Source organism: Rhinoraja longicauda, chromosome 2 (assembly GCF_053455715.1).
Source record: "Rhinoraja longicauda isolate Sanriku21f chromosome 2, sRhiLon1.1, whole genome shotgun sequence".
NCBI classification, from domain to species: domain Eukaryota; kingdom Metazoa; phylum Chordata; class Chondrichthyes; order Rajiformes; family Arhynchobatidae; genus Rhinoraja; species Rhinoraja longicauda.
The window spans coordinates 87,327,084-87,399,172 of NC_135954.1; the positions used below are offsets into that span (position 1 = coordinate 87,327,084).

Consider the following 72,089-nt stretch of genomic DNA (forward strand, 5'->3'; position numbering starts at 1 on the left):
AAGTTAATTAGATATAAACCTGCACGTGCTTGCAAGATGGGAGCCAACCGGAGCACCCAGAGAAATCTCCTTGATGTACTCATTTCTCCTTGATGTACAAACTCCATCCAGACAGCACCCGTAGTCAGGATCAAACCTGGGTCTCTGGCACTGTGAGGCAGCCACTCTACTGATGTGCCACTATGACCCCATCCATCACCCATTTTTCCACAAATGGATTACCATATGGATCTTTAATGAGACCTATACAGGGATCGCTGGTAGACATGGACTCGGTGGGTTGAAGGGCCTATTTCCATGCTATTTTGGTCCTGCAGTAGTTAACCTTTTTGTCTTTATGTACTATTATATACTACTGAATCGCTCTTGTTTTGTCTTTACCTTATCTGGCAGACATATCTCCTGTACTCTTTTTTCCTCCCTAATTTTCTAAATGCATTCTCTGCGTTTGTTTCTCATTGCCAGCCTGTGCTGTGTTTTGCCGCTGGTTTCCTCTAATCTTTGCTCCGTGCCATCTCCTCTGCACTTGGGATCAATTTTGTTCTTATTGATTTGTAAATCATGTTGGTGCCCTTTGAAACACAGTGAACAAAACTATACACAGTACCTCTAGACCATTTAAGGCCTCATGTATTTCTGTTCAGTGTCTCTGTGAAAAAGCACTTGATTTTTCCTCAGAACCTTGTGCAATGTAACAGGTGATGTTGAAAGCTAGTGAATCAACTCTTATCGAATTCACTGCTCCAGCCAAAATGCAAACCAGTAAACCAGCATTTCACGTGATCTCTTCCTAAGAGTGTTTGTCAATTATAGCACTACAGGGTAGAGAGGGTAGACAAAAACTGCTGGTATAACTCAGTGGATCAGGCAGCATCTCTGGAGAAAAAAGGGTAGATGATGTTTCAGGTCGGGACCCTTCTTCAGACGGGTCTGACTATTCGTCAGAGCACTTTGAAGAAGGGTCCCAACCCAAATCTTTCTCCAGAGATGCTGCCAGCAGTTTGGGTCTATCTTTGATATAAAGCAGCATCTGCAGTTCTTTGTTTCTATACAGGTAGAAAGGGCCCTGGACACAGAATGAAATGCACCTTTTCATCTTATCTCCATTGTTTGCATCATTCTTGATGTATGACATCTGGAACTCGGGCAGGAGCCTGTGGGATGCCATCCCAATCAATAGCATGGTGGTAGGTCGACACCTGAAGAGCATCTGATTCCTAAAAAATGATTTTAACAATGTGTGCTTTTTGCACTTTTGATGCTGCCAAGAAAATAATGCAGAGTAGTTCGAAGATAGACACAAAGAGCTGGAATAACTAAACGGGCCAAGCTGCATCTCCGGAGAAAAGGAATATGCGATGTTTCATGTCAAAACCATTCTTCAGTCTGATGAAGGGCCTTGACCCAAAACGTCACCTATTCCTTTTCTCGAGAGATGCTACCTGACCCAATCAATTACTCCAGCTTTTTGTGTCTTTCTTCAGTTTAAACTAGCCTCTGCAGTTCCTTCCTGCACAATGCAGAGTACTTTGGTGGGGGGTCTGAAGGGCCTGTTGCTATGCTGTATCTCTAAAGTCTAAAGAAATAATGCACAATGTATCATGGGGGGATTTTATCATATTCAAGTCAATGAAATTTCTTTTTTGACATCCATTCTGACTAATAACTGATTGAGCCAACTGCATAACATCTAACAGAACCAGTCCAAGTTTTAATGAGTGGAAATAAAGTTTTCTGCAGTTCAGAAGCCCTTCCAATCAAGAGTTCCTCACTCTGCTCCCTTTGTTTGACGCTTAGTATCAAGGCAGCAGAGATAAGTTTCTGCTTCATGTTATGACTATTATGTTCATCAACTTAGAAGGATCCTGTCATAGAATGGGTGCATCTTACAGATCATTATTCAGTTTGCCGTAACTTGAAATGTACAATTCCCACTGATGCCATTTTTGTAAAAATAGAATCATGATGAACTCAAGAGCATTGGGGTCACCTTGCGCTTTAAAACTATTATTCAACACTTTGTCTGTACACTCAATGATCCAGCAGCATGAGATGGATTTGTATCCTTGTTATCCCTGTTTTAACGTTAAAAGTGAACAGAAACTCACAGGATCCAGAATAGGCTAAATATTACCGACAGAAGATCGATGCTGCAAGTTAAAAATCAAGAGAGAAAATCACTGAGCAGAAGATAAAATCAGACATAACATTTGAAGATATATTGTATGTAGAAAGGTACAAAAATGAGACATTAGATTTCAGAAATATTGGGAAATGCCTGCAGAATGTATTATTAAAAGTTTCACACTTGGTGGCAGCACAGTACCTCCAGAGTTACATTTTATCTTGAAGATAAACGATAAATGCTGGAGTATCTCAGCGGGTCATGAAGCATTTCTGGAGAAAAGGAATAGTGACGTTTTGGGTCGAGACTCTTTTTCAGACTGAGAGTCAGGGGAGAGGGAAACTAGAGGTATGATAAGGTACAGTTTACTCTAGCATTTTGTGTCTATTGTCAGTGCAAACCAGCGTCTGCAGTTCCTTCCTACACATTTGGTCTACTATACATTTTATCTTAATATTTAACACTTAAACTGCAAATAAAACATATGTTGGGAATCTGCATATCACTGACTTCACTATCTCTTGAGCAGTGGGAACTTTAGCAAACAATATTCAACGTGAGAGCTGAAGTACTAACTAAATTAACACCAAATGCAAATAAAACAAACTGCAAGTACTGGAAATCCAAAACAAAAATGAAAATACTGAGGAAATTAGCATGTCAGACAGCATCTGTGAAAAGTAAAACAATGAACATTTTAGGTCTGGAATCCTTCATCAGCACTGGGAAATGGAGAGATGCAAGTCCGTTTTCAAAAATAGACAAGAAGATGGGGGAAGGATGTGCACAAGAACTGGAATGACTGGGACAGGACAAGTCAAAATGGCTTAATGGTGGTAGTTGGCAGCACATTAATCTTGGTCTGTGTGATGAGTTGGAGTGGTAAGGTGATGGGATCAGTCAGCAGCTACATTTATAAAGTAGAAAAGAAAAACTGACTGAACTTGATTTAAAAACTAAAAAAACGGAAAAGTGCTGGAATTACTCCACGATGATCAACAAAAACCTTTCTCATGGTAGAAGATGACCGGCTAACTTATTATTCTGATGCTTGTAAAATAAAAAATGCACACAGTTAAATTGGAGGGATTTTTAGATGCAAAGTTTATTTGCTAATTTTTTTTGGTGTAAATTATATGCACCGTTTTTTCTCAGATAATCTCTGGTGTGCTAATGCTAAATCCCTGACTGCAGTCTTGACCTGTTTCAGTTTTTTAGAATATATTTACTTTATCGATTCCAAATAATTAAGATTTGTATTAAAAACTCTGGCAATGTAACTCTCAAAGCATGTAATTGTAGCTAATATAAGTCTCTGCTGTGGCCTTGCTATGATAAAGAAATGGCACAATTGAGGCAGAGGTCAACATTGTTTGTGGCCAAAGTCATAAAAAGGGGATGTGAGCCCTGCTTAAAAGATAGCAAATAATCAGCATTAAGATTTTAATAGCAAATATTCATTTTCCCTTTTTTTTAGACATGCACTGAATGCGTTTAATGAAAAAATGTAGATTCTGTGTGATTTTTTCCCCATCATTCGTAGAAAAGGTTAAACCTAATTGCATAGCTTTTGACATAGTAAAATATATTTTTTCAACTCGTGATTATATTTACAAATTACTAAGGAATACAATATTGATAAACTAGGAATACCCTGTAGGTGGTCTGATGTGTGAAAGTATTTGTAACTGCAGGTTACTTGGTTACATTTCTGAATTTCTTATCCACAGCATATAAACCCATTTTACAATTTCTTTTCAGGATTACGTTTGTTTTCAAAGGTTCATGAGTGGACTCCATTGCCTGTAACCACAGCACTAAATTTGGACATTACTTATTTTCAGAACTACATATTCAATTGGTTAAAATTGCAGTATGGGGCTCACTCACGCGGTAATGAATACTCTGGAGCTAAAATTACAGTCCTTTGAGAATAGTACATCTTAATCATAGTCCCAATTTTCTAGATGAAGTTTATTTACAGCTAAAAAAAAGCAGTGAATCATACTGGTTCTGTAAAAAGAGCACAATCCAAACCAAATATTGCTTAAAAAGATTTTCCTCATGTCAGTCTTAATTCTCTTCATCTTCATTTTATACCTGTAACTTTCAGTTCTCAATCCTGCTGAAGAAGCTAATTAACCTATGTGGAATCCAGAATTGTCTTTCGAAAGCCTTATTACATGGGCAGTCATTCATTTGACGACAAAAATGCTCCCCACACTATAGTAAAAACTTTTATTTACAGACTTCCATATCACTGATTAATTTGTATAAATAAATATATAAAGTTAAATAGAATGTATAATTTGCATGTAGCTCCATTATTAGGGTCATGTGCCACACGTTCAACATCTTATGTTACATCATGTAAATGGCTAATACCCTCATTTCCTGTAAATACATCCTGGTTGTTCCAGTCGTGAGGTTATGGGGTGGTTGCCTTGCCTACACTCTGGCTGAGTTTAGTTCAGTTCACTTAAAAGTCCGAAGACCAGCATGAATCAGTTAAAACCGGCTTGTTTTAATTCATTCACTTTTCTCCAGGCGATCATTAATGCTGTTCTAGGTCAATTTTTCTGATCACCACTGATAGGAAACACAGCTAAACCAGCCAAATAAATTTAGTGGCTGCACTCCCACCTCTTACCTTCCCAATGTCTTTGCACTATTTACAAGGCAAGAGGTTAGAACCATGATAGAAGGTTCTCCAAGGATGTGAACCTTCATAGCATCGGGAATAACAACATCTTAAAGACCACCCCAAACATTCACTCTCTTCATCACTGGCAGCAGTAGGTACCATTGCCAAATTGGACCACGAAACTTTGTCAGAACTCTTCAACAAGTCTTTAAAAAACATAATTAGAATACCGGAAGATTACTGTCTGATTTTACTCTTCTATTTTTTACATTTATTATGATGGTCACTAGATGAAAATAACAATTTGAACTCCACATTGAGTTTTCCCGAGTTTCTTATCTCTTTCAGAAGCTTGTTAGCCAATCAGATTTAGATTTTTCTTTCCATACCACCACTCTTATTAAATCCATTAAATGTTATTTTTTATGTGAACGGTCTCGGTTTTACAAATGTGCATTTTAATTACAATAGTAAGTTGTGATCGTAAGAGGCATGTATGTTCTAAGTACATACAAAAGAAAGGTGTGGACCTCAACTGTATGTGACTCCACAAATCAAACTCCCTATTTCTCCAAATCAGGTCCATTCTTAAACTGAGCAAAGCGCGAGAGTACGTCGGCAGGTCAGGCGGCATCTGTAGAGGGAATAGGCAGGTGTCATTTTGGATCAGGACACTTCTTCAGACTAATGGAGCGGGGGGGGGGGGGGGGGGTGAAGCTGGATGGGTCAAAGTCTGACAAGTGATAGTTGGAAGATAGACACAAAATGCTGGAGTAACTCAGCGGGACAGGCTGCATCTCTGGAGAGAAGGAATGGGTGACGTTTTGGGTCAAGACCCTTCTTCAGTCCGGGCATCTCAGTCTGAAATAGGTCTCGGCCTGAAATGTCACCCATTACTTCTCTCCAGAGAAGCTGCCTGTTCCATTGAGTTACTCCAGCATTTTGTGTCTGTCTTCAGTTTAAACCAGGATCTGCAGTTCCTTCCTATACAAGTGACAGGTAAGGTGGTGAATGACAGGTGGGTGGAGTAAGTAACAAAGCCTCGAGGTGAAAAGGAGACAAAAGGGTGTCAGATGAGCAAAAATTGGGAGATTAAAATGTAAAGGTGGAAGGAGGGATATGGGTAGAAGAGAAAAGATGTGGGAAGGATTAAAAGGAAATATGGGACTCGGGGATTGGAGATGTGCACATCAAGGAGGAAAATGGAGCAGGGTGAGCTGGCTGCTGGTGGAGATAAGTGTGTGTACTGGGGTGGTGGGTTGGAGGTAAGGGAAATGGGGAGTGTAAGGGGAGTATTAATTGAAATTGGACAATTTAATGTTTATACCATTGGAATGTAGGCACTGAATACAGTGGGTAATGTTGGAGGAGGTGCAGGTGAACCTTAGTCACACCAGGAAGGGTTGTTTTGATCCCTGGATGGCGGTGAAGGAGGAGTTGTAGGGGCAGGTGTTTCACCTGCTGTGGTTAAAGGGCTAGGTTTTGGAGAAGGGGAAGGATGGGTAGAAGTTATGAGCAAATCAGGGATTCATGAAAAATTGAACGTATGTTGAAAGGGATTGAAACATAGTGCAATTGGGATCAGAGCATGTGTTGGCTGAAGTTGAAGAAGGGTCTCGACTCGAAACGTCACCCATTCCTTCTCTCCTGAGATGCTGCCTGACCCGCTGAGTTACTCCAGCATTTTGCGATACCTTGGCTGAAGTTGAAATATGTCTTGGTGGAAATTTGTACTTAGTCATTGAGACCTACACCACAGAAACAGGTTCTTCAGCCTACACTGATCATGAATCATTAACCACTCATGTATACTAATCTTACACGAATTTCCTTTTTATGCTCCCGATGTTCACATCAACTGCTCCAAGATTCTGCCACTCCCCTGCACACAAGGGGCATTTTATGGTGGCCCATTAACCTACCAATAGGCACATCTTTGGAATGTGACTGAAATTGAGAGAACCTGGAAGAGACCTATGGTCACAAGGAAAATGTGCAAACACCACACAGATAGCACATAAGGCTAAGATTGAACCCAAGTCTCTTGTGCCACGAGGCAATGTTTCTACCAGCTGCACCACTCTGCCACACCAATTATTTGTATTGGACAGAAACACTGGTCAACAGAGATAATTGCATGTGTTGGAGGTGACTGAAGAATGTGTTGATGAAGGTTGGGATATATTTGGAGGAAATAAAATCACATAGTTTGCAGATTTACATCTACATAAATTGCATTTCATGTTCACATTTTATTATGTGTTTAATACAATATTTATAAAGTAAGCACATTGAGTTCATGGGGGAGAATGAAATACAGAATTCCACCTAAGAAAAACTATTTGGTATTAATGCAGCACTTATGTTTTTCCATATCCTAAGTTCATTATATTTAACATAGAACAGAATCGTACAGCACAAAAACAGGCCCTTTGGCCCACAATGTTTGTGCTTATGTCATAATGCCTAGATCACCTCTCATCTGCCTGACCATAATCCTTATCCATATGCCGAAACAAAAATGTCTTAAATGCCACTATAATTTCTCCCTCAACCTCTACCCCCAGCAGCATGTTCCAGGCACACACCACCCTCTGTGTAAAAAAAACTTGCCCCGCACACCTCCTTTAAACTTGGCCCCTCTCACCTTAAAGCCATGCTCTCTACTATTAGATTTTTCTATCCTGAGAAAAATGTTCTGACTATCTACCCTATCTATGCCAGGTTCTGACTGTCTGTGCCACTCAGTTTAATGTATTCAGTGTGCACCGAATTAAACAAAGGGCGTAACAAAATTATTCAAAGGATTTCAACTGAACCCAATCATTAAAAGCCACAGTGCAACATTGCATTCCAAAAGTATGAATGATTTACCAAGCTTTTCTTTTTGGAATAGAGCTTACATCCATCCCCCTTTTTATAACTCTGTTCCTGTTGGTGTTAACTTCTCTGCCCTGCTGTTCCACCTCGCTTTAAGAAATAGAACAGAAAAGATAAGCACCATTTAACCACAATTATATTGCATGCATAACTTGTCAGTGCTTTTAATGTAAGGCACAATTATGAGGGAAATAAAGAAAGCAGTAGGTTCTCATTGCTACAAACATTAGGAAGTTACTGAAATGAACAGCAAGGACAACAAAAAGGGTTCTGAGGGAGTGTTTATGCAAACGAGTGATCATCTGAGGAAAAAGGTGTGAATATTTTGCTCCAAAAATGAGCAAATGATTTACTTTATCCATTCTCCATTTAATTTTGAATGTAATTGAGTCTCCTCCCATCCCCTCCCCCACAACCACAATTTGGCCCATTAAACATTTCCTCAGGTAAATGATTCATATGTTTTCATGTACTACCAGCCATTTTCAGAAATATTATATAACCATAATTAATGACATTTGTATAAATGTATCAAAATAATAATCTGGAAGAATCTCTACTTTAGGTATACTCAAGGAGATTTAACGTAGATTGAAATCCTAATTTTCATGTTTAGAAACTTTGAAGGCAAGATATTTTAACTTCCATTAAATGTTTAAAAAATATATAGTAAACCGCTGAGCTAGTATAATGTATAAGAGTAATGGAAATCTAATTCAGCATCTTCAGATTTTTATATACTGTTTTCTTCTTCAGTGTTGTTTAGGAATATTTGAGTGTAGTGATAGGTTTCTTTTTCAGTTGTTTTCTGGCTCCTGGCAAAAAAAGAAATAAAATGTTAAAAATGATTCATATTGTGCTCTACACAGCCACAAACAATCTGCTGGAAGAACTCAGCATGTCGAGCAGCATCTGTGTTGGGAAATGAACAGTCCGTATTTTCAGTCAGCAACTTTCATCTGAACTTTATGCTATATCTAGGCAATATATTAAATAATAATGGAACAAAAGTGAAGTGGCCTTTGCTTTTCATTACTTCAATATATCGGCATAACATACGGAGAGTTTATTATGATGTAGATATTACAATTCCAGTCACTTTAAATTATCCACAGGTTCAATTCAAATGTCTTTCATGTCTAATACCTTAAGCAATTGATTTAAGTTGGCATTTGCCAGTAAGGTTGTTCTAATTATATTTTTAATTCAGACTTGTAAGGATCCTCCAACAGTTGAAAATATTTTCTTACCTTGACTTATTTACATTGACCAATGTTCATCTGATACCTTCAAAAAGGGCTAATGGGACAGTGATTTTGATGGATAGACCACATTTATCACAGAAGTCTCAGATATCATTGCTTTCTGGTAGTTAGGCAGGTTTGGCTTGATCAGTTTTAAATACATGTTGGCTCAGCCAAGGGTTGTCATATCAAGGGCCTTGTCCTATGACTTCGTCAATTGCAAGTTAAGAAAGAGAAAGAACATGTGGTGAGAATGGTGATGGGGTGGTGAGGAATGTAGGACAGGTGTTCTGGTCCAGTGCTGTGATTGACCAGAGATTGCTGGAATTGACCAGAGATAATAGCTCCAAGAAGGTATGAGGAGCGTTTTGATGGCTTTGCCCCTGTACTCTGAAGTTTAGAAGGATGAGTAAAGGAAATTGTTTTGTTCATCCTGTACAAGAACGAAAAGATTGAAGGATCTCTGACATGGGGCAACTCTGGTCAGACTGTACAGAATGTAGATGTTCTGAACATGAAAGAACTAAGGAGGCTTCTGGGTTGGTGTATTTGCTTCTGGCATTTCACATGGAGTATTCTCAAATCATCTGATATTTGATAAAGCAAGATGAAAATAAAGCAAGGGATGTTCAGCCAAGTAAACAGCATCTGTTCAAACAAACAGCTCAGCTAATTTCCTGAGCTTCAGGGAAGTGCCTTGAAACATTGATTGCCATATGTTCTGTTGCCATCTGCTCTGTGCCTTTGGTTATTTCTATTTTTGTTTCCATTTCCAGCATCGACAGAGTTTTTGCTTTTTGTTCGTAAAGGAGGTGTGCTTTTGAATGGAAGACATTCATCGGCTCAATACCCAAAGAAATGTTTCAGAAGAAGCCTAGCTGTGGCCCGCTTTTGGTGAGTCGCAACTCCAGAAAACATATTCAAGACATGTGAATCCATTCAGCATTTTGCCAAAATTAAATGTAAAACCATCAGGCTATTATTTACCATTTTTACTATTTATAATAACTAAATCATGAGTAAAGTGGAGCTGTTGTAGTTCGTGACCTATTAACCTATCGTGACCTCCGTGTCCGTCGTGTCCATCGTGACCTCTTCTTTCTTGGGAACAAAGGACAGTCCATATGGCAAGATGTTCTTCTTAACACTTCAAAGCTTTGAGGCCAGTTGCTGATATCAGAAAATGGATCAGCCATAAACCGCACTTCCATGCTGACAACAGGATGCCCCAGGAATAATCCGAGCTGGAGCTTTTACACTCCTGCAATAAAACCCGCATAGCCGCATTCGTAATGTTAGCCCTTACATTCCCCTCTTTGATTATGCTATAATCACAGTGGCTGATTGACAAATATTTGGTGTATACATGGACCGAAGCAATAACAGATTAACAGAATCACAACAATTAACACAATGATACTGCCATAATGGAGAATCGGCCCCTAAAAATATCCTAAACCAAACCAATCCACCCTGAAGCATTAATTTGATCTTGGGCTAAATCTGCCCCTATTTTCTTAGTCAAGTCAAGTCAATTTTACTTGTAAGCACATTTAAAAACAACCCAGGTTGACCAAAGTGCTGTACATCAGTCCAGGTACTAAGAACAAACATACAATAGCACACAAACATAACAGCACATACATAAACAGTTCACAGCGCCCCCTCAGAGGGCTCAAACGCTAAACGCTCTTTCTATAACCTCCTTCACATGCCCCGCGATATTGGTGATATTAGAGGATACATCTGGTACAAATGTACAACATTCTTGCCCTATCATAGCACAGGTGCCCCCTTTCTCGGCTAGCAGGAAATCTAGGGCCATACGATTCTGGAGAGCGACAAGACGCAGGGCCATCATTTCAGTTGTTAACTGGCCTATTTGTTCCTGAGTCTCGTACAGTCCATCAGCAGTACAATTTGCTAATTGTTCCAGGGCACTAGCTAAGTTTCTAATTTCAGTTCCCGCCCGAGCGGTTCTCCATCTCGGGAATATTGTCCACAAAAACCTCTCAACTCCGATACAGCTCGTTTAGAGCGCCACTCTGGATGCTGTAGAGGATGACTTATAATTTGTAAATGTGGGATTACAAAAGCTAGATAACAGCACCCTGTCCAGGTCTCATAAGATTCCTGATCATACTGTGGCGAAAGTCCTGGTAACCAGACATATGCCCAGCTCCCACATATTAAGTAAATCCCATTAAGTGGTCTTGGGGGACCTGCAGTACTGATATGGGTGCATGTGCTGAATCCCACAGACAGGCTAACTTCATTTAGTCTAGATCCCATTCTACAGAAACAGGTTGTATTTATTGGTGTTTCTGGAGAGTCATGAGGAGAATTAACTTGTATCCGGGGCCAATTCTCCTGTGTTTGATTAAGATAGGGTCTCAAGGACCACTCATTAAAACACTGACATCCACAGTCATCTGATTGGTTGTCATAATCCGTACACCAATTATTGGGGCCAGGGCTCTGTGAGTGATTCAAAAAGAACCGGGCAGACCTGACTTCACTCGGAGTGAAGGGGACCGGGTAAAGAGGCATCATGCTTTTACCATGTGTTGGAACCTGGGGCGCACACCCAACAGGCAGACCGTTCCACCTGTGAAGCATATGTCTGACATAAAGAGAGGAAACGATTGGTTCGCCAGAGACCCGAGGTTCGTCCGTCTATCTGACTACCGAGGGTCAATATAATCCACAATCCCATCTTAGCCTCATGTTGTCTTGTGGTTTCTGGGCGTCTCGGACCTGAGAATGCTAGGCTGATAAAAATTGGGTTAATAATTTCATATATTCAATTAAACGCTCATCCAGGGCGTGCAGTTCATGGAGGTTGATGCACCCCTTTTCCTCTGCCCCCCCAAGTGGTTTCCCGTACAATACCTCAGCTGGGGTTAATCCTGTAATAGAGTGGGGTTATACGCATAGAGGTTTTCTAAATGTGGTCCTCAGGCATTGAATAAATGAAAAGCAAAATACCTCCTTTAAATATCTTATGTACCCACTGACCCAAGTAAATAGGTTTCAAAGGCTAATTTATCAACTAAGCTAGCACAAAATGGGAAGGGTCCACAATTCCAGCACAATTGTAATCTTCAATTCATTCTCAAATATTCAATTCATCCAGTTAAAAAGCAAATGTTGAAATGTGAAGCCAAAGATACAGAGTCTCAGTTCTTTTAGACCATCTACACTAGTCCAGCAGTCTTGTGCTCAAGTTTCCTTCTTTGTTATATCCCTGTATGAAGGGGTACATCAATGAGAAATGCTGAATTATTGCATGCACATCCTGAACACGTGGAACAGCCAGAATACTGGAGGTGTGTAGAACAGCTACTATCAACCGTTTTTGTTCCTGCAAAAACTGGCATTCATAATCCTTGGGTGACAACATCAGCTTTGTCACATGCTGACCTGGTGTTCTAAAGCACCAGCTCACCCTCCGAGCAAATGGTTATCGCTCTCAATACTAGGCAGTAAATAAGTCAATAGTAAAGCGTGCACGGAATAGGAGTAAGGAAAGGTGTTATCCATAAAATAGTTCACCATGAAGTTGCTATGCCTGATTAAAAACTTTGTCAACTTGCAACATAAATTTAAAAATACCTAGACTGAAAGACAAAAACAAAATTCCCATGTAACCTCCAATTTTTCCAAAGTACAAGACCAATTTATTTCATAGTGTGCCATTTGCTCGTTCCACTATACCTGCAGCTTGTGGATGGTGTACGCAGTGGAACTGCTGGCGGATATTTAACTGTTTGCACATTTCCTCATTAACTTTGGCTGTAAAATAGGGTTCATTGTCCAAAGTGCTCAATGTACACAGTAGTCCAAACCTCGGCACTATTTCTTTCATCATACAGTGGGTGTAATTCGAATTTAACTCCGTTTGATTCTGCATTACCCTTTCCAGTTCTTTTTCTACCTCTTCATTCTGTCTCCAAGTCATTACATCAGATAACCATCCTGAAAATTGCGTTTCTTGTAATCCTCGATCCCAAGCATTTTGTAGTTTTATTCCTTCTCCCATCAATCCTCCTACTGTCTGTATCTTATTTTGTAAGGTCTCTATATCGAAGGAATCTAACCTTCCTATTCCAGTTCCAACACCTCCATTGTCATTTCAGCAACGTTACATTCACTCTGCTTCCTGGATTCATATTCTATCCTGACGGTCAAATTTAACACATTCGGGGATCTAACCATTGGGGTACAAGTTGTATACATTCACCTTAAATGTCCTACATTGGATTTTTCCTGGGTAGTCTCTCGTACTGACCAAATTATTACTAGGGGGTGCCTTCCTTCTATCTGGGTAGCATTGGTACACGCCAGCCAATCATCTTTCTTCAGAATGCAAGTGCTGCTACTTGCCCCCCAGCCGTTCCAGCCCTTTCTGCTCCATCCCCTTAACGCAGTTTGATTACTTAACCATGCGGTTCCATCTCCTCTTTCACAAGTCATGCTTACATTCCATTTCGTGGTCAAATTGACCTTCCCTTGGTTATGTGTAATAACCATTAACTGTCCTTTTGCTGCATATCATCTGATCGTCTTTACATAAATGTCATGAAGGAAATACAGATTGACCACAATCCCATATAGATCTTGAGTGCACTTCCCCTAATAGCGGGAGTAACAATAGCAAAATGAACATTATTTATATAGTTCGAGATTTCAGACTGGATGTCAAAATCCTATCGAGACCTTCGGCTTCAATTCATCGCCTAAACACATCAACAACACAATACTTATAACTATGCACACGTAGCAATTCAATAAAATCAATTTGCAAACCCCAATGTATTTTGGGGTGATACCATGTAGCATTTATTACATCCAACATTCCCCTCTTACCAGCATAGGTAAGAGAGTGCACATAATGCAACAAAACAGGTAAAAGCGCGTTAGGGACACAAACTTTGCCAGAGGCAGTAACCCAAAGCGAGTCAGATTCGCGAGGGGAACACCCATCCTGGCTCCACTGGTGTCTCTCAACCTCGGGGGCAACCCCCTGAAGCTGGCAGTGTTCCGAAACTCTGGGCATAGCGGAAGTTGCAGAAAACTGCTGTTGTTCACCTGAAGAAACTAAAATGACAGGGGTCAGGGCCTCTGTGTGTACCAATGTGTCAGCCAATGCATTCCTAAAAGAAATGGGATCCTTGGCAGATGTATGCGAATTACATTTAATAACAGCCAAGGTTTTCGGGAGTGTTAAACCCGCTAGTAGATTTTGGACAAACAGGGCATTTTTAATCGGAGTGCCTGCTGCAGTCAAAAAGCCCCTGTGCTGACACAGGGTACCAAAATCATGTGCAACCCCAAAGGCATATCGTGTAAATATTAGCACGTTGGTCAGCGCAAAGGTGGCAGGCCCGCGTGAGGGCAAATAATTCAGCCTGCTGGGCAGAATGAGGTGTACTGAAAAAGGCTAGGGTGGGCAGTATCCTCAATCTCTAGCTCCGATCGTGCGGATTCTTGTTCATGGCGCAACTTAACCCTTTCACCAATGGTTGTCTGGGACCTATCCATGTTCCCTGATGCTGCCACATAATCGGGGGGTAGTCCCGAATATCCTGGCGGGGAGGGTAAGACCGGCACAGGCACCACCGCAGCCGGTGGCTCTGCCTGTGGAGCTGTGGGGATCGGACACGTCCAGGGTTCCTCGTCACCCTGGACTCCTGATTACCTAATAAAGCCGCTATAGACTCCAGTGGTTCGGATTCTGACTTTTGTTGTTGTTGGGCGGGATATATCCCTTTGGTACCGGTTTTAAATTCACCTCGAGCTCGGGTAGCACGGTCAAGTCTTAGATCATACACCTTACATTCCGCTTGCAAAAGATCGCATGTTTTCAGTATTCCCAACCTATCACACACTGATATCCCTCTACTACTTGCATTTTCCCTCCAACTTCGCTCCCTCGACTCCTGATGGCGCTTTTGCGCCCCCTCTTTCCATTCTTTAATCCTCTTTTTCCATTTCTTCACCGCTTCTCGCTCCCACATTAATTGTTCCACCGCTCTTATATCCATAGCCTGTCCCATTCCTGGCCTGACAACCAATCACTATATCACGTTACCAAATTACTCTTAAAGTTACCCAGACCACAGACTCATGCGATAAAGACTCTTACCTCAATATCCAAAAAAACCGAAAAAACACATGTGTTGGCGGGGCACCGCCATCATTCTTATCCAAAGTCCATCTCACATGTCTGATTGCCAATTATCCGAAATTATGTTACCAATACATTTTACTAAACGATCAATTTCACCCAGACCAAGACAATGTCAACAAGAGTGACCGCCCCTTACCTTCCAAATCCGTAACCTTATCCTTATCCTTGTCCTTGTCCTTGTCCTTATCCTTATCGGTTCGTCTGTGAATCTCAGTTGAACATAAAATCAACCCCAAACGAGGGACTTCAGTGTCTGAAAGACGTCAACGTCCGGGGTCTCGAACAACGGTCGAGAAGTGCACTCTGTCCCCTTCGGACGTGTTTCAGTCACCACTGCCTCTTAGTCGTTCGTGGTTGACGGTGCCAAAGTGATCCTGCCGACTACGCCAAATGTTGTAGTTCGTGACCTATTAACAGAATAGTCAGACAACCAAAATCGTTTAACCTCTTTATTCTACTCACCCAGGTGGGAGAGAGCCTAGATACCGGAGCGTTCAGAAACGCTCAGGAAGCTAGTGTAGTCTCTCTCTCCGAAAGCTTACATTTACACACCTTTTATACCCTAAATACATGCGCCAGTATTTTTCCATCGCTGCCTTATATGGCAAGTTTACAATGCCCTATAAATCTTTATGTGTCTTTCGGGACCTCCGTGTCCGTCGTGTCCATCGTGACCTCTTCTTTCTTGGGAACAAAGGACAGTCCATATGGCAATATGTTCTTCTTAACACTTCAAAGCTTTGAGGCCAGTTGCTGATATCAGGATCAGCCATAAACCGCACTTCCATGCTGACAACAGGATGCCCCAGGAATAATCCGAGCTGGAGCTTTTACACTCCTGCAATAAAACCCACATAGCTGCATTCATAATGTAAGCCCTTACAGAGAAATGATAGCTAGAAAATGTGAGACTTTGTTTACGGTTTCATGGGATATTAAACATGGCCTAATATTTAAACATTAAACATAAGTTTTTATCACGGCCAAGAAGGCACCCTGTGGTCCCCTCACTCATTGTAATTCAACTGCATAATAACATTTTCCCAGTGTATAAAACTTGACCTTATCTGAAAGGAAATGTAATCATGATTGTTTCTGAGTCATTTGGCATCAGTTGAGAAATTTGACGGGAAATCTCTGGCCATGGCTTATCATTACCCGCTGATATAATTTCCACATAGTCACATAGAAGTGGAGGAAATCCAATATTCCAGTCCGTACCTTCTAGAAGAATTTAAGCTTTGTTGTCCATAAGACCATTAGACCATAAGACACAAGAGCAGAATTAGACCACTCGGCCCATCGAGTCTACTCTGCCATATGATCGCGGCTGATCTATTTTTCCCTCTCAACACCATTTCCCTGCCTTTTCCCCCTAACCTTTGATGCCCTTCCTAATCAAGAACTTGTCAATCTCTGCTTTAAAAATACACAATGTCTTGGCCTCCACAACCTTCTATGGCAACGAATTCCACAGATTCAATATCCTCCGGCTAAAGAAATTCCTGTAATCTCCATTCTAAAAGCACGTCCTTTTATTCTGAGGCTATGTCCTCTGGTTCTAGACTTTCCATGTCCACTCTATCTGGGCCTTTCATTATTTGGTAGGTTTCAATGAGATCCCCCCTCATCCTTCTAAACTCCAACGATACAGACGCAAAGCCATCAAAACGCTCCTCATACTTTCCTGGAGCTATTATCTCTGGTCAATTCCAGCAATCTCTGGTCAATCACAGCACTAAACCAGAACACCTGTCCTGCATTCCTCACCACCTCACCACCATTCTCACCACATGTTCTTTCTCTTTCTTAACTTGCAATTGACGAAGTCATAGGACACGGCCCCTGATATGGCAATCCCCTCTGACCATGAAACAACTACCTCCATTCAACTGCTCATTTCTCTCTGCCACCTCACTTGGAATTGGTATTGCTTTATTATTGTCACCCATATGGAAATACAGAGAAAAATGTTTTTTGTGCTATACAGACAAATCATACCTTACATGAATACATTAGGTAGCACAAAAGAAATAAATAAGCAATAATGCAGAATATAATGTCATACTATCTAACTGTCTTAACATGGCTGATCCCTCACTCACTATTAGATCTGTGGCTCCAAGCCATCTTGAACTAAACTTCTGAATATAATACTGGCTACCACTATTTTTTACTCTAGGACTATAAAAAGTTTGGTCAATTGCCAGCTTGTAGTAGAGGGCCAAACATTTGAAGGAGTTTGATTCTCAGCGCATCCAACATCCCCATCATAATTCAATAGAATTTCCAGGCAGGGCCTATTTTAAAGAATGGAAAGTTTTAATAAACGCTTCAGAAGTAGTTTGCCTGGATTTTCCACTTGAGTTTTGGCATGCATGGAAATTAACTAAGAGGAGATTAGGCATGCAGTTGCAGGGTGGAGATATTTCACATGGCCACAGCATTACTTATTCCATCTCATCTAAATCACCTCCTTATCAACAATTGCAATGTCTTGTCCTTCCAAAAGAGTCATATTATTGGAAGTATTAGTGAGCAAATTTTTTTTTCATCAAAACTAACATCTAATTGGTTCTACATGACATTTTGCCCCCATATTTTCATTCCCTAACATATTGAAAAGGATAGAGAACTTCCAATAGAGCATGACGTACATGTGTGTTATGCAACGTGAAAACAGGCCCCTTAGCTCAGCGATTCTTGATTGACCATCGAGCATCAATTTATGGAATTACAGATGCTGGAATCCTGAACTGGAAGAACTCAGTGGGCCGAGCAGTATATATGGAGGGATTGGACAGATGATGTTTTGGGTCAAGACCCTTCTTCAGACTGGAGCATTGATTTAAACTAACTCTGCATTAATCCAATTTACTCTTCCATATTCATACAATCTCCCCTCAGATTATACTGTTCACCAACACACACGGAGTGATTTCCAGTGGCCCATGAATCCACCAACTTGCCCATCGTTATGATGTGCTTGTGGTAACATTGAACAGATGCTGTAATAAAACTGAATATCTCACAGGAATTTGATTCAAGATAGAAACAACTGGCAGGATGTCTACCTTAAATAATATGGGTATATTATACATTATGTTCAAGGTTAATAGTCTGAAAAACCACCACCACCCTGCCATGAAGTAAATTCTGTATCCAGGTGGCTAGAATCCCATGTGATCTAACCTTCCAAGCAGCCTACCATGCAGAACTTTATCAAAGGCTTTGCTGTAGTCCATATAGACAATGTCAACCTTGAAGGTTACCTCTTCTAAAAATGCAATCAATTTTGTAAGACAATGTCCCACGTGTAAAACTATGTTGACTCTCTCTAATCAAACTATGAAACTATCCCTAATCATTCCCTGTCCATCCAAATGCATATATATATCTTATCCCACAGAATCCTCTCCCCTAACTTACCTACCACATATGTTATGCCCACTGGTCTATAGTTCCCAGGCTTTTTCTTGCAACCCTTCTTAAATAGAGGAACAACATTAGCCACCTTCTGGCCATCTGGCTTGTCGCCCATGTCTAACAATGACTCATACATCTCAGCCAGAGCTCAAGCAATTTTTCCTCTAGCTTTCTACACTATCCTACAGATATATCTGATCAGGCCTGAGAGATCAATCTACTTTCATACCCCCTTGTACCTCCAGTACCTCCTTGACTGTAATACAGACTGTCCTTGAGACATCCCCATTAACTGTCCCAAGTTTCCTACTCTTCATGTTTTTCTCCACAGTAAAAACAGAGGAGCAATTGTCCTTAAGGAACTTGCCCATGTCTTGCCACTCCAGACATAATGTGGTACAACATTTGCTTTTCCTGTGGAACATCTGCAAGCAATGTAACTGCCCGCTGGATGTTGAGCACTTGCTGAGGCAGAACTATCTCCCTGTAAAAGTTTTCTTGTAGAAATTGAATGTAAAGCATGAATGTGAGTGATTTTTTTTCTGCATGAGAAGTGATGTAACAGGTAACTCTAACAAATGAGAAAATACAAAGCTTGTCGCGTGGCATTTGATTTATAGATTCACTTTCTTGACCTGAGTAGGTAATTAAACCACTTCCATTGTGAATTCTGAGCCTGAGCATAATTCTCCTGCTGCTCACATCTTCAACATAGCTGCTGAGAGTTAAGTGCTATTGGTCTCTTCCTCCCACTGTTGGAAAAAGTGTTTCTCTTCTGTCTTTATTGCAGCTGACAGTTATTATAGTGATGCCACACTTTAGTCGTATATCAGTTGTAGCCTAGCACTTTTATTCAGCCTTCCCAGTGCTCTGGTTAGAGGGCGCAGAAATTAAAGAATGATTAGAGATAGTCAACATGGTTTTATGTGTGGGAAATCAAGTCTCACAAATTTGATTGAAGTTTTTGAACAGGTGACCAAGGTGATTGAAGGTAAATATTGTATGCATGGACTTTAGCACAACCTTTGACAGAGTCCTGCATGCTAGGCCGCCTTGAAGGTTAGAACATATGGGACCCAGCTTGATCTTTCCAATTGCATAAACAATTGGCTTCTTAGTACGAGGCAGTGGATGGTTTCTTATCAGATCGAAGAGCTGTGACAAGTGATGTGCCACAGGGATCGTGCTTGGTCCCCCATTGTTTGTAACATTTATCAATGATTTGGATGATAATAGAGGTGGCATGATTAGGTTTTTAGTTTATTATTGTCGCTTGTTCTGAGGTAGAGTGAAAAGCTTTGTTTTGAATGCTATCCAATCAAATCAGATAATGTTATACATAAATACAATCAAGTCAAACTCAAGTAGAATGGATAAAGTAAAGGGAAAATACAGAATATAGTTTTCAGCATCAGTTTCGTAGACAACGTCCAATGCCACAATGGGGTAGAGGTGAATCGGACAGTATACTAGTTTATGGAAGAACCGTTCAGATGCCTGATAATTGAACAAAGCTGTTTCTGAGCAATTTAGTAAGTTAGTACATTTTCAGATTACTCCAAAACTAGTGATAGGAATTTTTTTTTTCTTAAGTTACTAAACAATTTATATAAACTGGGAAAATGGGCTAAGGAATGCCAGATGGAATTTAAGTTGGACAAGTATACATACACAGTGAATGACAGGGCGCAGGGGAGTGTGGTAGAACAAGAGACTGAGGGGGTACAAGTACATAGTTCCCTGGAAGTGGCAATATTGGTTCACAGGGTGAGTAAGGCTTATGGCAAGTTTGCTTTTATTGGTCTTGGCATTGTGTATAATAGTTGGGGCGTCATTCTACAATTGTACAAAATGTTGGTTTGACTGCACAGAGTATTGAGCACTGTTCTGGTCACTACGCACTGAGAAGCATGTGATTAAGCTAGAAAAGCCACAAACGAGATTAACTAAGATGGTGCCTGTACTGGAGAGCATGAGTTACAGGAGGAGATCGGACAGGCTGGGACCATCTTTCCTGGAGTAAAGGAGGCTGAGAAGAATTTTTGAAAGGTGACAAAATTTATAAGGGGAATAAATAGGGTAGAAAGTTACAGTCTTTTTCCAGGGATAGGGGAGCCCAAAACTAGAAGGCATGGGTTTAAGGTGAGAGGGGAAAGATTTAAAGGGGATCTGACACAGTGAGTGATGGAACGAGTTGTAGAGGAAGTATTGTAGGGATGTACAGTTCAATATTTGAAAAAGAAGTCTGCACAGGCAATGAATAAGAAATGTTAAGACTGATATGGCCCAACGCACCAAAATGGGGCTAACTCAGATAGGCAACTTGGATGAGCTGAGTCCGTATAATCGGGACAATTCTTGGCAGAAGTAGAAAAAGGGGCACCATAGATCAGCTTACATCATGTATATGCTTACAGCTTATATATGCTAGAGAAACATCGAAGAACTAATATGCAGTTTGTACAACATTCCTTCTCAAACAAACCAACTCTTCAAAAATTCTTTGAAATCCAGCTGCAATGCATTCTGTGGGCAAGCAACAGGCTATTTTCACACCTTTGATATAAGGGACATGGAAGTCAATATTTATTATTTCAATTCAGTCGTAATCAGATATTATTTCCTCCACTGATATGATTTCAAGATTTCATGCAGACATTTTCTGTCCTCATTCAGAATTAAAAATGTAGAGACTTTTGTCCCAACCACAAGCATTTCACACATGCATGGCAGGGTTATCTATAACTGACTACTGCTTATCTCACCTATCCCAGACTAAGGAATCTGTGGACCTCAATTATCATTATCCAGAATGATCTTAGAGAGTTGTTTCTTGTTTTTGAACAGATTGCAGTATGCAAATGATCTGGCAGTTACAAAGCAGTCTTTGTTAGCCATACTCTCTGTCTAAAAATATCTTTTTTTAAATAGTTGATTATTTCTGTCCTTTTAGCTGTTTGTGTTAATGCTTAATCCAATTTCTGTGATTGAAAAGTGATTATATATAATGAACAGTTTACATGCAAGTTGATGCCATTTTTATATACATTATGTAAGCAGCTTGATATGACAAACAGCCACTTCATAATTCATAAGTTCATGTTATAGGAGCAGAATTAGGCCATTCGGCACATCATCTACTCTCCATTCAATCTTTCCCTCTCAACCCCATTCACCTGCCTTCTCTCCATAACCCCTGATATCCGTACTAATCAAAAACCTCCACCTTAAAAATATGCATATACCTGGACGCCACAGCCTTCTGTGGCAATGTATTTCACATATTCACCATCCTTTGATTAAAGAAGTTCCTCCCCTTCTCCTTTCTAAAGGTCCTTCCTTTTATTCTGAGGCACTCCCACTAGTGGAAACATTCTCTCCGCATCCACTCTATCCAGGCTTTTCACTATTCAGTAAGTTTCATGGAGGTCCCCCCTCATCTAAACATCAAGTACAAGCCCAGTGCTGTCAGACACTTAAATGTTAACCCAATCATCCCTGGAATAATTCTCGTAAGCCTCCTTTGGACTCTCTCTAATGCCTGCACATCCTCCCTCAGATATGGGGCCTACAACTGCTCACAATACTCCAGATGTAGTCTGACCAGTGGCTTACAATATAAAGCCTCAGCATTACATCCCTGTTTTATATTCTAGTGCTCTCTAAATAAATGCTAACATCGCATTTGCCTTCCTCACTATCGATTCGACTTGTAAATTTACTTTTTGGGAATCCTACACCAGTATTCCCATGTCCCTTTGCACCTCCGATTTCTAACGTTTTGGGCTTTTACCTGAAGCTAGAGGTTTAACACAGTACTGAGAATAATTCATAAAATGAATGGACTATAAAAGATCAATGTCTGGATGTTGTCCCACTTACAGGCCAAAAGACCATTCTCAGCACAGGGTTTTGATGCACAACAATACTATCCTTGATTACTATTATTAATTTGTTCTTGTCACATGGTGTGATATTTTTAATGTATTTCTAATTGCAGAACAGAAGGGACATTATATTCCATCGATACCTATTCCTTGCATTGAAATTCAGACTTTGCATTACTAATTTTAATATAATTTTTTGTGTGGTGTATATCCACGATTAGTAGTGATACAGAGATGAGAGATTCCATAATTTGTTTTCACACCTTATGATACAAAGATCATTCAGATTGACCATTATTTTATTATGTAAGCTATTAAAGATTTTAGATTTAATATAATTGTAAAGAAACCATCTGGATCATATAAAGAAGTGCAGCTAACATTGTCCACTAATGTACTCTGAGAATGATTTGCAATTCTGGTACACTACTTGATTACGAATCTAGTTTAGTGTTGCAAATTTCTTGACAAATAAATTACAATGGGTTACTGGAAAATTATACACTTGGATAAGGGGAATAATTTAATCTTTCCTCTATTCACGAGAACATTTTGGGGTCAACTGACATTAAAGTTTAAACATCTACAATATGCTTCACATCTCCCCATTTTTAGCTTCACTAGGAATGCGAGACAGATGGGAAGCTGATCCACTCTGTGGCACAGGTTGACAAGTAACAGTTTTGAGGTGATGTGCCTCGATTGTTACAGTCTTCTCACATCTCTGCTTATCTCAGCCATGTTTCCCCTGGCTTGGGAAATTCAAAAGGTGATGGGAGGCCAAAATATGCATTTAGAGGATTGCTGTGGGACAAGAGGGTCAGGAATGTGTCCCACAGCCTGATAATCTTACCTCCTTCCAGTTCCAACATTCCCTGGCATTCCCACACTCTGTAATCTTCCCGCACCCACAGATCTACTCGCATCCCCTGTCCTCCCCAAACCCGATCCTCACATTCCCTGACCTCCTCCACACCACCTGACCCCTCCTCCTGATCTCCCCTCACTCTCTGACCTCCCCACATCCCCCGTATTTCCTTCACCCCCTGTACTCTCCACACTCCCTGTACTCCCCACTCCCTGACTTCCCCTCACCTCCTGAATCCCCACACTCCCGATCCCCACTATCTTTGACCTTCCTACACTCCCTGACCCCACACTCCCTGATTTCCATGCTCGCTGACCTCCTCACATCGCCTAGCATCCCCACACAGATATCCACACACCCCCTAACCCCACAATCGCCGGCCTTCCCACACTCCCTGACCACTCCACAATCCCTGACCTCCGCACAATTCCTGATCTGCCCAACATTGTTGTCCATGATTTCTCTCTCAATCCACATTCTCTACCTCCCACTGATCAGTCACGCATAAAACTGGCATGCAACTTTCCTCCTGATTTCCCAATTGATCTCATAATCTGAAGGTACCTCCCCAGGCCACAATGTGTTGGAGAATGCATGACTTACGTGGTCGACAAATCTTTTGGCAAGATTTAAGAGTAGAAAAGTTGTTGTCATTTCCACCACAACCTGTGTAGCTGAATTTCTCACAACTGTATGAATCTGGGTTGAAGTATAGCCGTGGGATATTAGCCTTGCAGGCCCCTCTATCTTTGGGTTTCGTGCAGAATGAGGGAATCACTGTAACAGAATCATATGTAAGTTATACAAACTTTCTTTGTGCCCAAAAGCATTATTTAATTTGAAATAAAGACAAAAAAATGTTTTGAAAGAATTACATGAACTTGGATTGCACTCCAGCTGGCAGGAATATTGGTCTTTGAAGTTATTGCCATTGCCATTGCAGCCCCCATACACAAACTCCTCGCACATTCCCATCTTGAAGTTGTAGAAATACCTTCGAAAGTAAGCACGGCATCTTCCCGGTTCTTGTGTCTGCCAACATTTGCTGGAAATTTGTGGAACTGGGAAAAAAAGAACTTTATTATAATCTAATAACATAAACATATTATGCGAAGGGCACTTGGGCACATTCTCATCTGTGATAAATCACACACTATTAGTGTTCGTGACACAATTAGGGATCATTGGAAGTGCCTGCAGGGCAGCACTCAGCTTTTTTTTACAATAAGTGCAGGAGGAGGCCATTCGGCCCTTCGAGCCAGCACCGCCATTCAATGTGATCATGGCTGATCATTCTCCATCAGTACACCCGTTCCTGCCTTCTCCCCATACCCCCTGACTCCACTATCCTTAAGAGCTCTATCTAGCTCTCTCTTGAATGCATTCAGAGAATTGGCCTCCACTGCCTTCCGAGGCAGAGAATTCCACAGATTCACCACTCTCTGACTGAAAATGTTTTTCCTCATCTCCGTTCTAAATGGCCTACCCCTTATTCTTAAACTGTGGCCCCTGGTTCTGGACTCCACCAACATTGGGAACATGTTTCCTGCCTCTAACGTGTCCAACCCCTTAATAATCTTATATGTTTCGATAAGATCCTCTCCCATCCTTCTAAATTCCACTGTATACAAGCCTAGTCGCTCCAATCTTTCAACATACAACAGTCCCACCATTCGGGGAATTAACCTAGTAAACCTACGCTGCACTCTCTCAATAGCAAGAATATCCTTCCTCAAATTTGGAGACCAAAACTGCACACAGTACTCCAGGTGTGGTCTCACTAGGGCCCTGTACAACTGCCGAAGGACCTCTTTGCTCCTATACTCAACTCCTCTTGTTATAAAGGCCAACATTCCATTGGCTTTCTTCACTGCCTGCTGTACCTGCATGCTTCCTTTCTAGTGACTGATGCACTAGGACACCCAGATCTCGTTGTACATCCCCTTTTTCTAACTTGACACCATTCAGATAATAATCTGCCTTCCTATTCTTACCACCAAAGTGGATGACTTCAAACTTATCCACATTAAACTGCATCTGCCATGCATCCGCCCACTCACACAACCTGTCCAAGTCACCCTGCCACCTCATAGCATCTTCCTCACAGTTCACACTACCACCCAGCTTTGTATCATCTGCAAATTTGCTAATGGTACTTAATCAGTGGTCTCTTGTTGCTCAGGTATCTAATGTACAGCAGGTCACCCTATCGCTAATGTAAATGGCATGGAAAGACACAACATGCTGAAGCTGTTAATCCAGCATTCAGAAGGGTCTCGACTCGAAAAGTCATCCATTACTTCTCTTCAGAGATGCTGCCTGTACCGCTGAGTTACTCCAGCATTTTGTGTCTATCTTCAGTTCAAACCAGCATCTGCAGCTCCTTCCTACACACTCCAGCATAATGCCTTTCCTTGGTAAACCAGCATCTGCAGTTCCTTGTTTTTACAATGTAAATGACACATTTACTTCATGAGCAGCTTGGCCACTGTGTTGGTATTGTCTATCAGATTTGTTTTAAAAGTACCCCCCCCCCACCCCCTTTCATGTGAGATAAATATTAATGTAAAAACTACTAGTTTGCTCATCTTTAGAAATGTCCAATCCCCGTTGTGATTCCCCAGCCGTGAGGACATTAAGAGTTCTGATCTGGACTCTGTTCTAATTGCTGTGCTTGCCCTGCCAGAATCACTGGCTGCTCAGGAGTAACAGGACCAGGATACCATTGGGGTGTCTTACCTCCCTGGTGCCAGGGTCAAGGATATCATTGAACAGTCGTAGTGCATTCTTAACCCAGAGGGTAAATAGCCAGACGTCATGGTTCACATTTGGTAAAAAAATAAAATAAAGGTAAAAGGAGGGATGAGCTCCTGCAACATAAATCTGGGCAGATGGGGTACTGGCATCTTGACAACTTTTTAAAATTATTATTATTATTATTTAAAAAAAATATTATTTTTATTGCTTTTTCGAATAGCATACAAAAACATTTAACATAACATAACATAACATAAGAAAGCACATCAACAACAAGGTTACTTTTAGGCACCTAAAGGCACTTTAAATAAAAAAGGAAGTAAGGCACGTTTCTGCTGTAGTACATGTTTATATATAAAAACTGCTCCCACCTTTAATAACCTAACCAGGAAATAATCACAATGAAAATAAAGACAGTCAGCAGTTCACTACAAGGCCTCAGTAAAATCTTCCCCCTCCAGAAATTTCATAAACGAGTCCCAAATCTTTTTAAAAGTGTCGTATTTCCCCTTAACTATATTTGTAAGTTTCTCCAAAGCAAGACACTGCAGTAATCCATCAACCCAACTTTGCTTGTTTGGCCTATAAACTGATTTCCATGACAAAGCAAGTTTATGTTTAGCTTCAAGAAAGACAAAATATAACCATCTTCTTATCTTCTTGATAAGTTTACAGCTTGCTGGAAAACACCCGAAAATACAAAGTTTAGGACAGACATTCCCAAAAGCAATGAAACAAGCTATCCTCATGTACATCATATTTGAGACACACATCAGGTGTATTAGGGTTAATGCGATGCAGTAAAACAGGAGTAATATATAGTCTCATTATCCATTTGTACTGGAGAAGGTATTAGATGTCTTTGCAGAAATTAAGGTAGATAAGTCCTCAGGGCTGGATGAACTGTATCCCAGTCATCTGTTACAAACAAGGGTGGAGATTATTGTCGTCCTGAGTGATTTTTAAGTCTTAGCTGGACACGTGAGATGACAGATGACTTGGAGGACAAAAAGTGTGGTACCCTTATTCAAGTGGGACAGCGGGGATAAATCAGGAAATCATAGGCCAGAGATTCGAACACAATGGTAGGGAAAATATTGGCACACTAGCTGAGGAGCAGGATTAATGTACACTTTGAAAGGTAGGGGTTGATCAGACATAGTCAGCGTACTATAGTAAGCAGAAGATTCCGTCCAACCAAGTTAATTGACTTTTCCAGTATTAATGAGGAGAGTACAAGTGATGTAATCTCTCTGGACTTCAATAAGACTCTTTGACAAGGTACTAGATATAAGAATATTTATCCGATAGCCTAGAGCCCAAGGGATGCAGGACAAATTGGCAAATTGGATCCAAAATTGACTTTTTTATAGGAGGCAAAAGGTAAAGGTGGAGGGTTTACCTCTGTGGTTTGAAGCCTGAGACCAGTGGCGCTCTGCATGGGATCAGTGCTGGGACCCTTCCTCTTTCTGACTTACAGGAATGATTAAGATGTGAATATGGGAAGTATGATGGGTGTTTACATCACCCTATCCAGGTGATGTAAAAATTGTGGCGTTGTTAACAGTGAGGAGGGTTGTCATATGCTAGAGGAAGATATTGATCAGTTTGTAATGTAGACAATGTAATGGCTGATGGAATTTAATCTCACTAAGATTTTGGTGCTTTTGTGGGACATAACCAATAAATCGTACAGCCTTGGGAAAGCGAGATACAGAGGAACAGAGGAACCTTCGTGTCCTCGTCCAAGGGTCCCTGTGTGTATGTGCAAATATGAGTGGCCATGTGTGAAATAGCTGACTTCTGGAAATTATTGATGAATATGTATTGAATAATGGGTCTCTGACAAGGAGCAGTGCTTTGAAAATAGCAACAAACAGAGGGGTTAATGTAATTTCAGAGAGTGAGATAATATTTTAAATTATCAAGGCACTGCCATCTCAAAGGAACTAAACAACATCCACAAGCTGGAGTGATTTCAAGGGCAGTTTACATTTATGTTAAGGGCCAGCATAACATTCTGATGTGCAATGTTTACAGGGAGCACTGGAGAGTTAATATTCACAGATGGACTGGATCTCAATCTGCAGCTTTCAGTATCCAAACCTGTGTTTGCAGTTTAAATACAGTGAACTTTTGAAGTAGAGTCTCCTGCAATCTTTCGAAGATGTATTTTGCTTTTGCTACATCAGTTTAACATGGATCTTGGGTAAACCCTAGTGACTTTAGATTTTGAACATCAGCATTTGGTGTGGCTGGGTTAAAAGTGATTGGATTTACTTTAAGTGAAAGTGGATTTTGGTGCACAAAGACCCCCGTGGCCAATTCTTTGATGGAATATTCTGCAGGTGGAAATACATTGGTTGCATTCCCATTCATTCAGTCTCTGGTGCTCCCACTTGGTATCTAGTTACATACAGGCTTTTTGAATATGTTTTTCCCAAGAGCTCCACTTCAATATTTAACATTTCAATTAGCCCCAAACTAAAAGGTACCAGAGGAGCATGAGGGGAGAAAGGTGTGAGGCCAGGTGGGGCACAGGGGGGAAGAGGAGAGGGGAAAGAAGGGGGATTCATGGGGGGAAAGGAGAGGATGTAGCTACCTAAATTGGAGAATTCAATATTCATACCATTGGATTGTAAGCTGACCAATATGAGGTATTGTTCCTCCAGTTTGCGTGCGACCTCGTTCTAGAAATGGAGGAGACCCAGGGCAGAAAGGTCAGTGTGGGAATGGGAAGGAGAGTTAAAATGGTTAGCAACCAGGAGATCCAGTAGGCCGAGTGCAAATGTTCGGTGAATCAGCCGAGTCTCTGCTGGATCTCGCCAATGTACATCAGGAACACCGGATGCAGTAGATGACATTAAGTGGCCTCTGTCTCACCTGGAAGGATTGCTGGGGCCCTGGATGGAGGAGGTGAGGGAGGAGGTATTGGGACAGGTGTTACCTCTCATGCATTTGCAGGGGAATGCACCTTGGGGAGGAGGAGGTTTGGGTGGGAAGGGATGAGCTCTTCCAGTTTTCTTCCCTCACTGTCCCCCCTGCTCCTCAATCTGTTTGAAAAACTGTCCTGTCCCGAAAAGCCACCTATGTTCCCCTGGGGTGCTGCTGACCCATTGAATTACTCCAGCACTTTGTGTCTTTCTTTTGTAAACCAGCATCTGCAGTTCCTTGTTTCGACATTTTTCATGAGTGCTTTCCCATGTGTTTCATATTTCTTAAAAACCCTGTCTGATTTCGTAATCTTAAACCTTACATACTCTTTCTTTTTCTTTTTGACTAAATTTACAATTTCTTTGGTCATTTAAGGCAGGTTAATTAGCCTTTGTAAATCGCCCCATGTTTGTAGGGAGTGGATGACGTAGCGACAGGGAGATAACGTAGAACAAGTATGTAGGAGTGATTGGTGGTTGGCACCAACTCGGTGGGCCATGTTTTTGCAACGTAGTCTTTTAAACCACATATGTGTCACATTCCTTGGCTGAACCAACATTCAGGCTGCATCTGTTTCCCTTCACAGCAGTAACATCCTTTTAAAAAATAAATATATAATACTTGGTTTCCCTGGAACAACGTTTTGCTACTTGTCTCCAGTGCATGGTGTTATTTTCTCAATTCAGCTGCAAACTCAGACAATGTTGTTTGGTAGTTTTCTCTTAACTATGAATGACTTGATTTGGGTTAACGTGATTTTGTTTTTAAACAAATAAACCACTTCCTTCGTTAATTTGAATCATGATTGTCCCAGGTTCCACTCTAAACGGTATGTAAGGACCCTGCTTATTTCCATCATTGATGTTGTTTGTAGCATCTACGTCAAAAACAAAATGGTAATGAAGGAAAGTTATGACCACTCGAAAGTAAATGAGGAGATTTGTGCTTGGAGTCTGCGGGTGCGCGTGAGGTGCAATTTCTTTGCATTTTTACCTGGTTGGAGGGCATGGAGGATAGCGAGTTCAGTGTGGAGAATACTAATATGTAAGGGCAGTTGCAGATCAAGAAGGAGGAGGTTGATGAGCTCCTGAAGAGCATTAAGGTGGATAAATCCCCAGGACCTGATGGGATCTATGTCAAGTTATTGAGAGAAGCAAGAAAGGAGAATGTGGGATCCTTGATGAAAGTCTTTGCGTCTTCTCTAGTCACAGGCAAGGTCCCGGAGGGCGGGAGAGTAGTTAATGCCATTCCTTTGTTTAAAATGGGAGGTAGAGAACGTCCGGGGAATTAGAGATTGGTGAGCCTCGCGTCAGTGGCAGGGAAGCTATTGGAGAGGATCATTTGGAATAGGATTTACTCCCATTTTGGAGATAATGGGTTAATTTGGGACAGTCGGTATGGCTTTGTGCATGGCAGGTCGTGTCTTAATAACTTGTTCAAATTTTTTGAGGAGATGATGAAGATAATCAATGAGGGTATGGTGGTGGATGTTGTCTTTTTCATGGATTTTGGTAAGACATTTGATTAAAAACCCCATTGTAGGCTGATCCAAAATAAGATACATGGGTTTAACTGGGACTTGAGGCTTTGGAAAGGGTGCAGAGGTGGTTTACCAGAATGATACCTGAATTTGGGGGTATTAGCTCCAGGGAGAGTACAGACAGACTGGGATTGTTATCTCTGGAATGCCAGAGGTAAGATCTTATGGGAGTATATAAAATGATGAGAGGCACAGATATGATTGACAGGCAGAACCTTTTTCCCCAAAAAGAAAATTTCAAATACTAGAGGGCATAGCTTTAAGGTGAGAGGGGCAAAGTTTAAAGGAGATGCATGGAGCAAGTCTTTTACATAGAGGGCGGTGAGTGCCTGGAACACGCTGCAGGGGATTGGTGATTGAGAGAGATATGATAGTAGCATTTCAGAGACTTTTGGATAGAAACATAGAAAATAGGTTCAGGAGTAGGCCATTCAGCCCTTTGAGCCAGCACCGCCATTCAATATTATCATAGCTGATCATCCAAAATCAGGACCCCATTCCTGCTTTTTCCTCATAACCCTTGATTCCGTTAGCAATAAGAGCTAAATCTAACTCTCTCTTGAAAACATCCAGTGAATTGGCCTCCACTGCCTTCTGTGGCAGAGAATTCCACAGATTCACAAATCTGGGTGAAAAAGCTTTTCCTCATCACGGTCCTAGATGGCTTACTCCTTATTTTTAAACTGCGACCCCTGGTTCTGGACTCCCACAATATGGGGAACATTTTTCATGCATCTAGCATGTCTAATCCCTTAAAACTTTAATATATTTTTTTGACATATGGATATGCAGGGAATGGAGTGATATAAATTATGTGTGGGCAGAGGTGATTTGGTTTTGGCATTATGTTCTCCACAGCACTCTGCACTGAAAGGCTTGTTCCTGCACTGTACTGTTGTATGTTCGATGTAATAAAAGTTGACAGAATCTCACAACATTCCTCACATCTGAGTACGACAGTCATCTGCTGCAGTTGAATCTACAGTCATGCGCAATTTCCTTTCCTTATTTGTTTTTAAAGCATGTGGTTGTTTCTCCTGCTTGGATTTTTTTTCTCTCTCTTGCTAAAGTTTTTCTCAAGTCCTACCTCACTTGCTATATCTTAACATACAAAAAAGAAGCAAACCCAATTTCATCACAAAGGATGTTTATTTATTTTCTATAAATGAGCTGAATGTACATGTTTGCAGCCACAGGCCTGACAGAGATCAACCAAAGTCCCATCTGCCCTCGAACAAAGCACTGTCACCAAGATAAGCACTCAAAAAGGACCATGGCCTCTACTGACTTGCAGGAGAATAACTAATAATTAGATGCACTCAAGTATATAACTACACAAATGACATGCACTACAAAAGAGAGATGATATCTGACAACATTTAACGGCATCAAGCCATTATCCTTGACGTAGCAATGGACTGTTGAGTGACTGGTGGGGTGGAAATGAACATGATCAAGAAAGAAAACCGTTGTATTTGTAGACATGGCTTGCTTTGAATCAGACCTCAGCAATGGCCAGCACTGTAGCAAGAGTCAGCAATGGTATAAGGGAACAGCACTTCTGGAGGAGTCCTGCACAGTTGTCTGTGCCAACACTCCGGTAAAACACAGCAATGCTGAAGGTCCAACCACTGCAGTTAGGGTCACTAACACTTTCAGGTTTAGTACAATATTGCTGGAATAGAGGTGAACGTTACTGCAATCAGTCAGAAAAGAGCCGTCTAGTAGAAGTGAACTAACCTGAACCTAAAGTTTCAGTTTAATTCATTGTCACGTGTACCAAGATACAATGAAAAGCTTTTGTTGCATGCTAACCAGTCAGTGGAAAGACAATATATGATTAAAATTGAGCCATTTACAATATAGATAATGATAAGGGAATAACGTTTAGTGCAAGGTGAAGCCAGTAAAGTCCAATCAAAGATGGTCTGAGGGTCACCAATGAGGTAGATAGTAGTTCAGGACTGAGTAAAAGATGTTGAGTCAGTCAATCAGTTTAATTGACTTACAGCGAATTAAACACCAAGGTGATAATGTACATTGTGAACATAGGCCATCATTATTTCAATCTTTGTTAAGGTAGTGGGTGTATTTTATGTCACATTTTAAAATTTACATACGAGGCACACCTAATCCTATTTTTTTCTTTTTTCACGTTGTTTTCTTAGTCCAAGTAACTTATGTTTCTGGACTGATGAAGATTGTCGTGGCATATTAAATTTGTTTGAGTGAATCGTTACATCGTAACTCCCAGACATGATGTAAAGGAAAACCAATGCCTGGGGTAGGGTTCTGGTAGCAGGGCCGGATTTACCTAGTGCAGGGCCCGTAGCATATGTTATAAAGAGGCCTTATATACGGGACAAGGTGACGTCACCGCCCGCTCCCCGTGTGACCTCACCCAGCCTGCGGCCACACGCACCTGCTCCACCAATGACAGCCGCCCGGGTCGGGAGACGGGTTGCAACTTCCGTTCGGCGAACACACTCAGCTCCGCTCCCCGAACACACTCAGCCCCGCTCCCCGAACACACACAGCCCCGCTCCCCGAACACACTCGGCCCCCTGAACACACTCGGCCCCGCTCCCCGAACACACTCAGCCCCGCTCCCCGAACACACTCAGCCCCGCTCCCCGAACACACTCGGCCCCGAACACACTCGGCCCCGCTCCCCGAACACACTCGCCCCGCACCCTCGGCCCCCCTCCCCGAACACACTCAGCCCCGCACAACAAACTCTGTTAACGTTAACGAGCTCCGTTAGCCTACACTGTCCGGGCCTACAGCGACCGCGGGCCTAATACGGGACTCTCAGAGAGTGTGTGACGGAGGGGTTTAGTTTAGTGATACAGAGCAAAAACAGACCCTTCGGACCACCATCCGTACTGACTAGCGATCCCCGCATAAACTAGGGAAAATTTTACACATACACCAAGCCAATTAACCTACAAACCTGTACATCTTTGGAGTGTGGGAGGAAACTGAAAATCTCGAAGAAAACCTACAAACTCCGTACAGACAGCACCCGTGGTTGGGATCGAACCCGGGTCTCTGGTGCTGCAAGCATTGTGAGGCAGCAACTCTACCACTGCACCACCGTGGGGAAAATGACGAAGGATTGTGAGAAGAGGGCCAGAGGAGTGGGAGCCGATGGTGCTAGAGAAGTAGAGACAGGGAGGGCTGGAGGAATGTGGAAAAGATAGGGCCGGAGGAGCGAATAGAGGCAGGACTGGAGGTATAGGGGTGAGAGGGATGGAATAGGGGTAGGGAGTGCTGGAGCAGTGGATGCTGAGAGGCATGCAAGGTGTGGGTAGAGGAGGTGGTAGAAGAGTGGAGGAGGAGACAGGGCCCGGGAAGTGAGGAGAGAAGGCCGGAGGATTGGTGAGAAAGAGGGGCCGACCTTTTGGGATGGGTGAGAGGGAGTCGCAGGATTTTGGGAGTGTGGGCCAGAAGAGTAGAGAGAGAGAAAGAGAGAGAGAGAGGTACGGATGGGTTGAGGGGGTTGAGAAAATAGACAATAGACAATAGGTGCAGGAGGAGGCCATTCGGCCCTTCGAGCCAGCACCGCCATTCAATGTGATCATGGCTGATCATTCTCAATCAGTACCCTGTTCCTGCCTTCTCCCCATACCCCCTGACTCCGCTATCCTTAAGAGCTCTATCCAGCTCTCTCTTGAATGCAATCAGAGAATTGGCCTCCACTGCCTTCTGAGGCAGAGAATTCCACAGATTCACAACTCTCTGACTGAAAAAGTTTTTCCTCGTCTCAGTTCTAAATGCCCTACCCCTTATTCTTAAACTGTGGCCCCTTGTTCTGGACTCCCCCAACATTGGGAACATGTTTCCTGCCTCTAACGTGTCCAACCCCTTAATAATCTTATACGTTTCGATAAGATCTCCTCTCATCCTTCTAAATTCTAGTGTATACAAGCCTAGTCGCTCCAGTCTTTCAACATATGACAGTCCCGCCATTCCGGGAATTAACCTAGTAAACCTACGCTGCACGCCCTCAATAGGAAGAATATCCTTCCTCAAATTTGGAGACCAAAACTGCACACAGTACTCCAGGTGCAGTCTCACTAGGGCCCTGTACAACTGCAGAAGGACCTCTTTGCTCCTATACACAACTCCTCTTGTTATGAAGGCCAACATTCCATTGGCTTTCTTCACTGCCTGCTGTACCAAAAGTGTGAGGGAAAGTGCCTATAGAAATGGAAAGTAATGGCCAGAGGAGGGGGGGGGGCATGGAGGGAGGTGTGGGGGAAAGAGGTTCGCAGGAGATGGGGAGAGCGTAATGGAGACGCGCAGGGGGAGTGTGGGATGTAGAAGAGGAAGGAGAGTGGGACAGAAGACTGGAAATAAAGAGGGGAGGTAAATTGGCGGAAGAGGACTGGAACAGTAGCTATTTGGAGGGACAAAAGTCTGGGAAGCGAGAGGGAAGGGGGATTGGGGAGAGAGGAGCCCAGTGGAGTGGGGAGAACAAGCGGGCCGGAGGAGTGGGGAGAGAGAGAAGACCCTAGCAAGGAGAGGGAGGGGTGGAGGGGTAGGGAAAGAACAGGCAGGAGGTATGCGGAAGAGTGGGCAGCGGACGATTCGGGGGAGCAAGTGCCAGAGGAGTGGGGAGAGAACGCCAGAGGAGTAGGGAGAAGGAGGTCCGGAGGAGTGGGAGAGCTGGGGGGGGGGGGGGGGGGGGGGGGATGATGAGGTGGTGAAAGTGGCCCGGGGACTTGAGAGCCGATGAGCGAGGAGTGAGAGGGCCGGGATGTGTGGGGAGACAAGGCCAATATTCAAGCAGAGAGGTCCAGAAGAGTGAGGTGTTTGGGTGAGGCCGGAGATGTGTGGAGTAAGAGGACTAGAGACTGGGCGGTTGGGCGGTGATGCGCCGGCTGCCTATTGGTCCACACAGTCCCGCCAACAAATTCAAACTGTGGCAGTTGGGGAGCGGCACGCGCAACACAGTGCCCCTCAGTGGGATGCCGATTTCGAGCATTTAGCATGCAAGCATTTAGTGCGGGGCCCTCGAAAATGCGGGGCCCATAGCAAATGCTACTTTTGCTACTATGTTAACCCGGCACTGTCTGGTCGGTGAGGGAGGGAGCTGTAGGGGATTGGAGCTGGAGACTTGGTTCACAAACTGGGTCGGTGACCACAGGAGTCAAGCAGTGGTTGAATCAGAGATTACACTTGTGAGAGTCGGTTGATTCAAAACAAAATGGACGGCACAGTAATGGAGTTTCTGCCTTACAGTGCCAGAGACTCGGGTTCGATCCTGACTACGGGTGCTGTCTGTATGGAGTTTGTACCTTCTCTCTGTCTCCTGCGTGGTTTTTTTCCGGGTGCTCCGGTTTCCTCCCACTTTCCAAAGACGTGTAGGTTAATTGGCTTCTGTAAATTTCCTCCAAGTGCGAACGATAGAGTTAGTGTATGGGTGAGTGGTGCAGACTCGGTGTGATGAAGGGCCTGTTTCCACGGTTGTAGCTCTAAACTAAACTAAACTAAAATGGAAGTCGAGATGTGTTGGTTGCTGTCGGCAATTGGGTGAATTGTTGACCATCTGAGCTGGGTTGCAATCTTGGATTGTGTGTGGTCCAGGATCGTGGAGTGATCGGGAGATTGCTATAATGGGTCACGGGGTGGAACAATGGGTGGTTGTGAACTCCAAGGGGGAGGGAAACCATCAATCAACAGTAGTGTGGGACTTATAGTGATCAAAGTACAGTGCTGTGGTCCCAAATTTGAGATTTCCTGGGATTGCCAATCATGTTTCACGGCATGCATTGGGATTGACATCTTCCAATGTGCGACTGGTATGGAAGTCACGCCAGACACTCAAGGCTGGATTCTTTCAAGAAGCGTACAGTCGAAAGATCAACACGAACCCACAGAGGGTGGTTATTTCAGTTAATCCAGTTAATTCTCAATAAAATAATGCTGAAAAAAGCACGATTACACGATTGTCTTTCATGCAGAATGTTTAGTGATTTGGAACAGGAATTAACCAAATAGTAATAGAAATCCATTTGGCACAAGAATAAATTTAAATGGAGTCAGAAGAGACTACAGCTGCTAGAATCTTAAGGAAAAAACAGGTCGGAGGAACTCAGCAGGTCAACCAGCATCTGTGGAGGGAAATGGACAAGATGATATTTTGAGTCAAGACCCTTCTTCAGATTGATAGAGTGGGAATGGGGGGGGGGGGGGGAGCTGGTAAAGAGTGGTAAGAGGGAGCAAAGTCTGGCAAGTGATTGGTGGATACAGTAGAGGTGGGGGATTAGCAGATGGGTGGAGAGAGTGACAATGGCTGGAGGTGAAATTGAGAAAAAAGGTGTTGGATAAGGAGTGAACAGGGGGAGTGAAATGCAAAGACGCATGGTGGGGTATAGGTGGAAGGGGACGGGGGAGAGGAAAGAGGGGGAATAAAATGAAAATGAGGGACTCAGGATAGGGTAAACATCTTCTCATCCCCATCCCTTTCTCGTTTCCTCAAAACCACTCTCCATGTAACTCTTTGATCTCCCACCACCCCTCCTCACCCAACCCTGCCTCCCCAGGCATTTTCCCCTGCGACTGCAGGAGATGTAATTCATGTCCCCACCCCTCTTTCACTTTCATCCAGGGGCACTGACAGCCCTTCTAGTGAGACAGAGATTCACTTGCATCTCTTCCAATCTTGTCAATGGCATTCAGTGCTCCCGAGGTAATCTCCTCCACATTGGCGAGACCAGACGAGGTGACAATTGCACCGAACACACTTGCGCCCTGTCCACCAAGGACTGCTGCAGTTCATGGTTGTTAATCATTTTAACTCCTCCTCCCATTTCTGTACATTCCTTTCTATCCGCAGCCTTATCCACTGCCAGAGTGAGGCCACACACAAACTCAGATTTTGCTTGGGGAGCCTACAGGATATGCCCATTGATTTCTCTAATTCTAATTACCCCCCTCTCCACCCGCTCCGAACTCCCTTCTCATTCCCCTGTCATCCCCAGCCGGTCCGCACACCTTTCTCTCACCAATCCATCACCCTTTCTCCTCCTCCTGCCGCTCATCTCCCACCCCTCCCATCCCCGACTCCCCTGTTTCCCTTTAATACCCTTTCTTCCCTCTCCCTCCTGTCGCCTTCCTCCCTCTGGCTTTACATTTCACTCCACTTTCTTCCTTATCTGACAGCCGTTTGCTCCATTTCACCTCTTGCCTTTGTCCCTATCTTCACCCACTTGCCAATAAATTCTCTCCCTCTCCTCACCTATCGTTTGTTGCCGGGCTTTGGCTCACCCCTACCCCTCACTATCAGGTCTCTGTCCATTTCCCTCCACAGTTGCTGCCTGCGTTCTTTGTTTAAAAATAATAATTTTGCTCAATAAATGTAATTGTAATAAATGTAATTGACTGGATGTTGGCTGCTCACACTCACTATAAAACTGTACGAACCAGCAGGAACTGATTGTCTGGATGTTGGCTGCTCACACCCACTATAGAACTGTACGACCAAGCAGGAACTCCCACCCTTCCTCTTTAGTTTCCTTTCCCCTGTACCACACACCCTTTTGGCAATACAACATGAGAAAGAGCAATGGTTACTTACTTTTAGATTTTTGGCAATGCAATGTACATTCTTTCTCTGATGTGAAGTTATTTTTATTGCCTTTGCAACCACCATAGGTAAAACTGAAACACTTCATGCGTTTTGTGTTGTAGTAATACCGAGGGAACCTGCCTTTACAGGGTCCTTGGACATGTGGGAGTGAACATTCAGTTTTCTTCCCTGGAAAAATACAGATTGTAGTTTGTAACATCTGCAAAACTGCATGATAAGGGAGCAAACTGTAATATTGGCACCCATGAACAATAACCCAGTTGAAATCTAAACTTTTACTGACTAGTAAAAGTATTTACGTAAGGGTTTTCAGGAACTGGCACAGAAGAGGAGTTGAGGCCAGTGCAGATTAGCCGTGGACATATTGAGTGGTGGGGCAGGATTGAGGGGCCTGGTGGCCTACTCCTGCTCTAATGTTCGTACATTTAAAAAAACACAGAAGGTGGCAGCTGTTCTTAAACAGTGCACTATGAAGCATGTTTTTATTTCTTCAACCCACTGAAGCATGTATATGTGTGTGTCATGGAGTCACATGACAGCATAGAAATTGACCCTTCGGCTCAACTTGTCTATGTCAACCAAGATGCCTCATCTAAGTTAGTCCCATTTGCCTGAATTTAGTACATATCCCTGTAAACCTTTTCTATCCATGTGTCAGTCCAAGTGTCTTTTTAATGCTGTTAGAGTACCTGCCTCAACTACCTCCTCTGGCAGCTCATTCCATATACCCATCATGTTCTGAGTAATCATCTCTGCAGGATGGTTCATCTGGCAATGAGCCTGTGGTGACATCTATCCATTCACTGCTTAAAACCTTTCAATTAATCAGTGAATGTCACATTTCTATCTAAATCCAAATGGCTTCTTGGCAAATTTCTCAGATCAGGACATTAGGGAATCACCGAAGGAGGTGCAATGGTTCTTCCAGTCCGTTCTGAGCTCCGGTATGGAATTGCGTGCTAGGCCTCAGCCTAATCCAGCTCCATCAGTTGTTTCGTTCAAATATCGGATTTTCAGTTACTGTTTTAAAACATTTCAATTGATCAGGGTTTTACATTTGTCACCTTTTCTTTTTATCCAAATCCAAATGCTTTCTTGGCAAAATTGCATGACTAAATCAGACAAATAAATCTTTGAAGATAGACACAAAATGCTGGAGTTACTCAGCGGACAGACAGCAACTCTGGAGAGAAGGAATGGGTGGAGTTATGTGTCGAGACCTTTCTTCAGAGTGAGAGTCAGATGAGAGGGAAAAGAGAGGAGAGGGTTCAAAGAGCATGTAAGAGCATTGTGAAAAGGAAGGATCAAAACAGACGATGATCAAGGAAATGTACAATGGTTCATTGTTGGATGAGGGGAAGGTGACTACGAGGCATACAAGCAGTAAAATTAACTACGAGGACAGTGAAACTAGTCAGAGAACTAGGGTGGGGAGGAACGGAGAGAGGGGGAAAGCAAGGGTTACTTGAAGTTAGAGAAATCAAAATACATACTGCTTGGTTGCAAGCTGCCAAAGCGAAATATGAGGCGCTGTTCCTCCAATTTGCGTTGGGCCTCACTCTGACAGCGAAGGAGGTCCAGGGCAGAAAGGTCAGTGTGGGAATGGGAGGGGGACTCAAAGTGTTTAGCAACAGGGAGATCGCGTAGGCCTAGGCGGACTGAGCCAAGTTGACCCTTGAGTAAACCCTTACCAATAGTTCTTTCACAGTACGATAGGCAGTCTCTCTTTGATAAAAAATTATTTTCATTCCCCTCGCAGCCACCAAAAATAAACTTCTCACACTCCTGTGATTTAACATTGAAGAAATAGCGAAGGATATTGAGATAACAGAGCCCTTCAGCCACTGGCTGAGAGCAGACATTTCTCTTGTCTGGAAAAACACAAATTGTTGCAAGTAATTTATATTACGACATATCGACGAAATCATCCAAATGCTGATGCCTGGAATCAAGAAACAATTGAAATCGTAATTATTACTGTCTAGTACAAGTACCAACAGACTGGAGAATTCAAAATGTGGTGGTAAACCTAAGACTGTGCAAATCAATTCACAATTACTGTTTTAACACTGTAAGAGGGCACTCAGCCAAAATCACATTTATGATCACACCCAATCTCTCCAGACAATGAGTGCAGGTGAGTGGATTTTGGGCAATGGTGAGCAACCACCTATTGAGAAACCATCTGCTTAAGGCCAAAAAGCTACTGAGAAATACCCCTTGAGAGCAGCCAACCAAACACGGCTGCAGTCAATGTATTAAAGATATTTTAACTCAAATCTCAAAATATAGAGTGAATGACAGTAACAAAACAGTTGAGCACCTGGAACACTGTCAGATAATGAAGTACTAACATGATAACTACACTGGGATGAATACAATTTTGCATAATGACCTGGTCATGGAAGAAGACAAGGGACCGGAGCCAGGTTTAAGAACTTAGAAATATTAAATCTTGCCTTATGCCAACTTTCAGGGTATAAAAGTCAGGCTGAATTGTAAGTAGATATGATAGGTTTGATTGATTCTAATCAAATTAATAATTATAAAATCTTGCAACAGGAACATTTTTAATCTTTTTGATTTATCAAATAATTTCAGGAAATAAAGCAAGGCTGAACTCTGCAATCCATTCCATGATCAGTAGCGGTTGTCGCTCTGCTGTGTTCTAATTTAAATGAGTCTATTTGTTTAGGTGGCAGAGATTTAAAGAAAAAAAAGCTTAACTCTTAAACTGAATAAACCAACAAAGATTCGTGTCTGGATTGAATTAAAGGCAGGAGTGATCATCTGCAATTCCACAGGAGAGACAAGGTCTGGATCCATTTCAGCCTAAAATGATCATTTTGCACTCGATTCATGTACAATGGATTCGTTAGTGATAAAGTGAAAATGCTTATTACTTATTACTACCACCATCAGAAAAGCTAACCAGATGTTTGTTTGCACACAAAAATGCAAGTCAAGTTGATTGTATTAATCTCAATACAAGTGGTGTCTTCTATCTTCTTAAAATACTATCTTCTTAAGATGTATTTAACCTTTTGGCTTATGCTTACATGATGTGCCTCTATATAACAGAGAATAGTGTGAAATCATTCAGCTTTTCAATAAACTAATCCTGGATCTCGTAAATTAAGTTTCTTCGTCTAACTTTAAAATAATAATTAATTACTTTTCGTGTATAACATTCTACAGTTCTTCAGAATTGGTGCCTGTGCGGGTAGTTTCACAGTGCCATGTAAACCAAGCCACAGAGATAAGTGCAAAATTAAATCTTTGTTCAATGAGGGAAACTCAAGTGATGGTTGTGGCATATAAGAACGAATATTACAGTTCCCACTCCTGCAAATACTCTATCAAACACTGGTTTGGAATGTGCAAGCCGGATAAAGATTATTCCCCTTCTGAAGTCTCATAAAACTCCTGTACAGATCCCTTTCATGGTAAGATGCTCAGTACCCATGATAGACTGGGCAGTGTTCACCACTTTTTGTAATCTCCTTTGTTCCTGGGCATTCAAGTTGCTAAACCAGGCCATGATGCAAAATGCTTTCTACCATACACCCGTAGAAGTTCAAGAGATTATTCGTCGACATATCAAATCACCTCAATCTTCTAAGGAAGTAGAAACGTTGATAGACTTTCTTTATGAGTGCATCAATGTGTAGCGTGTACAAGTTCTTGCTCAGGTCGGAGTTGATATGAGCCACAACCAACCTCTCAAAGCATGCCATCACCACCGATGTCAGGTCGCTGAGGCATGCCACCTCACTCTTCTTTAGGTATTATTGATGCCCTTTTAAAACAGCTTGAAGCCTCAGATTTCAGTAAGGAAGTGTTGAAGATATCTGCATAAACTCTAGCCCATTAATTTACACAGGTTTTGAGAACACAATCTGGTATACCATCTGGTCCAGACTCTTTCCAAGGGTTCACCCTCCTGAAGGATCTTCTGACTTTGGCCTTGGTGACTGTGATTGCTACACTATTGGGGGCTATGGGAGTACGGGAAGGCACACTGGTGTTCCCCCTATCGAAGTGTGCCTAGAACACATTGAACTCATCTGGGAGTGATGCTTTACTGTCACTTGAGCTGCACCCTGGTTTCACCTTGTGGGAAGTGCAAGCCGTGCCACAGCTGCCACATGTCCATCTCATTATCCAGTTTCAAGCAAAAGTCCCTTCTAATCTTTATGATAGTATTATCAAGGTCATATCTGGACTTCTTATATGGATCTGCAACTCCAGACTTGAATGCCCGAGACCTGGTCCCCAGAAGGTTGCCAACCTCGAGGTTCATCTAAGGTTTCTGGTTGGGGAACACTTGGATGTTTTTGGTGAAAATATACTCCTCCACACATATCCATATGAAGCCGGTAACAATTGTGATGTATTAATTCAGGTCCATTGCCGAGTCTTTGAACATCACCGATTCTAACAACTCAAAGCATTCCTGAAGTCATTCCCTTGTCTCAGCTGACCTGCTCTGTGCTGTCCTCACCTCTGGGGGTGCGCTCTTCAGATGCTGCCTGTGTGCAGGGAGAAGCAGCACCGCTGAATGATTGGATTTCCCGAAGTGATGGTGAGGGTTGGAGCGATAGGCAGCTCTGATGGCGTTACGGAAGTGGTCAAGGTTGTTGCAGGACATATGCTGGTGGTAGTTTGGAAGTGATTTCTTCAAGTTGGCCCTTTTGAAGTCCCTGGCTATGATAGAAAGGCATTGGGGCATGCGTCAGGTATTTGATGACCATTGTGTGCAGCTCCTCTAGTGCTAGACAGTCATCTGCCTAGGGTGGGATGTAGATCTCAGTCAAGATGGTGGAGGTGAATTCCCTTCGGAGGTAGAAGTGGATGGCACTTCACCGCCAGGTGCTCCAGGAGCAGAGAGCAAGTGTTGGATAGAATTGCTACGTCTGTATATCATGATGACTGTCTCTCCCTTTCCCTGATGCCTCCGTTCTGTCCTTCCAGCTGGGTCTGGGGAGCTGGGAGTGAGCCATGTCTCAATGAAACAGGGCACACTGCATTCTCTCATCTCTCTTTGATAAAGCAGTCTTGTCCTTAAGTCATCAACTCTATTCCCTTGGGACTGTACATTGGCCAGTATAATATTAGGGAGGGTGGGTGAGGGTCATACTTTCCCGCCCTTTAATTGTGCATATCATCTGCCACGTCAAACATGTTTCTATACACAATGGAGGCCTCCCTGATGTTTCCTGACACTAAATTGTCTATAATGGTGATCCTCTATGAGCTCTGGAATTTCCCTGAACTCAGGGATTCCCTTACAATTTGTAGTTCCTTTGCTGTCAGGAGATAGTAAGAGTACGTCTGTTTGAATGGACAAGCAGTCGGCCGTTATAGTACTAATTCATGTTGTTTCTTTTACCCAGTTAAGTTCAGAAATGCTACATTTAACTCTTTGCTATTGTACTGCTTGAAAATGTGGCCACAACGGTGGCCAAAAAGTGTGCGTGTGTGTGTGTGTGCGCGTGTGTGTGTGTAAATAGACTTTAATCAGAAACTTTTTATGGTCATCTCTGAAGGAAGGTTTATAGTGGTGATTAATCGAAAATGTGAAAACCAAATTTGCCAGCAAACTAGGTCTTCAAATTTTCTGAGTTGCATGTGGGTCTCAGAATACATACATTGTATGGAATGACTGGCTAAAGAGGGATTGCGGAGCAGAAGTAAAGGTTAGTTAATCCACAGTGACAGAATGACTAGTGACAACAATGTAAAACTTTTGATTGCGGAATATGAAAAGGAATTGGTGCAGAAAGAATTGATTAAAATTGTTTTACCAGTCAGAAATGCTGATTGTGAACAATTATTCAATTTGTATTGTTTGAATCAAAAGTCACAATTTTCATTTCTGTAGTCAGATAATTTAATCTGATTATTAAACAAATAACTTGGTCTTGGAATAACATAATGAACACCCAGTAAACTATTATATAATAACAGAGTATGTAGTTTATATTCTGAAGAAATCAATGAGAAATCCAGTTGGGGTATTGCCTGTGGCCATGTTAAAGTCCAAAGACATTTCACTGAAATTGCAATAGGTCCCCCAAATCTGAAAGAAAGAATAAGTAGTATGAAGGAAAGGAATACTCTCTTCATTCATGTTGCATTTCATGTTAAAGAGTTCTATCTATCTATCTATCTATCTATCTATCTATCTATCTATCTATCTATCTATCTATCTATCTATCTATCTATCTATCTATCTATCTATCTATCTATCTATCTATCTATCTATCTATCTATCTATCTATCTATCTATCTATCTATCTATCTATCTATCTATCTATCTATCTAGTTGTGACGTTGCAATAAGATTGATTCAACGGAGCTCATCCCCAGCCAAAAGTACCTCTCTCAAGAAAGTGGCAGAGGATCATTCCTGCCCCCTATTAAATGCAATTACATATGTGCTGCCAAACTGTACTCATCTTTAAAGAAAAGCTCTTGGAAATGTTTAAATTAAGTTCAGTAACCTTATTCAAATGAATGGATGATTCTAAAGTCTAGGACACTTTAAGGTCTAGACAGAGGAGATGTCAGGGCTCTTGGAGACCATTAAGGTGGACAAATCCTGAGGGCCTGCTGGGATCTATCCCAGATTTTTGAGAGAAGCAAGAGAAAAGATTTGCAGGATCCTTGATGAAGATCTATACATCTTCTCATGCCACAAGCAAGGTCCCAGAGGACTGGAGGGCAACTAATGTTGATTCTTTATTGAAGAAGGGAAGTGAATCTAGGCAATTATAGGATGGTGATGCCTGCATCAGCGGTAGGGAAGCTAGTGGAAAAGATTTATTCACATTTGGAAAAGTATAAGTTAATTAGGGACAATCAGCATAGCTTTGTACATGGCAGATGGTGTCTTACCAACATGATCAAGTTCTTTGAGAAGGCGACGAAGGTGATCAATAAGGTTTGGTAATGGATATTATCTACATGGATTTTAATAAGGCATTTGATAAAGTCCCCCCATGATAGGGTGTTCCATAAGATTAAGATGCACAGGATTAACAGTAACTTGGTCGTATGGATTCAGAACTGGCTTACTGATAGTATGGTGGAAGGGCAATGTTCAGACTGAAACTCCGCAACCAGTGGAGTTCCACAGGGATTTGTGCTGGGACCTCTGCTGTTTGTAATACATATAAATGACTTGGACGTAAATGTAGGTGGATTGGTTAGTAAGTTTGCAGATGACACCAAGATTGCTGGGATCACAGTCTATGAGGAAGGCTGTCAAAGTATACAGCGGGATATAGATCATCTACCAAAATGGGCAGAGAAATGGCAGATGGAGTTTAATCTGAACAAGTGTGAGATATCGCACTTTGGGAGGTTGAATATAAGGGGAGTATAAAATTAATGGCAAGAACCTTAACAGTATTGATGAATAAATGGGTCTTGGGGTCTAAGTTCACAACTCTCCAAAAGTGGCAACACGAGTAGATAGAGTAGTTAAAAAGGCATACAGTATGCTTGCCTTCATTGGTTGTGGCATTGAGTAGAAAAATAAGGAAGTTATGATATATCTTTTTTGGACTGTGGTTAGGCTGCATTCCCAGGATGGAATTATCATTTTGATATTAATTATCAATTGATCAAATCAAATGACCAATTATCAAATATTATAGGGCATAGTTTTAAGGTGAGAGGAATAAAGTTTAAAGGAGATGTGCAGGGCTAGATTTTTACACAGGTAGTGAGTACCTGGAACATGCTGCTGGGGTTGGCGGTAGAGGCAGATACCATAGTAACATTTAAGAAATGTTTGGGTAGGCTCATGAATATACAGGGAATGGAGAGATATGGAATATGTGCAGGCAGAGGAAAATTGGTCTTGGCATTGACATTGTGGGCTGAAGGGACTGTTTCTGTGCTGTACTATTCCATGTTGTATATTCTTTGTTAGTTTTAATTGGCATTAAGCTAATAAAAAAGTTTATCAAACCCTTCAGTTCCAGATATTAGGAAATCACTGGGGATGATCGGCAATGATGTCCCCAGTGCCTTCTGTACTTCCTATGAAATTGCCAACTAAGCCTCAGCCTGGTCGAGCCCCATTTGCTTCTTTCAGATGTCTGCTATTCAGTTTACACTGTTTGAAATCTTTCAATTAATCAGAGAACTTCACATTTGTCGCCGTTTCTTTTTATCCAAATGCAAGACTAAATAGAAAAACTAAATGTTTTAGTGGAAACTTACTCATAGTTTTGCCACATTGTTTTTGGCAGTCAGCATATGTTAAAAAGTTATTTTCATTCCCCTTGCATCCACCATAATCAAAGTGCTCACACATCTGAGTTTTAGCATTGTAGTAAAAGCGAGGGATCATGGCTTTACAGGGGCCCACATCGATTGGCATAGAGCAGATTTGACCCGTGTCTGAGTAAATCCAAAAGTCGCTGCCTGGAAACAAGAAATAATTGAAATCCAAACTAATATCATCCAGTAAAGGTGCCAACAGATTGTAGTATTCATAATATGGTGGTTGACTGAAACCAGTGTAAATCAATATACAATTATTGCCTTAGCAGTGAGAAGGCAACTAGCCAAAATCATATTTATGATCACACCCAGTCTCTCTAGACATTGAGTATGGGTGAGTGGAGTTTGAGCCACCATTGCATTAGATGTGGCAATATTCTTGCACACACTTATTGAAAACCCATCTGCCAAGGGTCATAAAGGTACTTGGATATACAACTCAAAGGCAGCCAAGCAAACAAAAAAAAATTCAATGTTTTAAGATATTTTGACTTCCATGCTAGTCTCATAATGGAGTGAGTGGAGGGCCGTCCGGGGGGGGGGGGGGGAAGAGTAGAGGGCCATCGGGGGGGAGAGAGGAGGGCCGTCGGGGAGAGAGGAGGGCCGTCGGGGAGAGAGGGGGGCCGTCGGGGAGAGAGGGGGGCCGTCGGGGAGAGAGGGGGGCCGTCGGGGAGAGAGGAGGGCCGTCGGGGAGAGAGGAGGGCCGTCGGGGAAAGAGGAGGACCGTCGGGGGGGAGAGTAGAGGGCCGTCGGGGGGGAGGGAGAGAGGAGGGCCGTCGGGGAGAGAGGAGGGCCGTCGGGGGGGGGGCAGAGAGCCGTCGGGGAGAGAGGGGGGCCGTCGGGGAGAGAGGCGGGCTGTTGGGGAGCCGTCGGGGAGAGAGGAGGGCCGTCGTGGAAAGAGGAGGGCCGTCGGGGGGGAGAGTAGAGGGCCGTCGGGGGGGAGGGAGAGAGGAGGGCCGTCGGGGTGAGAGGAGGGCCGTCGGGGTGAGAGGAGGGCCGTCGGGGGGGAGAGTAGAGGGCTGTCGGGGGGGAGAGTAGAGGGCCGTCGGGGGGGAGAGTAGAGGGCCGTCGGGGGGGGAGAGTAGAGGGCCGTCGGGGAGAGAGGTGGGCCGTCGGGGGAGAGGAGGGCCGTCGGTGAGAGAGGAGGGCCGTCGGGTGTGAAGGGGGCCGTCGGGAAGAGAGGGGGGCCGTCGGGGAGAGAGGAGGGCCGTCAGGGAAAGAGGAGGGCCGTCGGGGGGGGGGGGAGAGTAGAGGGCCGTCAGGGGGGAGGGAGAGAGGAGGGCCGTCAGGGAGAGAGGAGGGCCGTCGGGGGGGGGGGGGGGCGGAGGGCCGTCGGGGTGAGAGGAGGGCCGTCGGGGTGAGAGGAGGGCCGTCGGGGGGGAGAGTAGAGGGCCGTCGGGGGGAAGAGTAGAGGGCCGTCGGGGGGAGAGTAGAGGGCCATCGGGGAGAGCCGTCGGGGGGAGAGGAGGGCCGTCGGGGGGAGAGGAGGGCCATCGGGGGGAGAGGAGGGTCGTCGGGTGTGAGGAGGGCTGTCGGGGAGTGAGGAGGGCCGTCGGGGGGGAGAGTAGAGGGCCATCGGGGAGAGAGGAGGGCCGTTGGGGAGTGAGGAGGGCCGTTGGAGAGCATTATCCGCGTGAGTCCTGGCTGTCGGTCGAGGGCATGCCGCTGAGAACAAAGAGGGACCCGCTGTGGAGTGAACACAGAGAACAAGGTGGGACTCAGGGATGGGCGGATGAGTCTAAAGAGGGACTATACCGAACACTTTTGTAACTTGCTCCCTTTACGTGGCGACTCTTTGCATTCTTGTGTACTGTATGTAAAACAAAGAATTTCACTGTACCAAGTACACGTGACAATAAAGTATCAATCAATTAATCGATAATTTCAGGTTGACCTATGACGCCCATTCTATGATCACTTGCCATTGCAGTTCTGCTATACTCTAATTTAAAGGTGCTCATTTGTTTTGGGCCTAAGATCTAAAGAAAAAATCTTTCACTCTAAAGCTCCATAGCCTGACAAAGAAGATTTGTGCCTGGATTGAATTAAGGACATTCCTTTATTTGTCCTACACCGGGGAAATTTACAGTGTTACAGCAGCAAAGTGGATAGCAAGAGATCATTCATTATAAATAGAAGATACATAAATTGTCCTCAGTTTTCCGTGAGTTCTTAGCTGTTATTGTTGACTTGCCTGCTGGGAGCAGTGCTGGTTGTGCAGTCTCACAGCAGCGGGAAGGAAGGACCTTCTATATCTCTCCTTCATGCACTTGGGGTGAAGGAGTCTGTCACTGAAGGAGCTACTCAGTGCAGTGACAGTGTCCTGCATGGGGTGGGGGTCGTTGTCCAGCAGTGATGTTAGCTTTGCCACCATCCTCCTCTCTCCCACCACCTGCACTGAGTCAAAGGGGCAATCCAGGACAGAGCTGGCCTTCCTGACCAGCTTGTCGAGTCTCTTCCCTTCCGCCGCTGAGATGCTGCTGCTCCAGCAGACCACCCCATAGAAAATGGCTGATGCAACCACCGTGTTGTAGAAGGTCCTTAGGAGTGCCCCCTGCACTCCAAAGAACCTGAGTTTCCTTAGCAGATAAAGTCTGCTCTGGCCCTTTCTGTATAGCACATTGGTGTTTTCAGTCCAGTCCAGTTTATTGTTGAGGTAGACACCCAGGTACTTATAGGAATCCACCCTCTCGATGTCTATTCCCTGGATGTTCACCGGTGTCGGGGGGACCTGGCTGCGCCTGTGGAAATCCACCACCATCTCCCTGGTTTTCCCTGCGTTGATCCGGAGGCAGTTCCGCTGGCACCAGTCCACAAACTCTTTGATCAGTTCTCTGTACACCCTGTCCTCGTCGCCCGTGATGAGGCTGACGATGGCAGAGTCGTCAGAGAACTTCTGTAGATAGGAGTCTGCAGAGCTGTGCCTGAAGTCCGCAGCGTACAGGGTGAACAAGAATGGAGCTAGCTAGCACTGTTCCCTGTGGAACCCCAGTGCTGCAGACCACCCTGTCCGAGACCAGGTCCTTTGCCCTCACATACTGTGGTTGGTTGGTAAGGAAGTCCAGAATCCAGGACATGAACGATTGCTTGCAATTTTGTGGTGAGGCAAGGTCTGGAGCTATTTCACCCTAGGCGGAGGATTTGAATGTGATTCATGTAAAGGATTAGTTAGTATTTGCACGCACACTAATGTAGATTCTGCTGACTATATAACAAAAAATGGGCTAAAGTCTTTCAATTAATCATGGAATTTCACAGTCACATTTTGTTTTTAACCAAATCCAAGCTGCATGACTGAATCAGAAAATTAAAGACTTGAGAAGAAACTTACGAATAAATCGTCCACAACGTGATAGGCATTCTTTCTTCGATTCAAAATTATTTTCATTCCCCATGCAGCCACCGTAAGGGAACATCTGACACTTCTGAGTTAAACGATTGAAGAAGTAGCGGAGAAACAAGGCTTTGCAGGGGCCGGTATCCATTGGTAGTAAGCACATGTAGGTACCCTCACTCTTGTCTAGAAAAACACAAATTGTTACATGTAGTTTCTGTATAGACTGAGTCCAAATGTTGGAGTCTGGAAACAAGAAATTATTAAAATCCAAACTAAGGTATGTGCAGACTATAGAATTCAAAATGAGGTGGTTAAGTGGAGCCTGTGTAAATCAAGGCACAATTACTGCCTTAGCACTCTAAATAAAATCACATTTATGATCACCTCCAGTCTCTCTAAACAGTGAGCGTAGGCGAGTAGATTTTGGGCCACTATTGCATTGGATTCAGCAATAATGTTGCACCCACCAATGTAAGGACCACCTGCTTCTGGTCAAATATCTATTTGAAAACACCACTTGAGGACAGCCAACCAAACACGGCAGCAGGCAATATTTTAAGATATGTAGGAAAGAACTGTAGATGCTGGTTTAAACCGAAGGTAGACACAAAATGCTGGAGTAACTCAATCAGCATCTCTGGAGAGAAGGAATGCTTGACGTTTCTGGTCGAGACCCTTCTTCAGACCCTTCTTCAGTCTGAAAAAGGGTCCCGACCTGAAACGTCACCCATTCCTTCTCTCCAGAGATGCTGCCTGACCAGCTGAGTTACTCCAGCATTTTGTGTCTACCAATGATTTAAGGTATTTTGATTTCCTTGCAAGTCTTGGACTAGAGTGAGTGAAGTTAACAAAACAGTTGAGCACCGAGAACACTGGACAAATTCTGTGACAACCATAAAACAAGCACTTGACTGCTGATCCAGCATGAACAGTGAGTTGATCTCACTTGGTTTATGAGATCAACTCTGGGGGCATGAGCACAGAATTTAGACTGAAGTCTATTGCTGTTCTGAAGACTAGCTACTTTGTTGGAGTCACAAGGAACTGCAGGTGCTGGAATGAGTAAAACACAGAGTGCTGGAGTAACTCAGTGGGTCAGCTTGTGAAGAAAATTAGTGGAGCTCATTTTGATATGCTGCCCAATAAATATTCCTCAACTCATTGACTTTTGCAGGCAAATTCATCAGGCAAACTCCACCAGCACCAGATGTTCTTTTACAACATGTATGTCAGGTAGTGAAGTACTCATGTGACAACTATACTGGGCTGTATCCAGTTCATCATAATCAACTGCTTGTTGAAGAAGAATAGAGACTGGGGCCAGTTAAGAATTTAAAAATATTACATCTTGCCTTACTCCAATTTTAAGGATTTAAAATTCAGTCTGAACTGTCAGCAGGTTTAGCAGATTCGATTCATTCTAATCAGTTTTATAATATAAAAAATTGCAACGGGAACATTTTGAATCTTTTTGCTTTCTTGCTATCAAATAATTTATTTGATAGCAATAAAGCAAATTATTTGATAGCAAGAAAGCAAAAAGATTGAAAATGTTCCCGTTGCTATTTTTTATATTATAAAACTGATTTATTTGATAGCAAATAATTTATTTGATAGCAATAAAGCAAATTATTTGATTGCAATAAAGCAAAAAGATTGAAAATATAAAACTGGGCTGAACTATGAAGTCCATTCCATGATCACCTGCCATTGCAGCTCTGCTGTGTTTAAATTTGTCTGAGCTTATTCATTTAGGTAGCTGAGATTTAAATAAAATATCCTTAATGGTAAAGCTGAATAACCATTCAGAAAGGTTTGTGCCTGGATTGATTTAAGAACAGGAGTGATTGTTTGCAATTCCCTGGTGAGGGAAGGTCTGGAGATATTTAAGCTAGGATAACGATTTTGGACCAGCTTCATGTACAATGGATTTGTCTGTGATTAAGAGAAAAATATTTATTAAATCCCACCATCAAAAGGGGAATGCACGATGTATGTTTGAATTGGTTGTTTGAAAGATAAGCATGGAAACAGGCCCCTCGGCCCACCGAGATCATCATTCATCCGTTCACACTAGTTCTATGTTAACTAACTCTCCCGTCCCTCTCTACAGACTTGGGGCAATTTACAGAGGCCATCAACCAACAAACCCACACATCTTTGGGGTGTGAGAGGAAAATGGACCACCCGGACAAAACCCACATGGTCACAGGGAGAACGAACAAACTCCACACAGATAGCATTCGAGGTCAGTATCAAATTTGAATCTCTGAAACTTTGGGGCAGCAGCTTTATTAGCAATGCCATAATGCTGTTCTAATGATGCCCTATGCCACATATGCATGCACAAAAATATATCTCTTGCAGATTGTACCTCTGGATAACAGAAAATAGGCCAAAGTCTTTCAATTATTCAAGAAATTTCACATTGTCACATTTTCTTTTAAACCAAATCGAAATATTTTCTTGGCAAAGCTGCATAACTAAATCAGAAAAAAAATTGAGTAGAACCCACAATTCTTCCACAATATGCTATATTATCAGTCTTTCATAAGAAGTTATTATCATTCTCCATGCAGCCGATATAAAGGAACTCCTCACACTTCTGAGTTGCAAGATTTAGTATCAGCAAAATTTTATGGCTCCACAATATCTATTGGCTGTGGGTAGATATCCCTCTTCTGTTTGGACCATTTGTTGAGAGATATTTATTGGGCAGCATATCGAAATGAGCTCCACTAATTTTCTTTACAAGCTGACCCACTGAGTTACTCCAGCACTCTGTGTTTTGCTCATTCCAGCACCTGCAGTTCCCTGTGTCTCCAACAAAAGCACAAATTATTTCATTAATTTGCATAAAACTACATAACGATTGAGCCAATCCAAATCTGGGTCCCAAATTGATTCAGAACTGGCTTATTCATGGATGAGTGTTGGTGGAAGGGATTTGTGCTATTTGTGATATATGTGAATGACCTAGACGTAAATGGAGATTGGTTGGTGAGTAAGTTTGCTGACTGCACCAAAATTGGAGAAGTTGCACAGAGTGAAGAAGGCTGTCAAAGATACAGTGGGATATAGACGAGCTGCAGAAATGGGAGGAGAAATTGTAGATGGGACTTAAACCAACCCAATGTAAGGTGGTGCACTGTGGAAAGTTGATTGTAAGGAGAGAGGTAATGGTATGCAGTTAATGGTAAGCCCCTTAACAACATTGATGTTCAGAGGGATCTTGGAGTCCAAGTTTATAGCTCACTAAAGGTGGCAACACAAGTAGATAGAGTGGTTAACAAAGTGTATGGTATGCTTGCCTTCATTGCTTGGGGTTTTGAATATAAAAGTTTGGAAGTAATGACGCAGCTCTATAAGACTTTGGTTAGGCTGCATTTGGAGCAATGCATGCATCTGGATGTCCCATTACAGGAACGATATGGAGGCTTTGGAGAGGTGCATAGGAGATTTACCAGACGTTTGCTTGGATTAGAGGATTTCAGCTACAAGGAGAGTTTGAATAGACTTGGTTTGTTTTCTCTGGAACATCAGAGATTGAGGGGAGATGGTATATTAAATTTTGAGAGGCATAAATAGGGCAAACAGTCGGAACCTTTTACACAGGATGAAAATGTCCAACACTCGAAGCCTTAGCTATAAAGTGAGTTTGGTGGAGATGTGCGGGGCACATAGAGTAGTAGTAGTGCCAGGGGTGGTGGTGGAGGTAAATATCAGTGATGTTAAGAAGAATTTGGATAGGCACATGGAAGTGCAGGGAATAGAGGGATATGGACATTGAACAGGCAGATGAGATCAGTTTAACGACATCATGGTCAGCACAAATATTGTGGGCCGAATGGCCTGTTCCTGTGCTGTGCTGTTCTATAATAGTTCTATGTTCAAACTATTATTGTCTGGTAAAGATAGCGCAGATTGTAGAATTCAAAATGTTTTGGTTAACCTGAGCCAGTGTGAAATCAATGCATGATTACTGCCACAATATTGTGAGAGGGAAATTAGTCAGAACCACATTGATAGTCACCACCATTTAGACCCATATGTACACTGTGTCACTATTGGATTGAACATGGAAATGATAGTGTATTCATTTATGGAAGAACATTCATAGTCCTATGTATTTTCTGGTGAAATATACTTAACTTTTTAGCAATATCTACCTCATCATCCAAAGTACATTGTACCTATTGTTATTTGCAAAAGAAGAGCTGTATAATTTTCAATAGATGTTATTCTGTGTCAATTTGTTGGTGCAATATTTCTCAAAAGAGCCAATCAATTATAATAATAATAAAGAGGGACTTTTTCTAAAATGACTCTGCCTAAAAGGGAACTGGAGACAAATGCTGATACAAGAAGCTGCAGATGCTCCCATCTTGAGCATAAAACAAACTGTTGGAGGAACTACAAAATTGCACACGTTAAACCATGTGGAGCTTGGTTGGATGATCTGAGGGCTCAATGAGATTTACTGCAGTTTAAAATTGAAAGTAACAAATTCAGTTAACCAGCCTCCACTGTCTGTGTCCGAATTAGCCAGTTCTGATGTAACATATGGAACATTCATTCAATTGTTTTCTTTTTTGTTTACAGATATTGTCTTGTCTACTGAATTTCCAGCATTCTCTATTATTTGACCTTTCCAGCAAAGGTTCCAGCATGTTATTGTTTCTTCCCTTTCTCTCTAACTATCCTTGTTCAAACAAGCTCTTTCATACTCCTCCAGTCAAATCAGTTATGACACCTAGTTCACATCAAAAGCAATTCAGTCAACTGGATAATCTTGTTCTCCTATTTCTTTTGCTCTCTCAACAAACACTCTCCACAGACATTGTAGACGCAAGAACAGGAGGTGCTGGTTTACAAAAATAAGAAACAAAGCGCTGGAGTAACTCAGCAGGTTACGCTGCATCTCTGAAAAAAAATGGATGGGTGATGTTTTGTGTCGGGATAGTTCTTCAGATTCTGACCCGAAACAACAACAATCCATATCCTCCAGACATGCTGTCTGCAGCATTACTCACTTTTCCAGTCTCATGCAAAACATGAATGTTCTCTCCACAATGTTAGCTTATCTGTTGACGATTTCCAACATTTCCTGGTTTTATTTCAGATTTCCAAAATCTACAGTTTTATTTAATTAAAAACCTCCATCAGGTGCCATCAGCTGTGCTGTTAGGTTAGCAGTATTTTTGGCAATAGTCACTGCCACCGAGTCAAACATCAATAATTTTGAGGTTTTCAAGTACCAATTAAGTAGCCCAACTATTTGGTCATATTTTGTACGAGTGCAACATTCCCAAATTCCTTTAATTACATAGGACAGAAATACCCACAAGGATAACAGCTTAAAATAAAACTACCCGAAATTTTATGCAATGGTAAATTTGCACGCTCACCAGTAACACGGTTTTTGTTGAAAGGAGGGAGCCGGAAATGTAGTTACTAGAATCTTGAGCAAAATGTGAAGTGCTGGAGTAATTCAGTGGGTCAGGTAGGATCTGGGGAAGAAGTGAATAGTGGATGTTTCTGTTGGGACGTTTTTGAAGAACAATTTGACATTTGGCCCAGTTAGTTTAGTCGCCTGGGGTCACAAGGAACTGCATATGTTGGAATCTTGAGCAAAATACAAAATGCTGGAGGAATTCAGCGGGTCAGACAGCATCTGTGCAGGGAATGGACAGGCGACGTTTCGGAACAGAACAAGGAATTTCGGTCGATCGTGAAGTTGATGAAATCAATCAGTTCTACACGGGTGCAGGAGGTAGTCTGAACAAGTGGCCCATCCCGAAACGCCGCCTGTCCATTCTCTCCGCACATGCTGCCTGACCCGCTGAGTTCTTCCAGCACTTGTGTAGGAAGGAACTGCAGTTGCTGGTTTAAGCCGAAGATAGACATAAAAAGCTGGATTAACTCAGCGGGTCATGCAACATCTCTGGAGAAAAGGAATAGGTGACGTTTCGGGTCGAGACCCTTCTTCAGACTGAATCGTCACCTACTCCTTTTCTCTAGAGATGCTGTCTGACCTGCTGAGTTACTCCAGCATTTTGTGTCTATCCTCCAGCACTTTATGTTTTGCTTTCGTATGGTTCAGCATTTTTAGTTTCTGAATGCTGCTGACATTCAAAAACATTCAAAAGCATTAACAAATAAAGCAATTTTAAAAATGGTAAAAAAAGTGAAATAAATGAGAACTGGAAAGAAAACGTTTAATGGATTAAAACCATCAGTGAAGCCAAAATGCGAATGACTAAATATTTATATCGGGCCAAAACAAGAACACAGGAAACTGGAATGTGCGGGGAACAGTTTTAAGGGCCTGTCCCACTTAGGCGATCTTTTTGGCGACTGCCGGCGACTGTCAAAGTCATAGCAGATCGCCGAACTTTTCTTTTACCCGACGACAATGACCACGACAATGCCAAATCAGGTCGAGATTACACCGTCTTCTGAAACATCGCGAAAATTCCCACGCTGTCAATGCTTCTCCGGCATCCTGGTTTTCGCTGAAATCACTGACAAGTCAGTAAGTACTTGAGAGTTTTGAACTATAACACCTTGTAGGGTTACTTAAAAACCAAGCTTCACTGTAACAAGAAATAAACTGGATTTACTTCCAGTTTACTAATAGTTGTATTAAAAAAATTTTTTTTTAAAGTGGTTCATTGGATTTTTGTGAAAAGTGTGTGGGCATTCTTTGAAAATGTAAGGGAGATGCATATCTGGTTTCTGGGTTGAATATCTGGGTTTGGAGCCCACTTTAAATGTAATGGCTGAGCGCAAAAACACGATTACCTGACCGTCAAACTGTCGCCTCCAATCTATCTGTCAAATGCCCTGACGGTAAATAAATTGGTTAAACACAAGCATTTTATGGTATTTTGAAATGACTTTACTTATTTTAATATTATGTATCTTCAGAGAACCTGTCAAACCTGGGGACAGCATGTGATAGCGATCACAATAAGCTACGATACCTGGCGACAAGCCAGCTGTCGCTGAGAGATTTCAAACCGTTTGACTTCACGGCGACGCGCCGAGATCCACTACGATCTTTGGAAGACTCCTCACGATCGGCGAACTGTCGGCGACAGCCTAGTCGCCGCCAGTCGCCTTAAAATCGCCTAAGTGGGACAGGCCCTTTTAGTATGAACTCTATGACAGACCAGGGAACAGATCATGTTCTTTCGTTGCTAACCCCCACCAATGCCGACTTCAAGGCCATCATTGAGATACAGTTAAATTAAACTGATAATTCAAGATTCAAGATAGCTTTATTGTCATCCAAATTGGACGAAATTCAGTCACCCACAGTCCAACAACAAAAGCATCAAAATAGGCATTAAAATGACACAACCCCCAAAACACACAAAAGAAACATCCATCAAGAAAACATCCATCACAGTGGGGACTGTTAATCTGTGTTCCCGAGTAAAACTAACGGGTGTAAACACGGAACTGTGCTGGAACCACACTTAACCACACTTGTCTGTGACTGCTGCACTGAACTTCTTGGCTTGTTCCTAAAGTTGCCCCTCAGCATATTGTTTCTTTAAAGTTGAACAAGCACTGACACACAACGTTATTTTGTGTTCCCGAGGGATCACTATCTGTAAAATCACGACAAATTCCTTCGCTCGAGCACCATGTGTGTTTGGTGTTAGCAGCGCACATTAGGGTCATGCTGTGATAAGCATGGCTAATCCGCAAAGACAATTCACACGGTGTACCCGCTCTCTGCTCGTCGTCGCGGCCAAAATGGAAATCATCCCAGCGCTAATGAGATGGACTATTGTTGACGTGTTACCTGTCGATGCCGTGGTAGAGACGAGCAGAGACAGCAGCAAGGAGCCGCAGATGAAGGTGAAGACGCCCCACTGCATGGTCAGTCTGGGTGAGTGGCTGCGCTCCTCGTCCTGCGACCCGACGCCGCTGCCGATCAGCGGTACTGAGCGCATTCACTGCTCACATTTATAGCCCCGCTGCGCGCAGTCAGTCCCCAGATCAGAGAGTCTGGTGTGGCTCCAGCTGGTAAACCAACGGCGCCAAGTCCATTACCACATTGGACCGGGTCATTCGGGCCTGGGGGTGGCGGTGTTGGATTTTAAACAACGACAGACAATGATTAATTTCACCATGATTGTCTACTTTGTCATGCTCCTTCAGGTAAATTGTTGTAAGGTATGGTAAAAGAATCACAGAGTTAGGCAGCACAGTAACAGGGCTTTTGGTGAAGGAAGGAACTGCAGACAGTGGTTTCCACCGAAAACAGACATGCTGGAGTAACTCGGCGGGTCAAGCAGAGAGTCTCTCAGTCTGAAGAAGGGTTCCGACTCGAAACTTCATCCATTCCTTCTCCAGAAATGCTGCCTGACCCGCTGAGTTACTCCAGCATTTTGTGTCTATCAACTGGGCTGTTGGTCCAAATAGCACCTTTCTAGAGCCGGGTTTCCTTCGTCCGGGTCAGAGAGTCAATAGACAATAGACAATAGACAATAGGTGCAGGAGTAGGCCATTCAGCCCTTCGAGCCAGCACCGCCATTCAATGCGATCATGGCTGATCACTCTCAATCAGTACCCCGTTCCTGCCTTCTCCCCATACCCCCTCACTCCGCTATCCTTAAGAGCTCTAACCAGCTCTCTCTTGAAAGCATCCAACGAACTGGCCTCCACTGCCTTCTGAGGCAGAGAATTCCACACCTTCACCACTCTCTGACTGAAAAAGTTCTTCCTCATCTCCGTTCTAAATGGCCTACCCCTTATTCTTAAACTGTGGCCCCTTGTTCTGGACTCCCCCAACATCGGGAACATGTTTCCTGCCTCTAATGTGTCCAATCCCCTAATTATCTTATATGTTTCAATAAGATCCCCCCTCATCCTTCTAAATTCCAGTGTATACAAGCCTAATTGCTCCAGCCTTTCAACATACGACAGTCCCGCCATTCCGGGAATTAAACTAGTGAACCTACGCTGCACGCCCTCAATAGCAAGAATATCCTTCCTCAAATTTGGAGACCAAAACTGCACACAGTACTCCAGGTGCGGTCTCACCAGGGCCCGGTACAACTGTAGAAGGACCTCTTTGCTCCTATACTCAACTCCTTTTGTTATGAAGGCCAACATTCCATTGGCTTTCTTCACTGCCTGCTGTACCTGCATGCTTCCTTTCAGTGACTGATGCACTAGGACACCCAGATCTCGTTGAACATCCCCTCTTCCTAACTTGACACCATTCAGATAATAATCTGCCTTTCTATTCTTACTTCCAAAGTGAATAACCTCACACTTATCTACATTAAACTGCATCTGCCATGTATCCGCCCACTCACACAACCTGTCCAAGTCACCCTGCAGCCTTATTGCATCTTCCTCACAATTCACACTACCCCCCAGCAGTGGCTACAACTGGAAGACCAATTACACCAATCCAACTTGAATTAAAAAAAAACTACAATAAAGTGCAATCAAGTAATTTAGCAAATTTAGCAAATTTGAATGGAAAGATTTTTCGATGGAGACGCAAGAAACTGCAGATTGTAGCCATGGTCAGGATCCAACCTGGGTCTCTGGCGTTATGGCAGCAGTTCTCACAGCTGTGCCGCTGTATTACTCACATGGAGAACCCTCATAATTTCATATGCTTCACTTAGCCTCCTCTGCTTTACTAAGAACAGACCCAACCTCTCCAATCTCCCCTTACACCTAAAACAATCCATGCTTGGCAATATTCTCATGAATCTAGTCTTGACTTGGATAGAGTGGATGTGGAGAGGGTGTTTCCACTGGTGTGAGAGTCTAGGACTGGAAGACATAGCCTCAGAGTGAAAGGGCGTTCCTTTAGGAAGGAGAAGAGCAGGAATTTATTTAATCAGAGGGTGGTGAATTTGTGGAATTCTTTGCCACAGAAGTTGTGGAGGCAGAAGTTGTGGAGAAGTTGTGGAGAAGTTGTGGAGTCAATGGATATTTTTAAAGCAGAGATCAAAAGATTCTTGATTAGTACGGGTGTCAGAGGTTATGGGGAGAATATAGGTGAATGGGGTTAGGAGGGAGAGATAGATCAACCATGATTGAATGGCAGAGTAGACTTGATAGACCGAATGGCCGAATTCTGCTCCTATCACTTATGACTCTATTACGTCCATTCTATCGTGTGGTGACCAGAAATACACGAGTATTCCAGCCGAGGTGTGATCCAGGTTTTATGAAAGTTGGTGCATAACCACCAGCAAAAACAGTGATGTGCTGGAAAAACTCAGTGGATCAAGCAGCATTTGTAGACGGAAGGGGACGTTTCGAGCACCTTGTGTTTCTGTGGAGCATCACTTTGTGCTATTGTATTTAGCACCATGACTAATGAAGATCAGCATCCTTATGTCTTCTTAATCATGTTATCCACATGTGTTGCCTCTTTCAAGGGCGTTTGGTCCTACGCAGGATGTCCCTCTGTTCCTTAGTGCTATCAGGGACTTTAAAATTCATGGTGTATGTCCGAGCCTCATTAGTATCCCAAAAATACACTTGAGTGGATTAAAATCCATCTGCATTTTTCATCTCATTTCACCAGCATATCAGCATACAGCCTAGGCTTAACTTCCACATGTTCAAAAACTTCACTAATCCTGGTTTCATCTGCAAACCTAGCGATCATGCTTCCAAAATCACATCTGTTTAACCGCCATCTGTGTGTGCAAAAATTGGCCGCTCAGGTTTCTATTAAATCTGTTCCCTCTCACGTTTAACCTATGTTCCTTAGTTCTTGATTCCTCTACCCTGGGGAAAAAAGACCATAACGTGATCTGTGTCTTTCCCGATTTTATATACCCCCATAAAGCTTCCAAGGAAAAAGTCCCAGCCTAATGCCTCTCCTTATAACTCAAGCCCTCCAGTATCAGCACTATCCTTGTGCACGCCTTCTAGCTTAATAACAACCATCCTGCAGGTAGGTGACAAGAACAATAAACAATACCTCAAGTGAAGTTTCACCAATGTCTGCACAGTTGTAACACGACATTCTGACTCTTGCACTCTTTGCCTTGATCGATGAAGGCAAGCAATGTTAAATGCATTCTTCAGTACCCTGTCGCCACTTTCAGGGAGTATGTACTTGCACCCCTAGGTCTTTCTGTTGTACAACACCTTCGAAGGACCTGCCGTTTATTGTACAAGTCCTGACCCGTTTAACTTACTAAAATGCAACACCTCTTATTTGTCCAATTTATATTCCATCTCCATCTCTTATATTCCATCTCCCTGTTGATCAAGATCACATTGTTATCATAAATTACTTCTTCTCTGTCCTCTGTCCAACCATTCTCATCCAAATCATTAATACATTTGACAAACAAAAGTGGAACCAACACCAATCCATGTGGCAAACCAAAGGTCACAGGCCTCCAATCTGAAAAACAATCCTCCACACCCACTCACACATTTACCAATTTTGACAATTTTGCTTTCTTAATTTCCTTTTTAAGCACCTCACTACAGTTTTTTTTAAAAGGTAGCTTTTAGCTCATGCTAGACCAAGTGGACCCGTTTGGCCCATAACTCATTGGGTTGCCATTGTGATGTTGGGAAAAATTACACTTTTTTCTTTAAAATAAATGCCTTTAAAAACATTAACAAAAATCTCAATGAGAATCGCGATTTTTCTTTAAAATGGGTTTTTTTCTGCATTGGTCTAGCACCCTCCCCTCCCCTCCCTCACTCCATCTCCTCAACCCCTCTTCTTCCCCACCCACTCCCCCCCTTCCCCTCCCATACCCCAGTCACCCACTCCATCCCCCCTTATCTCCCCCCCCTCCATTCTTAGGGGCTCTCCGGCGGCGCCGCCATTCCCGCCTGTCGGGTTTCCATTGTGATGTGGAACATGGAGGTATTAATAGATAGATTAATAGATAGATTAATAGATAGATTAATAAGATAGATAGATTAGATAGATAGAATAGATAGATAGATAGATAGATAGATAGATAGATAGATAGATAGATAGATAGATAGATAGATAGATAGATAGATAGATAGATAGATAGATAGATAGATAGATAGATAGATAGATAGATAGATATCCCTACATGAGCTGAATGCTTCCTTTTGTCTTTTTACCAAACCCTTGATATCCCTCAACAGCCAATCCTTCCCGTACTTGTTACCCTTGATTTTCACCATTACAATATATTCTGAAGGCACTGATTCTTGTTATTTCTCCTTTCATACTGTGTCGATATAAACTTACCTGCAAGTAGAGGCTCCCTGTCTTTCTTTCCCATGCCCTGTCTTGCTTTAATGTTATTGGCCATTTCCCATACCTATCACCTTTATTCCTGGTCTATTCTTATCTTTCCCATAACCAGTTTGAAAAATATGGAATTCTGGTCACTATCTCAAAAATACTCCCTCATTGGCCCTCTCTCCACCTGGCCTGCTACAGTCCCCAAGAGAAGGTGCAGGAGTGCTTCTTCCCACATTGGTCCATGCAAATACTACGCCAAAAATCTCTCCCAGCCACACCTTTGGGTGCACATGGATTTAGCGGTAGAATTGCCACCTTACGGACTCAGGTTAGATCCTGACTGCGGGTGCTGTTTGTATGGAGTTTGCACGTTCTCCCTGTGACAGTGTGGGTTTTCTTCAGGTGCTCTGATTTCCTCCCACATTCCAAAGAAGTGCAGGTTTGTATGTTAATTGGCTTCTGTAAATTGTCTCTAGAGTGTAGGATAGAACGTGTGGGTGATTGTTGGTTGGCGCAAACTTAGTGGGTAGAAGGGCTGTAACTAAACTAAGCTTAAAAAATTCTGCTCCCTCTCAGACATTTATGAAAAGCCATTCTTGTTAACAATTGGAAAATTAAGATGCCCAAGAACTGTAACTCCATTTTTTGTCATAGTTCTCTGCTCTTTGCCTGCACATCTGTTCCACTGTCTCCTGTTGACTGTTGGGTAGTCTGTAATACACAATATGTTGGGGGCCCTACAAGGGAAGGGACAAAGCTTGACCTACTATAGGAAATTGGGAAGTGCAAATGACTGAAGTTGATGGGCGAGCTTTTTGGGACCAGTGACCACAGTTCTATTAGCTTTAAATTTGCAATGGAAAAGTACAGGGTGAGCCCACAAGTTAAAGTTCTGAATTGGGCCAAGGCCAACTTTGATGGTATCAGGCAGGACTTGTGAATGTTGATTAGAGTAGGATATTTATGGGAAAAGAACATCTGAAAAGTGGCGGCACGGTGGCGCAGCGGTAGAGTTGCTGCCTTACAGCGAATGCAGCGTCGGAGACTCAGGTTCAATGCTGACTACGGGCGCCGTCTGTATGGAGTTTGTACGTTCTCCCCGTGACCTGCGTGGGTTTTCTCCGAGATCTTCGGTTTCCTCCCACATTCCAAAGACGTACAGGTATGTAGGTTAATTGGCTGGGCAAAATGTAAAAATTGTCCCTAGTGTGTGTAGGATAGTGTTAATGTATGAGGATCACTGGGCGGCGCGGCCCCGGTGGGCCGCAGGGCCTGTTTCCGCGCTGTATCTCTAAATCTAAAATCTAAATCTAAAAAAATCTGAAAAATGGAAAGATTTTAAAAGTGTGATCGTGAGAGTTCAAGGCATGTATAGTGATAGTGAAGGTCAAGACAGCTGGGAGTAAGGAACCCTGGATGACAAGAAATCAAGGCTCCGGTCCAGAAGAGGAAGGAGACATGGGCCAAGAATAGGCAACTGGGATCAAGTGGATCCCTGGAGGAGTTTAGGGGACTGAGGAGCATACTTAAAAATGAAATCAGGAGGTCAAAAAAAAAGGGGGGGGGGGGGTGGGTAGGTGATAGCACTGGCAGATTAAGGAGAATCCAAAGAGATATATTTCTTTGGATAGATAAAAGAGTGATATATTTTATATATAGTGGCAAGAAGGTCCAGGTCCACATGGGGACACGGTGCCTCACCATCAGGGCACATTTCGCGGTAACTAATGATCTTGGGATTGTCCCGGCAGCTCAGTGCTGGCCTTTGAATGAGGAGGTGTGGTGATCTCAGGCTTTAGTTTAATTTAGTTTTGAGATACAATGCAGAAGCAGGCCCTTCTGCCCACCGAGTCAGCGCTGACCAATAAACTGACAAGGTTCAAAAAGGCTAATCAGCTAATTTGATACATCTGCTGGTGATTGGCCACTCCTGGCCTATCAACCAGTGGTAGGGATCAGAGCAATATCCGAGGAAGGCGGTGCTGTCACAGGCTGCAGGAAATGGGCATGGTCCTCAATGAGTATTTCTACTCTGTTTTTACTGTGGCGAAGCACATGAAGGCTGGGGAACATGGGACAGTTAGTGGAGAAGTCTTGAGGATAGTCCATATCCTGGTCAAGGAAGTACTGGATGTATGAAGGTATGGGCCTGATCAGATATATCCAAGGACAGTGTGGGAAGAAGAGTTGTGGAAGCGCTAGCTGAGATGTATGAATCATCATTGGACATGGGTGAGGTCTGGAAGACTCAAGGTTAGGTTAATGTAGTGCCTTTATTTAAGAAGGGCTGCCCAAGGAAAAGCCTGGGTGATATAAACCAGTGAGCCTAACAGCTGTCAACAGGTAATTTACTGGAGTGAATTCTGAGGGATAAGATAATATGCATTAGGATAGAAACATGGGAGATTGTACGTTATATATTTGATTGAGTTTTTTGAAGAGGTCAGCAAAAGGTTTAATAAGGCCAAGACCATTGACATTGTCTATATAGACCAGTAAGGCCTATGTTAAAGTTCTGCATTATAAGCTACTCTGGAAAGTTAGATCTCCTGCAATCCAGGGAGAGGCATCAAACTGAATGCAGAATTAACTTCAGGGAAGAGGGTGGAGGTGGAAAGGTGTTCTTTGGACTCGAGGCCTGAGATGATTAGTGTGTCAGGGATCGGTGCTGGGGGCCTTTGTTGTTTATGCTTTTATATTAATGATTTGGATGAGAATGTACAAGGCATGATTAGTAAGTTTGCAGATGACACTAACATGGATGGGATCATAGATGGCGAAGATGATGATCAAAAATTACAGCAGGCTCTTGATCAGCTGGGCTCATGGAGTTTAATGCAGATATGTGCGAGGTGTTGAATTTTGAGAAGTCAAACCAGGACAGGATGTTCACGGGTCCCTTTGAAATGTTGGAAACCAGAAGCATCTAGGAGTCCAGGGACATAGTCCCCCTGAAAGTGACATAACAGGTAGATTGGATATTTTGGTACATTGGGCTTCATCAGTTATGGTATAGAAGTTAAGACATTATGTTACAATTGTACAAGATGTTGGTGAGGCCACTTGGAGTACTCTGTTCAGTCTTGATCACCCTGCTATAGGTAGAATATCATTAAGATGCAAAAAGTTCAGAGAAAATTGACAAGGATGTTGAATGGACTTGAGGGGTTCAGCTATGGAGAGAGGTTGGACAGGTTAGGACTTTATTCACTGGACCCAGGAGGGAGAGGGGAAATTTTATAAAGGTGTATAAAATCTCGAGGGGGATAGGATGAATGCACAGGGTGTTGTACCCATGAGAGGGGGATCAAAAACAAGAAGATGCATGTTTAAGGTGAGAGAGATAAGATTCAATACAAACCTGAGGGTAACTTTTTCAGTCAGAGGATGGTGGGTAGATGGATCGAGCTACCATTGGAAGTGGCTGAGATAGGTACATGACAGCATTTAAAAGACATTTGTATAGCTTTGTGGGTAAAAAAGATTTAGGATATGGGCAAACATGGGTAAATGAGACTAGCTTAAATGGGGCATCATGGTAGGCATGGATGAGTTGGCATGAAGGGCCTGTTTCCATTCTGTATGACTGTGACTCTTTGACTCTGTGATTGGGATATAATAGCCATTACAAAAACATGGTTGAGGGAGGATGTAAGATTTGAAAAGTTTTCCCTCATTCTGCAAGCAACACCAAACCAAAGAGCTGCAGTTTGGACATTTTAAACGGGAGACTGGGGCTGATAGCGGAGAAAGGCTGCGGTCAGTTTACCAAGGGATGTCACAATCCGTGGGTCCCAAGATGGCCGCAGGAACTCGTGACCAGCCACAAAAGCAAAATCCTTACAGCACAGTCTCTAGGTTTCTGCAAAGCCACAGCCAGAACAATGGATGGATATTGGCCATGCAGAAACCTGCGAAACCAGGTCGAAGTCTAGACACTGGGGCGCTTACATCAGCATACTCACAATGCCCCAAGCCGACCTACACAGTTAATCTCATTAAGGGGGCACAATAGCTCATAGAAAACTACCTGGTAGGTGATGGGAAACCAGTTAAACCCATCACCTCGCAACGAAATACCAATTGACACCGTCTGGCCATCCCCGGTACCCCCGGACATAACGCAGATCAGAGAGAAAACTCAATACATATCTTTTAAACAAAGAGATCCCGAGATCTGGCGGGAGATAGGACGGGTCAGAATAGTATAACTGGCCACGACTTTTGGGTTTAAAACTCAAGAAGAAATACTGAAAGAAGAAATACTGCAAGAAGTCAAACGGATGCAGGAGGAAGAAAAGACAGGCAAGAAGAAGCGAAGTGCAAGAGAGAGGAACCGGCACGCAACTCGAGAAGAAATACTGCAAGAAAACCTGCAAGGAACGCAAGAAACGGAAGGAAGAAACTCAGTGGACAAGCACGACCCTCACGGAAAGCAGCGGAGAAGCAGCACGAACAGCCAGTAACCCCAGTAATAGCCCCATGGTGAGCATGTACCCCGATCCCGCATATCCTGGACATAGTTTAGTGTAGAGGGGAGGGTGGTTTGAATAAACGTGGGTGTGTAAAGGAATATGTGTTGGTCAATTTTGTGATGTGTCGTACGTTCCCCATCTTACAGTCGTGTATATGTCTTGTAGAACTGTGCGTTTTAGAATTCAGAGTAAAAGGTATTCATGTATATGTAGAACTGTGCGTTTTATGATTCATAGTCAAAAGTATTCATGTAATTCGGTATGTGTCTTATAGATATGTCTTATAGAACTGTAAGTATTCATGGACAATAGTCCCAAGTGATCAATAAAAGCCTTTTCCATTTAAACCCTGGTCTTCAAATCTGGTCTGGTTGAATTTTTCTGCACTATAAACGCTCCTGCATCTAAGTCCAGTGTCTAGAACCGTAAGGGGTGAGTGGGTCGAACCACTCACGGGGAACCAGTGTGCGCGGCCTGGTCAAGGGATCAGAGCAAGGCACGGGGACCTTAGGTCGGGCGAAAGCTCGGCGCAGAAACCCCTTACAAGGATCAGGACTGCCAGCACAATGTTCCAGGCTATTTGTGATACAGGAAGGATAGATGTATAGGTGAACAAAGAGGATGGGCTGCATTTATGATTAGGGAGAACATGGTGGAACTTAGAGTGGAATTTAGAAATAAGGAGAGGATGATCATGTTTGATGGGTTTGCATTATAGGTCCTCCAATGTACAGTGGAAATTAGAGATTTTATGTAGGGAGATTGCAGATAGCTATAAGAACAATAGGATTGTAATAGTAAGTGTTTTCCACTTCCCTTCTTTTCACCAGCAATGCCATCTTGTTTTTAAGTCTTTACCAGTTTTTTTGCCTGCATTCTGGCTGTTATAAAGCTATGTCAGCTAGTTAAGTCAGTGGGTATGGCAAAAGCAGCCACCGATATGTTTCCGAGGGTGGTTAGACCTCAATGTGGGATCTTGCTGACCTACATCTTCTACATAACCTGGTGTGTGTTTCCAGCATTTTCATTGGTTTTGTTTTTATTTCAGATTTACGGCACAAGCAATGTTTTTAATTATCAGTTTGTGGCGGCTCCCAAGCCATTCCGGCAGACTAGACCCGTCTGAGACCCACGAACCAATAAATATACCTTCCCAAAATACCTGGCTCCTTGCCTTTATCAACACGCTACAAGTTACGTTTTATGTTTCTTCACTGCACTATCTGATGGGATCAAACTGAAAGGGAATACAAGAGAAACAGAGAACGAGGTGTATGTGTGAACGCATGAAGCTTGGTAAATGTAGTTGCTCAGTTGCAGGCATAAGGAGCTGCATGGGAATGTTGTGCAACATCACTGTTTTGGCTCAAAATGGGACAGGAAAGGGTACAGGAAAGCTGTCAGGAAACCTGACCAACCAAAGGAAATACATTATTGTTTATAAAAATATTTCCTTTGGAAGCCGAGAATGCAACTCTGGAACAATATACGTGGCGAGAAGGGATTTTTTGCCTTCCAACTAATAGATGACTGTTAAAAGTTTGCAATTTAAAAAAGGTTACAGATGAAATTATTCTAGACTTTGCTTCCAGAAACCAATACCAGATTGCGGGATTATTGGCCGTGACTGTGGTCAACATTGGTCGGTGGTGAATAAGTGAAATCTACCCGAGACTGGTGAGCCCATCGCCTTGAATTCCTTCTATTTATTGCACTCTGTTCATTTGCATTGGTAGGCTTTTCTTGAGTTGAATCTATGTTTTTAAAAACAGTGATTTTTCTTTTGACCGTATGGTGAACGGAAGCTTTTGTTTTTTTACTTTAAAGTGAAATACAAAGTCCGGAATGGAAGACTTATCTGACAAAGACCGTTTGAAAATGGAGATAGAGCAACTCAAGAAAGAACTACCTTTACAGAGGATGCAGGTAGGAAATGCTGTTTAAGATTTCAGACCGGTGGCTTGTCAGTTCTTGTAGTTCCTGTTGCTGTTTTATGGGGTTATAAATTTCTTGTATCTCCACACTGTTGACATTCATTTCTGCACTTAAACAGCAAGTTTCCCAGCATTAAAGATCTTATCTTATTAAAGATCACGAATGTGAGAAGCGAATTGAAATTTGAAGCACATATCAACAGATAACTTTAATCTTATGTAATAATAAGAACTCTTCCATTGACCAATATTGATGCAGCACAGAGATCTGGCTGACGCCTTGTGCATGTTATTCTTCCTCACTTTCAGTACACGTAGTCAGTTTACAGGAAATCGAACATAAAAATAGACAAAGCTGGAAGATATACTGTAGCACAACAGTTAAATCACACCGCCCAATGTGTCAGGAGCACTGCCAACAAGGCCCCTGTTACATTTACGGGTTGTAACCTGCTCTCTCACAACAACAGGAGAGAGCAGTATATCAGAGGTTCTTCACGGAAGCCGACAGCCGACAATTTTTGAAGTGTTAACCCTGTTGTACACTACGACTTCCTGCCAATTGCAATGTGAAAATGGTCATATGATTTGTTTTAGTAACACAGTTTAACACTGAAACATTGAGAGGGACACCAAATATCACATTCACAGGATTTTTTACATGCAGGTAGATGGCTCTTTAGTCTCATCCAAAAGATTCTGATGATGATATTGATACTTTATTGTCACTTGTACCTTGGTACAGTGACAAAGGCACAGACAAAGTTACAAAAAGTACTCATCCCTTCTTTGTCCCCCCTTCCCCTCCATCCCTCCCCACCAGTTCCCCCTTTATTGTCAGTGCCCTCCCCCCCCCCCCCCCCCATGCTGGTTCTCCCATAATTCTCGGCGGTGTGGCCTGTCCACCTTGGCCAGACTCACTCCGACCTTGCCCCGACTTTACGAAGATGTTACCAGGACTAGAGGGTCTGAGCTATAGGGAGAAGTTGAGTAGGCTGGGACTGTATTCCTTAGAGTGCAGGAGGATGAGGGGTGATCTTGTAGAGGTGTGTAAAATCATGAAAGGAATAGATCTGGTAGATGCACAGAGTCTCTTGCCCAGAGTAGGTGAATCACAGACCAGAGGACAAGGTGAAGGTAAAAAGATTTAATAAGAATCTGAGGGGTAACTTTTTCGCACAAAGGGTGGTGGGTCTATGGACCAAGCTGCCAGAGGATGTAGTTGAGGCTCGGACTATCCCAACGTTTAAGAAACAGTTAAACACGTACATGGATAGGACAGGTTTGGAGGGGTATGGATCAAATGCGGAAAAGTGGGACTAGTGTAGCTGGGACATGTTGGCTGGGGCGGGCAAGTTGGGCCGTAGGGCCTGTTTCCACAATGTGTCACTCTTTGACTCTATGACTCCGACGCCGGGACTCCTACCTCGAGGCTCCGACCTCCAGGGACTCTGACCCCATCCCGACCTCCGGGACTTCGACCACCTCACTCCGTGCTGCTTCTCCCTGTGGGGGCCTTCTAGCCACGCATGGTCCACTCTGACTGACACCCTCTGACTGTGTAGCACTCCCTCACTACTGATGCAAAGTGTTAGCTAGATTTTCTGCTTCTGCCTCAGAGGCAAGTACCACCCTCTATGCCATTGTGGTTAACACTCCCTATTTGACATTGTTAATGTGTTTAAATTCTAAGACGCCTCCATTTACCTTATGGCGCTTATTGCTTCACATTGAACTATTTCAGGTATCCAAGTGTGCAGAGGAACTGAAGGATTACATCGAGTCACAGTCTGCAGAAGATCCTTTGGTAAAGGGAATCCCTGAGGACAAGAATCCCTTCAAGGAGAAAGGAGGCTGCGTGGTCACATAACATGGAGGAGACTTGAGTATTCTCATGTCATCAAGATATTTCCACAGCCTAATGACCAAAAGTACAATGAAATCTGCCAGATGCTAAAGCTGGAAGATGGAACAATAGACTTGTTTTCTCTGTTGGCATGGTATCGTTATACATGTTAAATTTAAACAAAAGTCACAAAATGGATTGGACATTTAAGGCGAAGAATATCTGTGGGGAGGTTAATAGGATCAGTAGAACCAAAAGGAGTATGGGAATAGGAAGGGTCTGTTCCTATATTATACTTCTCTATCACAGACAGGGAGGGATCTTGGTGCAATGTGATGGGAGGATCATAGGGAGGGCAAAGGGTGGGGGGGTGATTTAGGTGGGGATTTATGGAGGATTGCAGGCAAAAGGAACCATGGGTAGGGGGAGCATTGTGGGAGAGGACCAGAAAATTGGTGAGGGAAAGGAAATGTGCTGAGATCCCATTATGGAGATGATCTTGGTGGGATTTGATTTTGATCAGGGGATCAACTTGGGGTGGGTGAATGGGGCATCCCACTTTCTCTCCCTTTAGTTTTAGTTTAGTTTAGAGATACAGCGTGGAAACAGGCCCTTTGGCGCACCAGCGATCCTCGCACATTAACACTACCCTGCATACACTAGGGATAATTTTACACTAAAACCAAGTCAATTAACCTACAAACCCATACGTCTTTGGAGTGTGGGAGGAAACCGAAGATCTCAGAGAAAACCCACGCAGGTCATGGGGAGAACGTACAAATTCCGTACTGACAGAACCCTTAGTCATGATCGAACCCGGGTCTCCGGCGCTACAAGCACTGTAAGGCAGCAGCTCTACTGCTGCGCTACTGCTGCGCTACTGCTGCGCCACCGTGCCGCACGTAGCACCTTTTCTTTCCATTGGCTAGAATGCCTGGGTTTATAGGGAGTAGGCTAATGACCAAACCAATATCAGCTAATTACTCCCAGCGGTTACCAATGTCGTAGGGGATTGGCATCACCTGGCCTGTCTGCTAGTGATAGGGAAAACAGCATCCAAGGAAGGGGCAGCTGACACACCTGCATATTTATAAAATTTCCACTAGATGATGTGAAGGTATAAGGGGATTCGGGGGATTAGTGCATACTCAGCTAAAGCTAGACGGTTGAGACATGGCGTAATTCGACCGTCAACCACAAGAGCTTGCAAGGCTTATCTATAATAACCATTGAGACATGGCGTAATTCGACCCTTAACCACAAGAGCTTGTAAGGCTTATCTATGATAACCATTGAGACATGGCGTAATCGGACCGTTAAACGCAGAAATTCCATGGCTTATCTCATGTTGCTAATGCTTGGCTAACAAAAGTTACCATTAACTACAGAGGGGTAGCAGATGGACAAGGGATGGGGAACTGGTAGAAAAAAAGGGAATTAACACCGGGGTCCATACCTAAAACTGGCCATATCTAAGTCTGGTAAATGATGAATGTGCAAATAACTGATCTTGTGACTAGATGCAGTATCGATTATATTAGGTGATTATTGGCCAATCAACAGGCCATCTGTTGGACCTTTGGTGTTGGGATAGTGACCCCGTGATGACGTAAGGCTCCTTTGTGGTGTATAAAAGTGCTGGCTGAAACGCTCTGTACGTGAGTGGGGTAACGAGGGGCTGTTAGTATGCGGGCATACTGATAGTGGCTCTCCCACTCCCACTCCCACTCCCACATGCCTAATAAAGTATCTACTCCTGACTAATGGATACTGTTGTCTTCCAGCGAACTTTAACATTGGCGTAGTCGGCAGGAACTCACTGGGACCATCACCGACGACTGAGTAAGCGGCTGCGGTCTGACC

At 43.0% G+C, this 72,089-nt stretch overlaps 2 protein-coding genes across 3 annotated transcripts; one reads left to right on the forward strand and one right to left on the reverse strand.

The window, feature by feature from the left end:
- Window positions 1-7,035: 7,035 nt before the first annotated feature.
- tfpi2 (tissue factor pathway inhibitor 2) lies at window positions 7,036-57,728 on the reverse strand. 2 transcript variants are annotated; one of them, XM_078422794.1, is made up of 5 exons: window positions 57,547-57,728; window positions 49,725-49,913; window positions 24,143-24,328; window positions 23,871-24,044; window positions 7,036-8,464 (listed from the first exon to the last, which is right to left on the reverse strand). In XM_078422794.1, the coding sequence occupies exons 1-5, from the start codon at window positions 57,695-57,697 to the stop codon at window positions 8,412-8,414; spliced, it is 753 nt and encodes a 250-aa protein (XP_078278920.1). In that variant the 5' UTR covers window positions 57,698-57,728; the 3' UTR covers window positions 7,036-8,411. The 2 variants fall into 2 exon arrangements, with proteins under 2 accessions (XP_078278920.1, XP_078278927.1); XM_078422801.1 differs by lacking the exons at window positions 7,036-8,464; window positions 23,871-24,044; window positions 24,143-24,328 and adding exons at window positions 44,084-44,177; window positions 46,331-46,534.
- Window positions 57,729-68,290: 10,562 nt separating this feature from the next.
- On the forward strand, window positions 68,291-70,250 carry LOC144610417 (guanine nucleotide-binding protein G(I)/G(S)/G(O) subunit gamma-11-like). The gene is made up of 2 exons (XM_078429076.1): window positions 68,291-68,372; window positions 70,125-70,250. The coding sequence occupies exons 1-2, from the start codon at window positions 68,292-68,294 to the stop codon at window positions 70,248-70,250; spliced, it is 207 nt and encodes a 68-aa protein (XP_078285202.1). The 5' UTR covers window position 68,291.
- Window positions 70,251-72,089: the final 1,839 nt, after the last annotated feature.

Excerpts from the sequence above, each read along its gene's own strand:
- tfpi2 (XM_078422794.1), bottom strand. The coding sequence starts at position 57,697 with ATGCGCTCAGTACCGCTGATCGGCAGCGGCGTCGGGTCGCAGGACGAG. Across the intron at positions 24,329-49,724 it reads ACGTTGTGGACGATTTATTC|TTCCACAAATTTCCAGCAAA; the intron begins GTAAGTTTCTTC and ends TTTTTTTCCCAG. Across the intron at positions 24,045-24,142 it reads GGAGTGCAATCCAAGTTCAT|TGATTCCCTCATTCTGCACG; the intron begins GTAATTCTTTCA and ends ATTCTGTTACAG.
- LOC144610417 (XM_078429076.1), top strand. The coding sequence starts at position 68,292 with ATGGAAGACTTATCTGACAAAGACCGTTTGAAAATGGAGATAGAGCAA. Across the intron at positions 68,373-70,124 it reads TACCTTTACAGAGGATGCAG|GTATCCAAGTGTGCAGAGGA; the intron begins GTAGGAAATGCT and ends GAACTATTTCAG.